Below are 72,089 nucleotides of genomic sequence, written 5' to 3'. Positions count from 1 at the left end.
TTCAGCAAAAATCTGACGTTTGGCAATTCACTCAAAAACGGTGGGAAAAGCTTGAAAATGCTCTCCTGAAAGCTTTGGCGATGGAAACAGAAGGCTTTTTACCACAGGACAAGAAATCAGCCCTCAACAACTTAACCGGATGAAAGATTTTTTTGAAAAAATCCCTAAGCCCCGGGGTCACAATTTCAGCAAAAATCTGACTTTTGGCAATTCACTCAAAAATGGAGCCAAAAGATTGAAAATGCTCTCCTGAAAGGTTTGGCAGTCGAAACAGAAGGCTTTTTATCACAGGACAAGAAATCAGCCCTCAACAACTTAAGCAGCGGAAAAGATTTTTTTGAAAAAATCGCTAAGCCCCGGGGTCACAATTTCAGCAAAAATCTGACTTTTGGCAATTCACTCAAAAATGGTGCCAAAAGCTTGAAAATGCTCTCCTGAAAGGTTTGGCACTCGAAACAGAAGGCTTTTTATCACAGGACAAGAAATCAGCCCTGAAAAACTTAAACGGCAGAAAATATTTTTTTGAAAAAAATCCCTAAGCCCCGGGGTCACAATTTCAGCAAAAATCTGACTTTTAGCAATTCACTCAAAAATGGTGCCAACCGGTTGCAAATGCTCCCCTCAAAGCTATGGCGATGGAAACAGAAGGCTTTTTATCACAGGACAAGAAATCAGCCCTGAAAAACTTAACCGGCAGAAAATATTTTTTTGAAAAAATCCCTAAGCCCCGGGGTCACAATTTCAGCAAAAATCTGACTTTTGGCAATTCACTGAAAAATGGTGCCAAAAGCTTGAAAATGCTCCCCTGAAAGCTTTGGTGATGGAAACAGAAGGCTTTTTATCACAGGACAAGAAATCAGCCCTGAAAAACTTAACCGCAGAAAATATTTTTTTGAAAAAATCCCTAAGCCCTGGGGTCACAATTTCAACAAAAATCTGACTTTTGGCAATTCACTCAAAAATGGTGCCAACCGGTTGCAAATGCTCCCCTGAAAGCTTTGGTGATGGAAACAGAAGGCTTTTTATCACAGGACAAGAAATCAGCCCTCAAAAACTTAACCGGCAGAAAATATATTTTTTGGAAAAAATCCCTAAGCCCTGGGGTCACAATTTCAGCAAAAATCTGACTTTTGGCAATTCACTCAAAAATGGTGCCAACTGCTTCCAAATGCTCTCCTGAAAGTTTGGCAGTCGAAACAGAAGGCTTTTTATCAAAGGACAAGAAATCAGCCCTCAACAACTTAACCGGCGGAAAATATTGTTTTGAAAAAATCCCTAAGCCCCGGGGTCACAATTTCAGCAAAAATCTGACTTTTGGCAATTCACTCAAAAATGGTGCCAACCGCTTGCAAATGCTCCCCTCAAAACTTTGGCAGTCGAAACAGAAGGCTTTTTATCACATGACAAGAAATCAGCCCTCAAAAACTTAAGCAGCGGAAAAGATTTTTTTGAAAAAATCCCTAAGCCGGGCCCGGGGCCAGAATTTCAGCAAAAATCTGACGTTTGGCAATTCACTCAAAAACGGTGCGAAAAGCTTGAAAATGCTCTCCTGAAAGCTTTGGCGATGGAAACAGAAGGCTTTTTACCACAGGACAAGAAATCAGCCCTCAACAACTTAACCGGATGAAAGATTTTTTTGAAAAAATCCCTAAGCCCCGGGGTCACAATTTCAGCAAAAATCTGACTTTTGGCAATTCACTCAAAAATGGAGCCAAAAGATTGAAAATGCTCTCCTGAAACATTTGGCAGTCGAAACAGAAGGCTTTTTATCACAGGAGAAGAAATCAGCCCTCAACAACTTAAGCAGCGGAAAAGATTTTTTTGAAAAAATCGCTAAGCCCCGGGGTCACAATTTCAGCAAAAATGTGACTTTTGGCAATTCACTTAAAAATGGTGCCAGCCGGTTGCAAATGCTCCGCTGAAAGCTATGGCGATGAAAACTGAAGGCTTTTTATCAAAGGAAAATAAATCAGCCCTGAAAAACCTAACCGGCAGAAAATATTTTTTTGAAAAAATCCCTAAGCCCCGGGGTCACAATTTCAGCAAAAATCTGACTTTTGGCAATTCACTCAAAAATGGTGCCAACTGCTTCCAAATGCTCTCCTGAAAGTTTGGCAGTCGAAACAGAAGGCTTTTTATCAAAGGACAAGAAATCAGCCCTCAACAACTTAACCGGCGGAAAATATTTTTTTGAAAAAATCGCTAAGCCCCGGGGTCACAATTTCAGCAAAAATCTGACGTTTTGCAATTCACTCAAAAACGGTGGGAAAAGCTTGAAAATGCTCTCCTGAAATCTTGGCAGTCGAAACAGAAGGCTTTTTATCACAGGACAAGAAATCAGCCCTCAACAACTTAACCAGCGGAAAAGATTTTTTTGAAAAAATCGATAAGCCCTGGGGTCACAATTTCAGCAAAAATCTGACTTTTGGCAATTCACTCAAAAATGGTGCCAACGGCTTGCAAATGCTCTCCTGAATTTTTGGCAGTCGAAACAGAAGGCTTTTTATCAAAGGACAAGAAATCAGCCCTCAACAACTTAACCGGCGGAAAATATTTTTTTGAAAAAATCGCTAAGCCCCGGTGTCACAATTTCAGCAAAAATCTGACTTTTGGCAATTCACTCAAAAATGGTGCCAAAAGCTTGAAAATGCTCTCCTGAAAGCTTTGGTGATGGAAACAGAAGGCTTTTTATCACAGGAGAAAAAATCAGCCCTCAAAAAATTAACCAGCAGAAAATATTTTTTTGAAAAAATCCCTAAGCCCCAGGGTCACAATTTCAGCAAAAATCTGACTTTTGGCAGTTCACTCAAAAATGGTGCAAACCGGTTGCAAATGCTCCCCTCAAAGCTATGGCGATGGAAACAGAAGGCTTTTTATCGCAGGACAAGAAATCAGCCCTGAAAAACTTAACCGGCAGAAAATATTTTTTTGAAAAAATCCCTAAGCCCCGGGGTCACAATTTCAGCAAAAATCTGACTTTTGGCAGTTCACTCAAAAATGGTGCCAACGGGTTGCAAATGCTCCGCTGAAAGCTATGGCCATGGAAACAGAAGGCTTTTTATCACAGGACAAGAAATCAGCCCTCAAAAACTTAACCAGCAGAAAATATTTTTTTGAAAAAATCGCTAAGCCCCGGGGTCACAATTTCAGCAAAAATCTGACTTTTGGCAATTCAGTCAAAAATGGTGCCAACCGTTTGCAAATGCTCCGCTGAAAGCTATGGCCATGGAAACAGAAGGCTTTTTATCACAGGAGAAGAAATCAGCCCTCAAAAACTTAACCGGCAGAAAATATTTTTTTGAAAAAATCCCTAAGCCCCGGGGTCACAATTTCAGCAAAAATCTGACTTTTTTCAATTCACTCAAAAATGGTGCCAGAAGCTTGAAAATGCTCTCCTGAAAGCTATGGCCATGGAAACAGAAGGCTTTTTATCACAGGACAAAAATTCAGCCCTCAAAAAACTTAACCTGCAGAAAATATTTTTTTGAAAAAATCCCTAAGCCCCGGGGTCACAATTTCAGCAAAAATCTGACTTTTGGCAGTTCACTCAAAAATGGTGCCAACCGGTTGCAAATGCTCCGCTGAAAGCTATGGCCATGGAAACAGAATGCTTTTTATCACAGGACAAGAAATCAGCCCTCAAAAACTTAACCGGCAGAAATATTTTTTTGAAAAAATCCCTAAGCCCCGGGGTCACAATTTCAGCAAAAATCTGACTTTTGGCAATTCACTCAGAAATGGTGCCAAAAGCTTGAAAATGCTCTCCTGAAAGGTTTGGCACTCGAAACAGAAGGCTTTTTATCACAGGACGAGAAATCAGCCCTCAAAAACTTAACCGGCAGAAATTTTTTTTTTTTGAAAAAATCCCTAAGCGGGGTCACAATTTCAGCAAAAATCTGACTTTTGGCAATTCACTCAAAAATGGTGCCAACCGCTTGCAAATGCTCTCCTGAAAGTTTGGCACTCGAAACAGAAGGCTTTTTATCACAGGAAAAGAAATCAGCCCTCAAAAACTTAACCGGCCGAAAATATTTTTTTGAAAAAATCCCTAAGCCGGGCCCGGGGTCAGAATTTCAGCAAAAATCTGACGTTTGGCAATTCACTCAAAAACGGTGGGAAAAGCTTGAAAATGCTCTCCTGAAAGCTTTGGCGATAGAAACAGAAGGCTTTTTACCACAGGACAAGAAATCAGCCCTCAACAACTTAACCGGATGAAAGATTTTTTTGAAAAAAACCCTAAGCCCCGGGGTCACAATTTCAGCAAAAATCTGACTTTTGGCAATTCACTCAAAAATGGAGCCAAAAGATTGAAAATGCTCTCCTGAAAGGTTTGGCAGTCGAAACAGAAGGCTTTTTATCACAGGACAAGAAATCAGCCCTCAACAACTTAAGCAGCGGAAAAGATTTTTTTGAAAAAATCGCTAAGCCCCGGGGTCACAATTTCAGCAAAAATCTGACTTTTGGCAATTCACTCAAACATGGTGCCAAAAGCTTGAAAATGCCCTCCTGAAAGGTTTGGCAGTCGAAACAGAAGGCTTTTTATCACAGGACAAGAAATCAGCCCTCAACAACTTAACCGGCGGAAAAGATTTTTTTGAAAAAATCGCTAAGCCCCGGGGTCACAATTTCAGCAAAAATCTGACTTTCGGCAATTCACTCAGAAATGGTGCCAAAAGCTTGAAAATGCTCTCCTGAAAGGTTTGGCACTCAAAACAGAAGGATTTTTATCACAGGACAAGAAATCAGCCCTCAAAAACTTGACCGGCAGAAAATATTTTTTTGAAAAAATCCCTAAGCCCCGGGGTCACAATTTCAGCAAAAAACTGACTTTTGGCAATTCACTCAAAAATGGTGCCAATCGGTTGCAAATGCTCCCCTGAAAACTTTGGTGATGGAAACAGAAGGCTTTTTATCACAGGACAAGAAATCAGCCCTGAAAAACTTAACCGGCAGAAAATATTTTTTTGAAAAAATTCCTAAGCCCCGGTGTCACAATTTCAGCAAAAATCTGACTTTTGGCAATTCAGTCAAAAATGCTGCCAAAAGCTTGAAAATGCTCTCCTGAAAGCTTTGGTGATGTAAACAGAAGGCTTTTTACACAGGACAAGAAATCAGCCCTCAAAAACTTAACTGGCAGAAAATATTTTTTTTAAAGAATTCCTAAGCCCCAGGGTCACAATTTCAGCAAAAATCTGACTTTCGGCAGTTCACTCAAAAGTGGTGCCAACCGGTTGCAAATGCTCCCCTGAAAGCTATGGCGATGGAAACAGAAGGCTTTTTATCACAGGACAAGAAAGCAGCCCTGAAAAACTTAACCGACAAAAAATATTTTTTTGAAAAAATCCCTAAGCCCCGGGGTCACAATTTCAGCAAAAAACTGACTTTTGGCAATTCACTCAAAAATGGTGCCAAAAGCTTGAAAATGCTCTCCTGAAAGTTTTGGCACTCGAAACAGAAGGCTTTTTATCACAGGACAAGAAATCAGCCCTCAAAAACTTAACCGGCAGAAAATATTTTTTTGAAAAAATCCCTAAGCCCCGGGGTCACAATTTCAGCAAAAAACTGACTTTTGGCAATTCACTCAAAAATGGTGCCAATCGGTTGCAAATGCTCCCCTGAAAACTTTGGTGATGGAAACAGAAGGCTTTTTATCACAGGACAAGAAATCATCCCTGAAAAACTTAACCGGCAGAAAATATTTTTTTGAAAAAAATCCCTAAGCCCCGGGGCCACTATTTCAGCAAAAATCCGACTTTTGGCAATTCAGTCAAAAATGCTGCCAAAAGCTTGAAAATGCTCTCCTGAAAGCTTTGGTGATGTAAACAGAAGGCTTTTTACACAGGACAAGAAATCAGCCCTCAAAAACTTAACTGGCAGAAAATATTTTTTTTAAAGAATTCCTAAGCCCCAGGGTCACAATTTCAGCAAAAATCTGACTTTTGGCAATTCACTCAAAAATGGTGCCAACCGCTTGCAAATGCTCCCCTCAAAACTTTGGCAGTCGAAACAGAAGGCTTTTTATCACAGGACAAGAAAGCAGCCCTGAAAAACTTAACCGACAGAAAATATTTTTTTGAAAAAATCCCTAAGCCCCGGGGTCACAATTTCAGCAAAAAACTGACTTTTGGCAATTCACTCAAAAATGGTGCCAAAAGCTTGAAAATGCTCTCCTGAAAGTTTTGGCACTCGAAACAGAAGGCTTTTTATCACAGGACAAGAAATCAGCCCTCAAAAACTTAACCGGCAGAAAATATTTTTTTGAAAAAATCCCTAAGCCCCGGGGTCACAATTTCAGCAAAAAACTGACTTTTGGCAATTCACTCAAAAATGGTGCCAATCGGTTGCAAATGCTCCCCTGAAAACTTTGGTGATGGAAACAGAAGGCTTTTTATCACAGGACAAGAAATCATCCCTGAAAAACTTAACCGGCAGAAAATATTTTTTTGAAAAAAATCCCTAAGCCCCGGGGTCACTATTTCAGCAAAAATCCGACTTTTGGCAATTCAGTCAAAAATGCTGCCAAAAGCTTGAAAATGCTCTCCTGAAAGCTTTGGTGATGTAAACAGAAGGCTTTTTACACAGGACAAGAAATCAGCCCTCAAAAACTTAACCGGCAGAAAATATTTTTTTGAAAAAATTCCTAAGCCCCGGGGTCACAATTTCAGCAAAAATCTGACTTTTGGCAATTCACTCAAAAATGGTGCCAAAAGCTTGAAAATGCTCTCATGAAAGGTTTGGCACTCAAAACAGAAGGCTTTTTATCACAGAACAAGAAATCAGCCCTCAAAAACTTAACCGGCAGAAAATATTTTTTTGAAAAAATCCCTAAGCCCCGGGGTCACAATTTCAGCAAAAATCTGACTTTTGGCAGTTCATTCAAAAATGGTGCCAACCGTTTGCAAATGCTCCCCTGAAAGCTTTGGTGATGGAAACAGAAGGCTTTTTATCACAGGACAAGAAATCAGCCCTGAAAAAACTTAACCGACAGAAAATATTTTTTTGAAAAAAATCCCTAAGCCCCGGGGTCACAATTTCAGCAAAAATCTGACTTTTTTTCAATTCACTCAAAAATGGTGCCAAAAGCTTGAAAATGCTATCCTGAAAGGATTGGCACTCGAAACAGAAGGCTTTTTATCACAGGACAAGAAATCAGCCCTCAACAACTTAACCAGCGGAAGAGATTTTTTTGAAAAAATTCCTAAGCCCCGGGGTCACAATTTCAGCAAAAATCTGACTTTTGGCAATTCACTGAAAAATTGTTCGAAACACTTGCAAATGCTCCCCTGAAAGCTTCGGTAGTCGAAACAGAAGGCTTTTTATCACAGGAGAAGAAATCAGCCCTCAACAACTTAACCGGCGGAAAAAGATTTTTTTCAGCAAAAATCTGACTTTTGGTAATTCACTCAAAAATGGTGCCAACCGGTTGCAAATGCTCCCCTGAAAGCTTTGGCGATGGAAACGGAAGACTTTTTCGCACAGGACAAGAAATCAGCCCTCAACAACTTAACCGGCGGAAAAGATTTTTTTGAAAAAATCCCTAAGGCGGGCCCGGGGTCAGAATTTCAGCAAAAATCTGACGTTTGGCAATTCACTCAAAAACGGTGGGAAAAGCTTGAAAATGCTCTCCTGAAAGCTTTGGCGATAGAAACAGAAGGCTTTTTATCACAGGACAAGAAATCAGCCCTCAACAACTTAACCGGATGAAAGATTTTTTTGAAAAAATCCCTAAGCCCCGGGGTCGCGATTTCAGCAAAAATCTGACTTTTGGCAATTCACTCAAAAATGGAGCCAAAAGATTGAAAATGCTCACCTGAATGCTTTGGCGATGGAAACAGAAGGCTTTTTATCACAGGACAAGAAATCAGCCCTCAAAAACTTAACCGGCAGAAAATATTTTTTTGAAAAAATTCCTAAGCCCCGGGGTCACAATTTCAGCAAAAATCTGACTTTTGGCAATTCACTCAAAAATGGTGCCAACCGGTTGCAAATGCTCCCCTGAAAGCTTTGGCGATGGAAACTGAAGGCTTTTTATCACAGGACAAGAAATCAGCCCTCAAAAACTTAACCGGCAGAAAATATTTTTTTGAAAAAATCCCTAAGCCCCGGGGTCAGAATTTCAGCAAAAATCTGACTTTTGGCAATTCAGTCAAAAATGGTGCCAACCGGTTGCAAATGCTCCCCTGAAAGCTTTGGGGATGGAAACGGAAGGCTTTTTCGCACAGGACAAGAAATCAGCCCTCAACAACTTAACCGGCGGAAAATATTTTCTTGAAAAAATCCCTAAGTCCCGGGGTCACAATTTCAGCAAAATTCTGACTTTTGGCAATTCTCTCAAAAATGGTGCCAAATACTTGCAAATGCTCCCCTGAGAGCTTTGGCGATGGAAACAGAAGGCTTTTTCTCACAGGACAAGAAATCAGCCCTCAACAACTTAACCGGCGGAAAAGATTTTTTTGAAAAAATCCCTAAACCGGGCCCGGGGTCAGAATTTCAGCAAAAATCTGACGTTTGGCAATTCACTCAAAAACGGTGGGAAAAGCTTGAAAATGCTCTCCTGAAAGCTTTGGCGATAGAAACAGAAGGCTTTTTACCACAGGACAAGAAATCAGCCCTCAACAACTTAACCGGATGAAAGATTTTTTTGAAAAAATCCCTAAGCCCCGGGGTCACAATTTCAGCAAAAATCTGACTTTTGGCAATTCTCTCAAAAATGGAGCCAAAAGATTGAAAATGCTCTCCTGAAAGGTTTGGCAGTCGAAACAGAAGGCTTTTTATCACAGGACAAGAAATCAGCCCTCAACAACTTAAGCAGCGGAAAAGATTTTTTTGAAAAAATCGCTAAGCCCCGGGGTCACAATTTCAGCAAAAATCTGACTTTTGGCAATTCACTTAAAAATGGTGCCAAAAGCTTGGACATGATCCCCTGAAAACTTTGGCGATGGAAACAGAAGGCTTTTTATCACAGTACAAGAAATCAGCCCTCAACAACTTAAGCAGCGGAAAAGATTTTTTTGAAAAAATCGCTAAGCCCCGGGGTCACAATTTCAGCAAAAATCTGACTTTTGGCAGTTCACTCAAAAATGGTGCCAACCGGTTGCAAATGCTCCCCTGAAAGCTTTGGTGATGGAAACAGAAGGCTTTTTATCACAGGACAAGAAATCAGCCCTCAACAACTTAACCGGCGGAAAAGATTTTTTTGAAAATATCCCTAAGCCCTGGGGTCACAATTTCAGCAAAAATCTGACTTTTGGCAATTCACTCATAAATGGTGCCAAAAGCTTGAAAATGCTCTCCTGAAAGGTTTGGCACTCGAAACAGAAGGCTTTTTATCACAGGACAAGAAATCAGCCCTCAAAAACTTAATCGGCAGAAAATATTTTTTTGAAAAAATCCCTAAGCCCCGGGGTCACAATTTCAGCAAAAATCTGACTTTTGGCAGTTCACTCAAAAATGGTGCCAAAAGCTTGAAAATGCTCTCCAGTAAGGTTTGGCACTCAAAACAGAAGGCTTTTTACCACAGGACAAGAAATCAGCCCTCAAAAACTTAAGCAGCGGAAAAGATTTTTTTGAAAAAATCGCTAAGCCCCGGGGTCACAATTTCAGCAAAAATCTGACTTTTGGCAATTCACTTAAAAATGGTGCCAAAAGCTTGGACATGATCCCCTGAAAACTTTGGCGATGGAAACAGAAGGCTTTTTATCACAGTACAAGAAATCAGCCCTCAACAACTTAAGCAGCGGAAAAGATTTTTTTGAAAAAATCGCTAAGCCCCGGGGTCACAATTTCAGCAAAAATCTGACTTTAGCAGTTCACTCAAAAATGGTGCAAACCGGTTGCAAATGCTCCCCTCAAATCTATGGCGATGGAAACAGAAGGCTTTTTATCACAGGACAAGAAAGCAGCCCTCAAAAACTTAACCGGCAGAAAATATTTTTTTGAAAAAATCCCTAAGCCCCGGGGTCACAATTTCAGCAAAAATCTGACTTTTGGCAATTCACTCAAAAATGGTGCCAACCGTTTGCAAATGCTCCCCTGAAAGCTTTGGTGATGGAAACAGAAGGCTTTTTATCACAGGACAAGAAATCAGCCCTGAAAAACTTAACCGACAGAAAATATTTTTTTGAAAAAAATCCCTAAGCCCCGGGGTCACAATTTCAGCAAAAATCTGACTTTTTTTCAATTCACTCAAAAATGGTGCCAAAAGCTTGAAAATGCTCTCCTGAAAGGTTTGGCACTCGAAACAGAAGGCTTTTTATCACAGGACAAGAAATCAGCCCTCAACAACTTAACCAGCGGAAAAGATTTTTTTGAAAAAATTCCTAAGCCCCGGGGTCACAATTTCAGCAAAAATCTGACTTTTGGCAATTCACTGAAAAATTGTTCGAAACACTTGCAAATGCTCCCCTGAAAGCTTCGGTAGTCGAAACAGAAGGCTTTTTATCACAGGAGAAGAAATCAGCCCTCAACAACTTAACCGGCGGAAAAAGATTTTTTTCAGCAAAAATCTGACTTTTGGTAATTCACTCAAAAATGGTGCCAACCGGTTGCAAATGCTCCCCTGAAAGCTTTGGGGATGGAAACGGAAGGCTTTTTCGCACAGGACAAGAAATCAGCCCTCAACAACTTAACCGGCGGAAAAGATTTTTTTGAAAAAATCCCTAAGTCCCGGGGTCACAATAACAGCAAAATTCTGACTTTTGGCAATTCTCTCAAAAATGGTGCCAAATACTTGCAAATGCTCCCCTGAAAGCTTTGGCGATGGAAACAGAAGGCTTTTTATCACAGGACAAGAAATCAGCCCTCAACAACTTAAGCAGCGGAAAAGATTTTTTTGAAAAAATCGCTAAGCCCCGGGGTCACAATTTCAGCAAAAATCTGACTTTTGGCAATTCACTTAAAAATGGTGCCAAAAGCTTGGACATGATCCCCTGAAAACTTTGGCGATGGAAACAGAAGGCTTTTTATCACAGGACAAGAAATCAGCCCTCAACAACTTAAGCAGCGGAAAAGATTTTTTTGAAAAAATCGCTAAGCCCCGGGGTCACAATTTCATCAAAAATCTGACTTTTGGCAGTTCACTCAAAAATGGTGCCAACCGGTTGCAAATGCTCCCCTGAAAGCTTTGGTGATGGAAACAGAAGGCTTTTTATCACAGGACAAGAAATCAGCCCTCAACAACTTATCCGGCGGAAAAGATTTTTTTGAAAAAATCCCTAAGCCCCGGGGTCACAATTTCAGCAAAAATCTGACTTTTGGCAATTCACTCAAAAATGGAGCCAAAAGATTGAAAATGCTCTCCTGAAAGGTTTGGCAGTCGAAACAGAAGGCTTTTTATCACATGACAAGAAATCAGCCCTCAACAACTTAAGCAGCGGAAAAGATTTTTTTGAAAAAATCGCTAAGCCCCGGGGTCACAATTTCAGCAAAAATCTGACTTTTGGCAATTCACTTAAAAATGGTGCCAAAAGCTTGGACATGATCCCCTGAAAACTTTGGCGATGGAAACAGAAGACTTTTTATCACAGGACAAGAAATCAGCCCTCAACAACTTAAGCAGCGGAAAAGATTTTTTTGAAAAAATCGCTAAGCCCCGGGGTCACAATTTCATCAAAAATCTGACTTTTGGCAGTTCACTCAAAAATGGTGCCAACCGGTTGCAAATGCTCCCCTGAAAGCTTTGGTGATGGAAACAGAAGGCTTTTTATCACAGGACAAGAAATCAGCCCTCAACAACTTAACCGGCGGAAAAGATTTTTTTGAAAATATCCCTAAGCCCCGGGGTCACAATTTCAGCAAAAATCTGACTTTTGGCAATTCACTCATAAATGGTGCCAAAAGCTTGAAAATGCTCTCCTGAAAGGTTTGGCACTCGAAACAGAAGGCTTTTTATCACAGGACAAGAAATCAGCCCTCAAAAACTTAATCGGCAGAAAATATTTTTTTGAAAAAATCCCTAAGCCCCGGGGTCACAATTTCATCAAAAATCTGACTTTTGGCAGATCACTCAAAAATGGTGCCAATCGGTTGCAAATGCTCCCCTGAAAGCTTTGGTGATGGAATCAGAAGGCTTTTTATCAAAGGAAAATAAATCAGCCCTGAAAAACCTAACCGGCAGAAAATATTTTTTTGAAAAAAATCCCTAAGCCCCGGGGTCACAATTTCAGCAAAAAACTGACTTTTGGCAATTCACTCAAAAATGGTGCCAATCGGTTGCAAATGCTCCCCTGAAAACTTTGGTGATGGAAACAGAAGGCTTTTTATCACAGGACAAGAAATCAGCCCTGAAAAACTTAACCGGCAGAAAATATTTTTTTGAAAAAAATCCCTAAGCCCCGGGGCCACTATTTCAGCAAAAATCTGACTTTTGGCAATTCAGTCAAAAATGCTGCCAAAAGCTTGAAAATGCTCTCCTGAAAGCTTTGGTGATGTAAACAGAAGGCTTTTTACACAGGTCAAGAAATCAGCCCTCAAAAACTTAACTGGCAGAAAATATTTTTTTTAAAGAATTCCTAAGCCCCAGGGTCACAATTTCAGCAAAAATCTGACTTTCGGCAGTTCACTCAAAAGTGGTGCCAACCGGTTGCAAATGCTCCCCTGAAAGCTATGGCGATGGAAACAGAAGGCTTTTTATCACAGGACAAGAAAGCAGCCCTGAAAAACTTAACCGACAAAAAATATTTTTTTGAAAAAATCCCTAAGCCCCGGGGTCACAATTTCAGCAAAAAACTGACTTTTGGCAATTCACTCAAAAATGGTGCCAAAAGCTTGAAAATGCTCTCCTGAAAGTTTTGGCACTCGAAACAGAAGGCTTTTTATCACAGGACAAGAAATCAGCCCTCAAAAACTTAACCGGCAGAAAATATTTTTTTGAAAAAATCCCTAAGCCCCGGGGTCACAATTTCAGCAAAAAACTGACTTTTGGCAATTCACTCAAAAATGGTGCCAATCGGTTGCAAATGCTCCCCTGAAAACTTTGGTGATGGAAACAGAAGGCTTTTTATCACAGGACAAGAAATCATCCCTGAAAAACTTAACCGGCAGAAAATATTTTTTTGAAAAAAATCCCTAAGCCCCGGGGCCACTATTTCAGCAAAAATCCGACTTTTGGCAATTCAGTCAAAAATGCTGCCAAAAGCTTGAAAATGCTCTCCTGAAAGCTTTGGTGATGTAAACAGAAGGCTTTTTACACAGGACAAGAAATCAGCCCTCAAAAACTTAACTGGCAGAAAATATTTTTTTTAAAGAATTCCTAAGCCCCAGGGTCACAATTTCAGCAAAAATCTGACTTTTGGCAATTCACTCAAAAATGGTGCCAACCGCTTGCAAATGCTCCTCTCAAAACTTTGGCAGTCGAAACAGAAGGCTTTTTATCACAGGACAAGAAAGCAGCCCTGAAAAACTTAACCGACAGAAAATATTTTTTTGAAAAAATCCCTAAGCCCCGGGGTCACAATTTCAGCAAAAAACTGACTTTTGGCAATTCACTCAAAAATGGTGCCAAAAGCTTGAAAATGCTCTCCTGAAAGTTTTGGCACTCGAAACAGAAGGCTTTTTATCACAGGACAAGAAATCAGCCCTCAAAAACTTAACCGGCAGAAAATATTTTTTTGAAAAAATCCCTAAGCCCCGGGGTCACAATTTCAGCAAAAAACTGACTTTTGGCAATTCACTCAAAAATGGTGCCAATCGGTTGCAAATGCTCCCCTGAAAACTTTGGTGATGGAAACAGAAGGCTTTTTATCACAGGACAAGAAATCATCCCTGAAAAACTTAACCGGCAGAAAATATTTTTTTGAAAAAAATCCCTAAGCCCCGGGGTCACTATTTCAGCAAAAATCCGACTTTTGGCAATTCAGTCAAAAATGCTGCCAAAAGCTTGAAAATGCTCTCCTGAAAGCTTTGGTGATGTAAACAGAAGGCTTTTTACACAGGACAAGAAATCAGCCCTCAAAAACTTAACCGGCAGAAAATATTTTTTTGAAAAAATTCCTAAGCCCCGGGGTCACAATTTCAGCAAAAATCTGACTTTTGGCAATTCACTCAAAAATGGTGCCAAAAGCTTGAAAATGCTCTCATGAAAGGTTTGGCACTCAAAACAGAAGGCTTTTTATCACAGAACAAGAAATCAGCCCTCAAAAACTTAACCGGCAGAAAATATTTTTTTGAAAAAATCCCTAAGCCCCGGGGTCACAATTTCAGCAAAAATCTGACTTTTGGCAGTTCATTCAAAAATGGTGCCAACCGTTTGCAAATGCTCCCCTGAAAGCTTTGGTGATGGAAACAGAAGGCTTTTTATCACAGGACAAGAAATCAGCCCTGAAAAAACTTAACCGACAGAAAATATTTTTTTGAAAAAAATCCCTAAGCCCCGGGGTCACAATTTCAGCAAAAATCTGACTTTTTTTCAATTCACTCAAAAATGGTGCCAAAAGCTTGAAAATGCTATCCTGAAAGGATTGGCACTCGAAACAGAAGGCTTTTTATCACAGGACAAGAAATCAGCCCTCAACAACTTAACCAGCGGAAGAGATTTTTTTGAAAAAATTCCTAAGCCCCGGGGTCACAATTTCAGCAAAAATCTGACTTTTGGCAATTCACTGAAAAATTGTTCGAAACACTTGCAAATGCTCCCCTGAAAGCTTCGGTAGTCGAAACAGAAGGCTTTTTATCACAGGAGAAGAAATCAGCCCTCAACAACTTAACCGGCGGAAAAAGATTTTTTTCAGCAAAAATCTGACTTTTGGTAATTCACTCAAAAATGGTGCCAACCGGTTGCAAATGCTCCCCTGAAAGCTTTGGCGATGGAAACGGAAGACTTTTTCGCACAGGACAAGAAATCAGCCCTCAACAACTTAACCGGCGGAAAAGATTTTTTTGAAAAAATCCCTAAGGCGGGCCCGGGGTCAGAATTTCAGCAAAAATCTGACGTTTGGCAATTCACTCAAAAACGGTGGGAAAAGCTTGAAAATGCTCTCCTGAAAGCTTTGGCGATAGAAACAGAAGGCTTTTTATCACAGGACAAGAAATCAGCCCTCAACAACTTAACCGGATGAAAGATTTTTTTGAAAAAATCCCTAAGCCCCGGGGTCGCGATTTCAGCAAAAATCTGACTTTTGGCAATTCACTCAAAAATGGAGCCAAAAGATTGAAAATGCTCACCTGAATGCTTTGGCGATGGAAACAGAAGGCTTTTTATCACAGGACAAGAAATCAGCCCTCAAAAACTTAACCGGCAGAAAATATTTTTTTGAAAAAATTCCTAAGCCCCGGGGTCACAATTTCAGCAAAAATCTGACTTTTGGCAATTCACTCAAAAATGGTGCCAACCGGTTGCAAATGCTCCCCTGAAAGCTTTGGCGATGGAAACTGAAGGCTTTTTATCACAGGACAAGAAATCAGCCCTCAAAAACTTAACCGGCAGAAAATATTTTTTTGAAAAAATCCCTAAGCCCCGGGGTCAGAATTTCAGCAAAAATCTGACTTTTGGCAATTCAGTCAAAAATGGTGCCAACCGGTTGCAAATGCTCCCCTGAAAGCTTTGGGGATGGAAACGGAAGGCTTTTTCGCACAGGACAAGAAATCAGCCCTCAACAACTTAACCGGCGGAAAATATTTTCTTGAAAAAATCCCTAAGTCCCGGGGTCACAATTTCAGCAAAATTCTGACTTTTGGCAATTCTCTCAAAAATGGTGCCAAATACTTGCAAATGCTCCCCTGAGAGCTTTGGCGATGGAAACAGAAGGCTTTTTCTCACAGGACAAGAAATCAGCCCTCAACAACTTAACCGGCGGAAAAGATTTTTTTGAAAAAATCCCTAAACCGGGCCCGGGGTCAGAATTTCAGCAAAAATCTGACGTTTGGCAATTCACTCAAAAACGGTGGGAAAAGCTTGAAAATGCTCTCCTGAAAGCTTTGGCGATAGAAACAGAAGGCTTTTTACCACAGGACAAGAAATCAGCCCTCAACAACTTAACCGGATGAAAGATTTTTTTGAAAAAATCCCTAAGCCCCGGGGTCACAATTTCAGCAAAAATCTGACTTTTGGCAATTCTCTCAAAAATGGAGCCAAAAGATTGAAAATGCTCTCCTGAAAGGTTTGGCAGTCGAAACAGAAGGCTTTTTATCACAGGACAAGAAATCAGCCCTCAACAACTTAAGCAGCGGAAAAGATTTTTTTGAAAAAATCGCTAAGCCCCGGGGTCACAATTTCAGCAAAAATCTGACTTTTGGCAGTTCACTCAAAAATGGTGCCAACCGGTTGCAAATGCTCCCCTGAAAGCTTTGGTGATGGAAACAGAAGGCTTTTTATCACAGGACAAGAAATCAGCCCTCAACAACTTAACCGGCGGAAAAGATTTTTTTGAAAATATCCCTAAGCCCTGGGGTCACAATTTCAGCAAAAATCTGACTTTTGGCAATTCACTCATAAATGGTGCCAAAAGCTTGAAAATGCTCTCCTGAAAGGTTTGGCACTCGAAACAGAAGGCTTTTTATCACAGGACAAGAAATCAGCCCTCAAAAACTTAATCGGCAGAAAATATTTTTTTGAAAAAATCCCTAAGCCCCGGGGTCACAATTTCAGCAAAAATCTGACTTTTGGCAGTTCACTCAAAAATGGTGCCAAAAGCTTGAAAATGCTCTCCAGTAAGGTTTGGCACTCAAAACAGAAGGCTTTTTACCACAGGACAAGAAATCAGCCCTCAAAAACTTAAGCAGCGGAAAAGATTTTTTTGAAAAAATCGCTAAGCCCCGGGGTCACAATTTCAGCAAAAATCTGACTTTTGGCAATTCACTTAAAAATGGTGCCAAAAGCTTGGACATGATCCCCTGAAAACTTTGGCGATGGAAACAGAAGGCTTTTTATCACAGTACAAGAAATCAGCCCTCAACAACTTAAGCAGCGGAAAAGATTTTTTTGAAAAAATCGCTAAGCCCCGGGGTCACAATTTCAGCAAAAATCTGACTTTAGCAGTTCACTCAAAAATGGTGCAAACCGGTTGCAAATGCTCCCCTCAAATCTATGGCGATGGAAACAGAAGGCTTTTTATCACAGGACAAGAAAGCAGCCCTCAAAAACTTAACCGGCAGAAAATATTTTTTTGAAAAAATCCCTAAGCCCCGGGGTCACAATTTCAGCAAAAATCTGACTTTTGGCAATTCACTCAAAAATGGTGCCAACCGTTTGCAAATGCTCCCCTGAAAGCTTTGGTGATGGAAACAGAAGGCTTTTTATCACAGGACAAGAAATCAGCCCTGAAAAACTTAACCGACAGAAAATATTTTTTTGAAAAAAATCCCTAAGCCCCGGGGTCACAATTTCAGCAAAAATCTGACTTTTTTTCAATTCACTCAAAAATGGTGCCAAAAGCTTGAAAATGCTATCCTGAAAGGTTTGGCACTCGAAACAGAAGGCTTTTTATCACAGGACAAGAAATCAGCCCTCAACAACTTAACCAGCGGAAAAGATTTTTTTGAAAAAATTCCTAAGCCCCGGGGTCACAATTTCAGCAAAAATCTGACTTTTGGCAATTCACTGAAAAATTGTTCGAAACACTTGCAAATGCTCCCCTGAAAGCTTCGGTAGTCGAAACAGAAGGCTTTTTATCACAGGAGAAGAAATCAGCCCTCAACAACTTAACCGGCGGAAAAAGATTTTTTTCAGCAAAAATCTGACTTTTGGTAATTCACTCAAAAATGGTGCCAACCGGTTGCAAATGCTCCCCTGAAAGCTTTGGGGATGGAAACGGAAGGCTTTTTCGCACAGGACAAGAAATCAGCCCTCAACAACTTAACCGGCGGAAAAGATTTTTTTGAAAAAATCCCTAAGTCCCGGGGTCACAATAACAGCAAAATTCTGACTTTTGGCAATTCTCTCAAAAATGGTGCCAAATACTTGCAAATGCTCCCCTGAAAGCTTTGGCGATGGAAACAGAAGGCTTTTTCTCACAGGACAAGAAATCAGCCCTCAACAACTTAACCGGCGGAAAAGATTTTTTTGAAAAAATCCCTAAGGCCGGCCCGGGGTCAGAATTTCAGCAAAAATCTGACGTTTGGCAATTCACTCAAAAACGGTGGGAAAAGCTTGAAAATGTTCTCCTGAAAGCTTTGGCGATAGAAACAGAAGGCTTTTTATCACAGGACAAGAAACCAGCCCTCAACAACTTAACCGGATGAAAGATTTTTTTGAAAAAATCCCTAAGCCCCGGGGTCGCGATTTCAGCAAAAATCTGACTTTTGGCAATTCACTCAAAAATGGAGCCAAAAGATTGAAAATGCTCACCTGAATGCTTTGGCGATGGAAACAGAAGGCTTTTTATCACAGGACAAGAAATCAGCCCTCAAAAACTTAACCGGCAGAAAATATTTTTTTGAAAAAATTCCTAAGCCCCGGTGTCACAATTTCAGCAAAAATCTGACTTTTGGCAATTCACTCAAAAATGGTGCCAACCGGTTGCAAATGCTCCCCTGAAAGCTTTGGCGATGGAAACTGAAGGCTTTTTATCACAGGACAAGAAATCAGCCCTCAAAAACTTAACCGGCAGAAAATATTTTTTTGAAAAAATCCCTAAGCCCCGGGGTCAGAATTTCAGCAAAAATCTGACTTTTGGCAATTCAGTCAAAAATGGTGCCAACCGGTTGCAAATGCTCCCCTGAAAGCTTTGGGGATGGAAACGGAAGGCTTCTTCGCACAGGACAAGAAATCAGCCCTCAACAACTTAACCGGCGGAAAATATTTTCTTGAAAAAATCCCTAAGTCCCGGGGTCACAATTTCAGCAAAATTCTGACTTTTGGCAATTCTCTCAAAAATGGTGCCAAATACTTGCAAATGCTCCCCTGAGAGCTTTGGCGATGGAAACAGAAGGCTTTTTCTCACAGGACAAGAAATCAGCCCTCAACAACTTAACCGGCGGAAAAGATTTTTTTGAAAAAATCCCTAAACCGGGCCCGGGGTCAGAATTTCAGCAAAAATCTGACGTTTGGCAATTCACTCAAAAACGGTGGGAAAAGCTTGAAAATGCTCTCCTGAAAGCTTTGGCGATAGAAACAGAAGGCTTTTTACCACAGGACAAGAAATCAGCCCTCAACAACTTAACCGGATGAAAGATTTTTTTGAAAAAATCCCTAAGCCCCGGGGTCACAATTTCAGCAAAAATCTGACTTTTGGCAATTCTCTCAAAAATGGAGCCAAAAGATTGAAAATGCTCTCCTGAAAGGTTTGGCAGTCGAAACAGAAGGCTTTTTATCACAGGACAAGAAATCAGCCCTCAACAACTTAAGCAGCGGAAAAGATTTTTTTGAAAAAATCGCTAAGCCCCGGGGTCACAATTTCAGCAAAAATCTGACTTTTGGCAATTCACTTAAAAATGGTGCCAAAAGCTTGGACATGATCCCCTGAAAACTTTGGCGATGGAAACAGAAGGCTTTTTATCACAGGACAAGAAATCAGCCCTCAACAACTTAAGCAGCGGAAAAGATTTTTTTGAAAAAATCGCTAAGCCCCGGGGTCACAATTTCAGCAAAAAACTGACTTTTGGCAGTTCACTCAAAAATGGTGCCAACCGGTTGCAAATGCTCCCCTGAAAGCTTTGGTGATGGAAACAGAAGGCTTTTTATCACAGGACAAGAAATCAGCCCTCAACAACTTAACCGGCGGAAAATATTTTTTTGAAAAAATCCCTAAGCCCCGGGGTCAGAATTTCAGCAAAAATCTGACTTTTGGCAATTCAGTCAAAAATGGTGCCAACCGGTTGCAAATGCTCCCCTGAAAGCTTTGGGGATGGAAACGGAAGGCTTTTTCGCACAGGACAAGAAATCAGCCCTCAACAACTTAACCGGCGGAAAAGATTTTTTTGAAAAAATCCCTAAGTCCCGGGGTCACAATATCAGCAAAATTCTGACTTTTGGCAATTCTCTCAAAAATGGTGCCAAATACTTGCAAATGCTCCCCTGAAAGCTTTGGCGATGGAAACAGAAGGCTTTTTCTCACAGGACAAGAAATCAGCCCTCAACAACTTAACCGGCGGAAAAGATTTTTTTGAAAAAATCCCTAAGACGGGCCCGGGGTCAGAATTTCAGCAAAAATCTGACGTTTGGCAATTCACTCAAAAACGGTGGGAAAAGCTTGAAAATGCTCTCCTGAAAGCTTTGGTGATAGAAACAGAAGGCTTTTTATCACAGGACAAGAAACCAGCCCTCAACAACTTAACCGGATGAAAGATTTTTTTGAAAAAATCCCTAAGCCCCGGGGTCGCGATTTCAGCAAAAATCTGACTTTTGGCAATTCACTCAAAAATGGAGCCAAAAGATTGAAAATGCTCACCTGAATGCTTTGGCGATGGAAACAGAAGGCTTTTTATCACAGGACAAGAAATCAGCCCTCAAAAACTTAACCGGCAGAAAATATTTTTTTGAAAAAATTCCTAAGCCCCGGGGTCACAATTTCAGCAAAAATCTGACTTTTGAAAATTCACTCAAAAATGGTGCCAACCGGTTGCAAATGCTCCCCTGAAAGCTTTGGCGATGGAAACTGAAGGCTTTTTATCACAGGACAAGAAATCAGCCCTCAAAAACTTAACCGGCAGAAAATATTTTTTTGAAAAAATCCCTAAGCCCCGGGGTCAGAATGTCAGCAAAAATCTGACGTTTGGCAATTCACTCAAAAACGGTGGGAAAAGCTTGAAAATGCTCTCCTGAAAGCTTTGGCGATAGAAACAGAAGGCTTTTTACCACAGGACAAGAAATCAGCCCTCAACAACTTAACCGGATGAAAGATTTTTTTGAAAAAATCCCTAAGCCCCGGGGTCACAATTTCAGCAAAAATCTGACTTTTGGCAATTCTCTCAAAAATGGAGCCAAAAGATTGAAAATGCTCTCCTGAAAGGTTTGGCAGTCGAAACAGAAGGCTTTTTATCACAGGACAAGAAATCAGCCCTCAACAACTTAAGCAGCGGAAAAGATTTTTTTGAAAAAATCGCTAAGCCCCGGGGTCACAATTTCAGCAAAAATCTGACTTTTGGCAATTCACTTAAAAATGGTGCCAAAAGCTTGGACATGATCCCCTGAAAACTTTGGCGATGGAAACAGAAGGCTTTTTATCACAGGACAAGAAATCAGCCCTCAACAACTTAAGCAGCGGAAAATATTTTTTTGAAAAAATCGCTAAGCCCCGGGGTCACAATTTCAGCAAAATCTGACTGTTGGCAGTTCACTCAAAAATGGTGCCAACCGGTTGCAAATGCTCCCCTGAAAGCTTTGGTGATGGAAACAGAAGGCTTTTTATCACAGGACAAGAAATCAGCCCTCAACAACTTAACCGGCGGAAAAGATTTTTTTGAAAATATCCCTAAGCCCTGGGGTCACAATTTCAGCAAAAATCTGACTTTTGGCAATTCACTCATAAATGGTGCCAAAAGCTTGAAAATGCTCTCCTGAAAGGTTTGGCACTCGAAACAGAAGGCTTTTTATCACAGGACAAGAAATCAGCCCTCAAAAACTTAATCGGCAGAAAATATTTTTTTGAAAAAATCCCTAAGCCCCGGGGTCACAATTTCAGCAAAAATCTGACTTTTGGCAGTTCACTCAAAAATGGTGCCAATCGGTTGCAAATGCTCCCCTGAAAGCTTTGGTGATGGAATCAGAAGGCTTTTTATCAAAGGAAAATAAATCAGCCCTGAAAAACCTAACCGGCAGAAAATATTTTTTTGAAAAAAATCCCTAAGCCCCGCGATCACAATTTCAGCAAAAATCTAACTTTTGGCAATTCACTCAAACATGGTGCCAAAAGCTTGAAAATGCTCTCCTGAAAGGTTTGGCACTCGAAAAAGAAGGCTTTTTATCACAGGGCAAGAAATCAGCCCTCAACAACTTAACCGGCGGAAAAGATTTTTTTGAAAAAATCGCTAAGCCCCGGGGTTACAATTTCAGCAAAAATCTGACTTTCGGCAATTCACTCAAAAATGGTGCCAAAAGCTTGAAAATGCTCTCCAGAAAGGTTTGGCACTCAAAACAGAAGGCTTTTTATCACAGGACAAGAAATCAGCCCTCAAAAACTTAACCGGCAGAAAATATTTTTTTGAAAAAATCCGTAAGCCCCGGGGTCACAATTTCAGCAAAAAACTGACTTTTGGCAATTCACTCAAAAATGATGCCAATCGGTTGCAAATGCTCCCCTGAAAACTTTGGTGATGGAAACAGAAGGCTTTTTATCACAGGACAAGAAATCAGCCCTGAAAAACTTAACCGGCAGAAAATATTTTTTTGAAAAAAAATCCCTAAGCCCCGGGGTCACTATTTCAGCAAAAATCTGACTTTTGGCAATTCAGTCAAAAATGCTGCCAAAAGCTTGAAAATGCTCTCCTGAAAGCTTTGGTGATGGAAACAGAAGGCTTTTTACACAGGACAAGAAATCAGCCCTCAAAAACTTAACCGGCAGAAAATATTTTTTTTAAAGAATCCCTAAGCCCCAGGGTCACAATTTCAGCAAAAATCTGACTTTTGGCAGTTCACTCAAAAATGGTGCCAACCGGTTGCAAATGCTCCCCTGAAAGCTTTGGTGATGGAAACAGAAGGCTTTTTATCACAGGAGAAAAAATCAGCCCTCAAAAAATTAACCGGCAGAAAATATTTTTTTGAAAAAATCCCTAAGCCCCGGGGTCACAATTTCAGCAAAAATCTGACTTTTGGCAGTTCACTCAAAAATGGTGCCAATCGGTTGCAAATGCTCCCCTGAAAGCTTTGGTGATGGAATCAGAAGGCTTTTTATCAAAGGAAAATAAATCAGCCCTGAAAAACCTAACCGGCAGAAAATATTTTTTTGAAAAAAATCCCTAAGCCCCGGGGTCACAATTTCAGCAAAAATCTGACTTTTGGCAGTTCATTCAAAAATGGTGCTAACCGTTTGCAAATGCTCAGCTGAAAGCTATGGCCATGGAAACAGAAGGCTTTTTATCACAGGACAAGAAATCAGCCCTGAAAAACTTAACCGACAGAAAATATTTTTTTGAAAAAATTCCTAAGCCCCGGGGTCACAATTTCAGCAAAAATCTGACTTTTGGCAGTTCACTCAAAAATGGTGCCAACCGGTTGCAAATGCTCCCCTGAAAGCTTTGGTGATGGAAACAGAAGGCTTTTTATCACAGGAGAAAAAATCAGCCCTCAAAAAATTAACCGGCAGAAAATATTTTTTTGAAAAAATCCCTAAGCCCCGGGGTCACAATTTCAGCAAAAATCTGACTTTTGGCAATTCACTCAAAAATTGTTCCAAACACTTGCAAATGCTCCCCTGAAAGCTTCGGTAGTCGAAACAGAAGGCTTTTTATCACAGGAGAAGAAATCAGCCCTCAACAACTTAACCGGCGGAAAAAGATTTTTTTCAGCAAAAATCTGACTTTTGGCAATTTACTCAAAAATGGTGCCAAAAGCTTGAAAATGCTCTTCTGAAAGGTTTGGCACTCGAAACAGAAGGCTTTCTATCACAGGACAAGAAATCAGCCCTCCAAAACTTAACCGGCGGAAAATATTTTCTTGAAAAAATCCCTAAGTCCCGGGGTCACAATTTCAGCAAAATTCTGACTTTTGGCAATTCTCTCAAAAATGGTGCCAAATACTTGCAAATGCTCCCCTGAAAGCTTTGGCGATGGAAACAGAAGGCTTTTTCTCACAGGACAAGAAATCAGCCCTGAAAAACTTAACCGACAGAAAATATTTTTTTTGAAAAAATCCCTAAGCCACAATTTCAGCAAAAATCTTCCTTTTTTCAATTCACTCAAAAATGGTGCCAAAAGCTTGAAAATGCTATCCTGAAAGGTTTGGCACTCGAAACAGAAGGCTTTTTATCACAGGACAAGAAATCAGCCCTCAAAAACTTAACCGGCAGAAAATATTTTTTTGAAAAAATCCCTAAGCCCCGGGGTCACCATTTCAGCAAAAATCTGACTTTTGGCAGTTCACTCAAAAATGGTGCCAACCGGTTGCAAATGCTCACCTGAAAGCTATGGCCATGGAAACAGAAGGCTTTTTATCAAAGGAGAAGAAATCAGCCCTCAAAAACTTAACCGGCAGAAAATATTTTTTTGAAAAAATCCCTAAGCCCCCGGGGTCACAATTTCAGTAAAAATCTGACTTTTGGCAATTCACTCAAAAATGGTGCCAACCGGTTGCAAATGCTCCCCTGAAAGCTTTGCCGATGGAAACAGAAGGCTTTTTATCACAGGACAAGAAATCAGCCCTCAACAACTTAACCGGCAGAAAATATATTTTTGAAAAAATTCCTAAGCCCCGGGGTCACAATTTCAGCAACAATCTGACTTTTGGCAATTCACTCAGAAATGGTGCCAAAAGCTTGAAAATGCTCTCATGAAAGGTTTAGCACTCGAAACAGAAGGCTTTTTATCACAGGACAAGAAATCAGCCCTCAACAATTTAACCGGCAGAAAATATTTTTTTGAAAAAAAATCCCTAAGCCCCGGGGTCACAATTTCAGCAAAAATCTGACTTTTGGCAATTCAGTCAAAAATGCTGCCAAAAGCTTGAAAATGCTCTCCTGAAAGGTTTGGCACTCGAAACAGAAGGCTTTTTATCACAGGACAAGAAATAGGCCCCCAAAAACTTAACCGACAGAAAATATTTTTTTGAAAAAATTCCTAAGCCCCGGGGTCACAATTTCAGCAAAAATCTGACTTTTGGCAGTTCACTCAAAAATGGTGCCAACCGGTTGCAAATGCTCCCCTGAAAGCTTTGCCGATGGAAACAGAAGGCTTTTTATCACAGGACAAGAAATCAGCCCTCAAAAACTTAACCGGCAGAAAATATTTTTTTGAAAAAATCCCTAAGCCCCGGGGTCACAATTTCAGCAAAAATCTGACTTTTGGCAATTCACTCAAAAATGGTGCCAACCGGTTGCAAATGCTCCCCTGAATGCTTTGGCGATGGAAACAGAAGGCTTTTCATCACAGGACAAGAAATCAGCCCTCAACAACTTAACCGGCAGAAAATATATTTTTGAAAAAATCCCTAAGCCCCGGGGTCACAATTTCAGCAAAAATCTGACTTTTGGCAATTCACTCAGAAATGGTGCCAAAAGCTTGAAAATGCTCCCCTGAAAGCTTTGCCGATGGAAACAGAAGGCTTTTCATCACAGGACAAGAAATCAGCCCTCAAAAACTTAATCGGCAGAAAATATTTTTTTGAAAAAATCCCTAAGCCCCGGGGTCACAATTTCAGCAAAAATCTGACTTTTTTCAATTCACTCAAAAATGGTGCCAAAAGCTTGAAAATGCTCTCCTGAAAGCTTTGGTGATGGAAACAGAAGGCTTTTTATCACAGGACAAGAAATCAGCCCTGAAAAACTTAACTGGCAGAAAATATTTTTTTTGAAAAAAATCCCTAAGCCCCGGGGTTTGGCACTCGAAACAGAAGGCTTTTTATCACAGTACAAAAAATCAGCCCTCAAAAACTTAACCGGCAGAAAATATTTTTTTGAAAAAATCCCTAAGCCCCGGGGTCACCATTTCAGCAAAAATCTGACTTTTGGCAGTTCACTCAAAAATGGTGCCAAAAGCTTGAAAATGCTCTCCTGAAAGGTTTGGCACACGAAACAGAAGGGTTTTTATCGCAGGACAAGAAATCAGCCCTCAAAAAATTAACCGGCAGAAAATATTTTTTTGAAAAAATCCCTAAGCCCCGGGGTCACAATTTCAGCAAAAATCTGACTTTTGGCAGTTCACTCAGAAATGGTGCCAAAAGCTTGAAAATGCTCTCCTGAAAGGTTTGGCACTCGAAACAGAAGGCTTTTTATCACAGGACAAGAAATCAGCCCTCAACAACTTAACTGGCAGAAAATATTTTTTTGAAAAAATCCCTAAGCCCCGGGGTCACAATTTCAGCAAAAATCTGACTTTTGGCAATTCAGTCAAAAATGGTGCCAACCGCTTGCAAATGCTCCCCTGAAAGCTTTGGTGATGGAAACAGAAGGCTTTTTATCACAGGACAAAAATTCAGCCCTCAAAAAATTAACCGGCAGAAAATATTTTTTTCACAAAATCCCTAAGCCCCGGGGTCACAATTTCAGCAAAAATCTGACTTTTGGCAGTTCACTCAAAAATGGTGCCAACCGGTTGCAAATGCTCCCCTCAAAGCTATGGCGATGGAAACAGAAGGCTTTTTATCACAGGACAAGAAATCAGCCCTCAAAAAATTAACCGGCAGAAAATATTTTTTTGAAAAAATCCCTAAGCCCCGGGGTCACAATTTCAGCAAAAATCTGACTTTTGGCAGTTCACTCAGAAATGGTGCCAAAAGCTTGAAAATGCTCTCCTGAAAGGTTTGGCACTCGAAACAGAAGGCTTTTTATCACAGGACAAGAAATCAGCCCTCAAAAACTTAATCGGCAGAAAATATTTTTTTGAAAAAATCCCTAAGCCCCGGGGTCACAATTTCAGCAAAAATCTGACTTTTTTCAATTCACTCAAAAATGGTGCCAAAAGCTTGAAAATGCTCTCCTGAAAGCTTTGGTGATGGAAACAGAAGGCTTTTTATCACAGGACAAGAAATCAGCCCTGAAAAACTTAACTGGCAGAAAATATTTTTTTTGAAAAAAATCCCTAAGCCCCGGGGTTTGGCACTCGAAACAGAAGGCTTTTTATCACAGTACAAAAAATCAGCCCTCAAAAACTTAACCGGCAGAAAATATTTTTTTGAAAAAATCCCTAAGCCCCGGGGTCACCATTTCAGCAAAAATCTGACTTTTGGCAGTTCACTCAAAAATGGTGCCAAAAGCTTGAAAATGCTCTCCTGAAAGGTTTGGCACTCGAAACAGAAGGCTTTTTATCACAGGACAAGAAATCAGCCCTCAACAACTTAACCGGCAGAAAATATTTTTTTGAAAAAATCCCTAAGCCCTGGGGTCACAATTTCAGCAAAAATCTGACTTTTGGCAATTCACTCAAAAATGGTGGCAAAAGCTTGAAAATGCTCTCCTGAAAGGTTTGGCGATCGAAACAGAAGGATTTTTATCGCAGGACAAGAAATCAGCCCTCAACAACTTAACCGGCAGAAAATATTTTTTTGAAAAAAACCCTAAGCTCCGGGGTCACAATTTCAGCAAAAATCTGACTTTTGGCAATTCACTCAAAAATGGTGCCAATCGGTTGCAAATGCTCCCCTGAAAGCTTTGGTGATGGAAACAGAAGGCTTTTTGTCACAGGACAAGAAATCAGCCCTCAAAAACTTAATCGGCAGAAAATATTTTTTTGAAAAAATCCCTAAGCCCCGGGGTCACAATTTCAGCAAAAATCTGACTTTTGGCAGTTCACTCAAAAATGGTGCCAACCGGTTGCAAATGCTCCGCTGAAAGCTATGGCCATGGAAACAGAATGCTTTTTATCACAGGACAAGAAATCAGCCCTCAAAAACTTAACCGGCAGAAATTTTTTTTTGAAAAAATCCCTAAGCCCCGGGGTCACAATTTCAGCAAAAATCTGACTTTTGGCAATTCACTCAGAAATGGTGCCAAAAGCTTGAAAATGCTCTCCTGAAAGGTTTGGCACTCGAAACAGAAGGCTTTTTATCACAGTACAAGAAATCAGCCCCCAAAAACTTAACAGGCAGAAAATATATTTTTGAAAAAATCCCTAAGCCACGGGCTCACAATTTCAGCAAAAACCTGACTTTTGGCAATTCACTCAAAAATGGTGCCAACCGGTTGCAAATGCTCCCCTGAATGCTTTGGCGATGGAAACAGAAGGCTTTTTATCACTGGACAAGAAATCAGCCCTCAACAACTTAACCAGCAGAAAATATTTTTTTGAAAAAATCCCTAAGCCCCGGGGTCACAATTTCAGCAAAAATCTAACTGTTGGCAGTTCACTCAAACATGGTGGCAACCGGTTGCAAATGCTCACCTGAATGCTTTGGCGATGGAAACAGAAGGCTTTTTATCACAGGACAAGAAATCAGCCCTCAAAAACTTAACCGGCAGAAAATATTTTTTTGAAAAAATCCCTAAGCCCCGGGGTCACAATTTCAGCAAAAATCTGACTTTTTTCAATTCACTCAGAAATGGTGCCAGAAGCTTGAAAATGCTCTCCTGAAAGGTTTAGCACTCGAAACAGAAGGCTTTTTATCACAGGACAAGAAATCAGCCCTCAAAAACTTAATCGGCAGAAAATATTTTTTTGAAAAAATCCCTAAGCCCCGGGGTCACAATTTCAGCAAAAATCTGACTTTTTTCAATTCACTCAAAAATGGTGCCAAAAGCTTGAAAATGCTCTCCTGAAAGCTTTGGTGATGGAAACAGAAGGCTTTTTATCACAGGACAAGAAATCAGCCCTGAAAAACTTAACTGGCAGAAAATATTTTTTTTGAAAAAAATCCCTAAGCCCCGGGGTTTGGCACTCGAAACAGAAGGCTTTTTATCACAGTACAAAAAATCAGCCCTCAAAAACTTAACCGGCAGAAAATATTTTTTTGAAAAAATCCCTAAGCCCCGGGGTCACCATTTCAGCAAAAATCTGACTTTTGGCAGTTCACTCAAAAATGGTGCCAAAAGCTTGAAAATGCTCTCCTGAAAGGTTTGGCACTCGAAACAGAAGGCTTTTTATCACAGGACAAGAAATCAGCCCTCAACAACTTAACCGGCAGAAAATATTTTTTTGAAAAAATCCCTAAGCCCTGGGGTCACAATTTCAGCAAAAATCTGACTTTTGGCAATTCACTCAAAAATGGTGGCAAAAGCTTGAAAATGCTCTCCTGAAAGGTTTGGCGATCGAAACAGAAGGATTTTTATCGCAGGACAAGAAATCAGCCCTCAAAAACTTAACCGGCAGAAAATATTTTTTTGAAAAAAACCCTAAGCTCCGGGGTCACAATTTCAGCAAAAATCTGACTTTTGGCAATTCACTCAAAAATGGTGCCAATCGGTTGCAAATGCTCCCCTGAAAGCTTTGGTGATGGAAACAGAAGGCTTTTTGTCACAGGACAAGAAATCAGCCCTCAAAAACTTAATCGGCAGAAAATATTTTTTTGAAAAAATCCCTAAGCCCCGGGGTCACAATTTCAGCAAAAATCTGACTTTTGGCAGTTCACTCAAAAATGGTGCCAACCAGTTGCAAATGCTCCGCTGAAAGCTATGGCCATAGAAACAGAATGCTTTTTATCACAGGACAAGAAATCAGCCCTCAAAAACTTAACCGGCAGAATTTTTTTTTTGAAAAAATCCCTAAGCCCCGGGGTCACAATTTCAGCAAAAATCTGACTTTTGGCAATTCACTCAGAAATGGTGCCAAAAGCTTGAAAATGCTCTCCTGAAAGGTTTGGCACTCGAAACAGAAGGCTTTTTATCACAGTACAAGAAATCAGCCCCCAAAAACTTAACAGGCAGAAAATATATTTTTGAAAAAATCCCTAAGCCACGGGGTCACAATTTCAGCAAAAACCTGACTTTTGGCAATTCACTCAAAAATGGTGCCAACCGGTTGCAAATGCTCCCCTGAATGCTTTGGCGATGGAAACAGAAGGCTTTTTATCACTGGACAAGAAATCAGCCCTCAACAACTTAACCGGCAGAAAATATTTTTTTGAAAAAATCCCTAAGCCCCGGGGTCACAATTTCAGCAAAAATCTAACTGTTGGCAGTTCACTCAAAAATGGTGGCAACCGGTTGCAAATGCTCACCTGAATGCTTTGGCGATGGAAACAGAAGGCTTTTTATCACAGGACAAGAAATCAGCCCTCAAAAACTTAATCGGCAGAAAATATTTTTTTGAAAAAATCCCTAAGCCCCGGGGTCACAATTTCAGCAAAAATCTGACTTTTTTCAATTCACTCAAAAATGGTGCCAGAAGCTTGAAAATGCTCTCCTGAAAGCTATGGCCATGGAAACAGAAGGCTTTTTATCACAGGACAAGAAATCAGCCCTCAAAAACTTAACCGGCAGAAAATATTTTTTTGAAAAAATCCCTAAGCCCCGGGGTCACAATTTCAGCAAAAATCTGACTTTTGGCAATTCACTCAGAAATGGTGCCAAAAGCTTGAAAATGCTCTCCTGAAAGGTTTGGCACTCGAAACAGAAGGCTTTTCATCACAGGACAAGAAATCAGCCCTCAACAACTTAACCGGCAGAAAATATTTTTTTGAAAAAATCCCTAAGCCCCGGGGTCACAATTTCAGCAAAAATCTAACTGTTGGCAGTTCACTCAAAAATGGTGCCAAAAGCTTGAAAATGCTCTCCTGAAAGCTTTGGTGATGGAAACAGAAGGCTTTTTATCACAGAACAAGAAATCAGCCCTGAAAAACTTAACTGGCAGAAAATATTTTTTTTGAAAAAAAATCCCTAAGCCCCGGGGTTTGGCACTCGAAACAGAAGGCTTTTTATCACAGTACAAAAAATCAGCCCTCAAAAACTTAACCGGCAGAAAATATTTTTTTGAAAAAATCCCTAAGCCCCGGGGTCACCATTTCAGCAAAAATCTGACTTTTGGCAGTTCACTCAAAAATGGTGCCAAAAGCTTGAAAATGCTCTCCTGAAAGGTTTGGCACTCGAAACAGAAGGCTTTTTATCGCAGGACAATAAATCAGCCCTCAAAAACTTAACCGGCAGAAAATATTTTTTTGAAAAAATCCCTAAGCCCCAGGGTCACCATTTCAGCAAAAATCTGACTTTTCGCAATTCAGTCAAAAATGCTGCCAAAACCTTGAAAATGCTCTCCTGAAAGGTTTGGCACTGGAAACAGAAGGCTTTTTATCACAGGACAAGAAGTCAGCCCTCAAAAACTTAACCGGCAGAAAATATTTTTTTGAAAAAATCCCTAAGCCCTGGGGTCACAATTTCAGCAAAAATCTGACTTTTGGCAATTCACTCAAAAATGGTGGCAAAAGCTTGAAAATGCTCTCCTGAAAGGTTTGGCGATCGAAACAGAAGGATTTTTTTCGCAGGACAAGAAATCAGCCCTCAAAAACTTAACCTGCAGAAAATATTTTTTTGAAAAAAACCCTAAGCTCCGGGGTCACAATTTCAGCAAAAATCTGACTTTTGGCAATTCACTCAAAAATGGTGCCAATCGGTTGCAAATGCTCCCCTGAAAGTTTTGGTGATGGAAACAGAAGGCTTTTTGTCACAGCACAAGAAATCAACCCTGAAAAACTTAACCGGCAGAAAATATTTTTTTGAAAAAAAATCCCTAATCCCCGGGGTCACAATTTCAGCAAAAACCTGACTTTTGGCAATTCACTCAAAAATGGTGCCAAAAGGTTGAAAATGCTCTCCTGAAAGTTTTGGCACTCGAAACAGAAGGCTTTTTATCACAGGACAAGAAATCAGCCCTCAAAAACTTAATCGGCAGAAAATATTTTTTTGAAAAAATCCCTAAGCTCCGGGGTCACAATTTCAGCAAAAATCTGACTTTTTTCAATTCACTCAAAAATGGTGCCAGAAGCTTGAAAATGCTCTCCTGAAAGCTATGGCCATGGAAACAGAAGGCTTTTTATCACAGGACAAAAATTCAGCCCTCAAAAAACTTAACCTGCAGAAAATATTTTTTTGAAATAATCCCTAAGCCCCGGGGTCACAATTTCAGCAAAAATCTGACTTTTGGCAGTTCACTCAAAAATGGTGCCAACCGGTTGCAAATGCTCCGCTGAAAGCTATGGCCATGGAAACAGAAGGCTTTTTATCACAGGACAAGAAATCAGCCCTCAAAAACTTAACCGGCAGAAAATTTTTTTTGAAAAAATCCCTAAGCCCCGGGGTCACAATTTCAGCAAAAATCTGACTTTTGGCAATTCACTCAGAAATGGTGCCAAAAGCTTGAAAATGCTCTCCTGAAAGGTTTGGCACTCGAAACAGAAGGCTTTTTATCACAGTACAAGAAATCAGCCCCCAAAAACTTAACAGGCAGAAAATATATTTTTGAAAAAATCCCTAAGCCACGGGGTCACAATTTCAGCAAAAACCTGACTTTTGGCAATTCACTCAAAAATGGTGCCAACCGGTTGCAAATGCTCCCCTGAATGCTTTGGCGATGGAAACAGAAGGCTTTTTATCACTGGACAAGAAATCAGCCCTCAACAACTTAACCGGCAGAAAATATTTTTTTGAAAAAATCCCTAAGCCCCGGGGTCACAATTTCAGCAAAAATCTAACTGTTGGCAGTTCACTCAAAAATGGTGGCAACCGGTTGCAAATGCTCACCTGAATGCTTTGGCGATGGAAACAGAAGGCTTTTTATCACAGGACAAGAAATCAGCCCTCAAAAACTTAACCGGCAGAATTTTTTTTTTGAAAAAATCCCTAAGCCCCGGGGTCACAATTTCAGCAAAAATCTGACTTTTGGCAATTCACTCAGAAATGGTGCCAAAAGCTTGAAAATGCTCTCCTGAAAGGTTTGGCACTCGAAACAGAAGGCTTTTTATCACAGGACAAGAAATCAGCCCTCAAAAACTTAACCGGCAGAAAATATTTTTTTCAAAAAATCCCTAAGCCCCGGGGTCACAATTTCAGCAAAAATCTGACTTTCGGCAATTCACTCAAAAATGGTGCCAAAAGCTTGAAAATGCTCTCCTGAAAGGTTTGGCACTCGAAACAGAAGGCTTTTTATCACAGGACAAGAAATCAGCCCTCAAAAACTTAACCGGCAGAAAATATTTTTTTGAAAAAATCCCTAAGCCCCGGGGTCACAATTTCAGCCAAAATCTGACTTTTTTCAATTCACTCAAAAATGGTGCCAAAAGCTTGCAAATGCTCTCCTGAAAGCTTTGGTGATGGAAACAGAAGGCTTTTTATCACAGGACAAGAAATCAGCCCTGAAAAACTTAACTGGCAGAAAATATTTTTTGAAAAAAATCCCTAAGCCCCGGGGTTTGGCACTCGAAACAGAAGGCTTTTTATCACAGGACAAGAAATCAGCCCTCAAAAACTTAACCGGCAGAAAATATTTTTTTCAAAAAAAACCCTAAGCCCCGGGGTCACAATTTCAGCAAAAATCTAACTGTTGGCAGTTCACTCAAAAATGGTGCCAACCGGTTGCAAATGCTCACCTGAATGCTTTGGCGATGGAAACAGAAGGCTTTTTATCACAGGACAAGAAATCAGCCCTCAAAAACTTAACCGGCAGAAAATATTTTTTTGAAAAAATCCCTAAGCCCCAGGGTCACAATTTCAGCAAAAATCTGACTTTCGGCAATTCACTCTAAAATGGTGCCAAAAGCTTGAAAATGCTCTCCTGAAAGGTTTGGCACTCGAAACAGAAGGCTTTTTATCACAGGACAAGAAATCAGCCCTCAAAAACTTAACCGGCAGAAAATATTTTTTTGAAAAAGTCCCTAAGCCCCGGGGTCACAATTTCAGCCAAAATCTGACTTTTTTCAATTCACTCAACAATGGTGCCAAAAGCTTGCAAATGCTCTCCTGAAAGCTTTGGTGATGGAAACAGAAGGCTTTTTATCACAGGACAAGAAATCAGCCCTGAAAAACTTAACTGGCAGAAAATATTTTTTGAAAAAAATCCCTAAGCCCCGGGGTTTGGCACTCGAAACAGAAGGCTTTTTATCACAGGACAAGAAATCAGCCCTCAAAAACTTAACCGGCAGAAATTTTTTTTTGAAAAGATCCCTAAGCCCCGGGGTCACAATTTCAGCAAAAATCTGACTTTTGGCAATTTACTCAAAAATGGTGCCAAAAGCTTGAAAATGCTCTCCTGAAAGGTTTGGCACACGAAACAGAAGGCTTTTTATCACAGTACAAAAAATCAGCCCTCAAAAACTTAACCGGCAGAAAATATTTTTTTGAAAAAATCCCTAAGCCCCGGGGTCACCATTTCAGCAAAAATCTGACTTTTGGCAGTTCACTCAAAAATGGTGCCAAAAGCTTGAAAATGCTCTCCTGAAAGGTTTGGCACTCGAAACAGAAGGCTTTTTATCACAGGACAAGAAATCAGCCCTCAACAACTTAACCGGCAGAAAATATTTTTTTGAAAAAATCCCTAAGCCCTGGGGTCACAATTTCAGCAAAAATCTGACTTTTGGCAATTCACTCAAAAATGGTGGCAAAAGCTTGAAAATGCTCTCCTGAAAGGTTTGGCGATCGAAACAGAAGGATTTTTATCGCAGGACAAGAAATCAGCCCTCAAAAACTTAACCGGCAGAAAATATTTTTTTGAAAAAAACCCTAAGCTCCGGGGTCACAATTTCAGCAAAAATCTGACTTTTGGCAATTCACTCAAAAATGGTGCCAATCGGTTGCAAATGCTCCCCTGAAAGCTTTGGCGATGGAAACAGAAGGCTTTTTGTCACAGCACAAGAAATCAACCCTGAAAAACTTAACCGGCAGAAAATATATTTTTGAAAAAAAATCCCTAATCCCCGGGGTCACAATTTCAGCAAAAACCTGACTTTTGGCAATTCACTCAAAAATGGTGCCAAAAGCTTGAAAATGCTCTCCTGAAAGTTTTGGCACTCGAAACAGAAGGCTTTTTATCACAGGACAAGAAATCAGCCCTCAAAAACTTAATCGGCAGAAAATATTTTTTTGAAAAAATCCCTAAGCCCCGGGGTCACAATTTCAGCAAAAATCTGACTTTTGGCAGTTCACTCAAAAATGGTGCCAACCGGTTGCAAATGCTCCGCTGAAAGCTATGGCCATGGAAACAGAATGCTTTTTATCACAGGACAAGAAATCAGCCCTCAAAAACTTAACCGGCAGAAATTTTTTTTTGAAAAAATCCCTAAGCCCCGGGGTCACAATTTCAGCAAAAATCTGACTTTTGGCAATTCACTCAGAAATGGTGCCAAAAGCTTGAAAATGCTCTCCTGAAAGGTTTGGCACTCGAAACAGAAGGCTTTTTATCACAGTACAAGAAATCAGCCCCCAAAAACTTAACATGCAGAAAATATATTTTTGAAAAAATCCCTAAGCCACGGGGTCACAATTTCAGCAAAAACCTGACTTTTGGCAATTCACTCAAAAATGGTGCCAACCGGTTGCAAATGCTCCCCTGAATGCTTTGGCGATGGAAACAGAAGGCTTTTTATCACAGGACAAGAAATCAGCCCTCAAAAACTTAACCGGCAGAAAATATTTTTTTGAAAAAATCCCTAAGCCCCGGGGTCACAATTTCAGCCAAAATCTGACTTTTTTCAATTCACTCAAAAATGGTGCCAAAAGCTTGCAAATGCTCTCCTGAAAGCTTTGGTGATGGAAACAGAAGGCTTTTTATCACAGGACAAGAAATCAGCCCTGAAAAACTTAACTGGGAGAAAATATTTTTGAAAAAAATCAATAAGCCCCGGGGTTTGGCACTCGAAACAGAAGGCTTTTTATCACAGGACAAGAAATCAGCCCTCAAAAACTTAACCGGCAGAAATTTTTTTTTGAAAAAATCCCTAAGCCCCGGGGTCACAATTTCAGCAAAAATCTGACTTTTGGCAATTCACTCAGAAATGGTGCCAAAAGCTTGAAAATGCTCTCCTGAAAGGTTTGGCACTCGAAACAGAAGGCTTTTTATCACAGGACAAGAAATCAGCCCTCAAAAACTTAACCGGCAGAAAATATTTTTTTCAAAAAAAACCCTAAGCCCCGGGGTCACAATTTCAGCAAAAATCTAACTGTTGGCAGCTCACTCAAAAATGGTGCCAACCGGTTGCAAATGCTCACCTGAATGCTTTGGCGATGGAAACAGAAGGCTTTTTATCACAGGACAAGAAATCAGCCCTCAAAAACTTAACCGGCAGAAAATATTTTTTTGAAAAAATCCCTAAGCCCCAGGGTCACAATTTCAGCAAAAATCTGACTTTCGGCAATTCACTCTAAAATGGTGCCAAAAGCTTGAAAATGCTCTCCTGAAAGGTTTGGCACTCGAAACAGAAGGCTTTTTATCACAGGACAAGAAATCAGCCCTCAAAAACTTAACCGGCAGAAAATATTTTTTTGAAAAAGTCCCTAAGCCCCGGGGTCACAATTTCAGCCAAAATCTGACTTTTTTCAATTCACTCAACAATGGTGCCAAAAGCTTGCAAATGCTCTCCTGAAAGCTTTGGTGATGGAAACAGAAGGCTTTTTATCACAGGACAAGAAATCAGCCCTGAAAAACTTAACTGGCAGAAAATATTTTTTGAAAAATATCCCTAAGCCCCGGGGTTTGGCACTCGAAACAGAAGGCTTTTTATCACAGGACAAGAAATCAGCCCTCAAAAACTTAACCGGCAGAAATTTTTTTTTGAAAAGATCCCTAAGCCCCGGGGTCACAATTTCAGCAAAAATCTGACTTTTGGCAATTTACTCAAAAATGGTGCCAAAAGCTTGAAAATGCTCTCCTGAAAGGTTTGGCACACGAAACAGAAGGCTTTTTATCACAGTACAAAAAATCAGCCCTCAAAAACTTAACCGGCAGAAAATATTTTTTTGAAAAAATCCCTAAGCCCCGGGGTCACCATTTCAGCAAAAATCTGACTTTTGGCAGTTCACTCAAAAATGGTGCCAAAAGCTTGAAAATGCTCTCCTGAAAGGTTTGGCACTCGAAACAGAAGGCTTTTTATCACAGGACAAGAAATCAGCCCTCAACAACTTAACCGGCAGAAAATATTTTTTTGAAAAAATCCCTAAGCCCTGGGGTCACAATTTCAGCAAAAATCTGACTTTTGGCAATTCACTCAAAAATGGTGGCAAAAGCTTGAAAATGCTCTCCTGAAAGGTTTGGCGATCGAAACAGAAGGATTTTTATCGCAGGACAAGAAATCAGCCCTCAAAAACTTAACCGGCAGAAAATATTTTTTTGAAAAAAACCCTAAGCTCCGGGGTCACAATTTCAGCAAAATCTGACTTTTGGCAATTCACTCAAAAATGGTGCCAATCGGTTGCAAATGCTCCCCTGAAAGCTTTGGTGATGGAAACAGAAGGCTTTTTGTCACAGCACAAGAAATCAACCCTGAAAAACTTAACCGGCAGAAAATATTTTTTTGAAAAAAAATCCCTAATCCCCGGGGTCACAATTTCAGCAAAAACCTGACTTTTGGCAATTCACTCAAAAATGGTGCCAAAAGCTTGAAAATGCTCTCCTGAAAGTTTTGGCACTCGAAACAGAAGGCTTTTTATCACAGGACAAGAAATCAGCCCTCAAAAACTTAATCGGCAGAAAATATTTTTTTGAAAAAATCCCTAAGCCCCGGGGTCACAATTTCAGCAAAAATCTGACTTTTGGCAGTTCACTCAAAAATGGTGCCAACCGGTTGCAAATGCTCCGCTGAAAGCTATGGCCATGGAAACAGAATGCTTTTTATCACAGGACAAGAAATCAGCCCTCAAAAACTTAACCGGCAGAAATTTTTTTTTGAAAAAATCCCTAAGCCCCGGGGTCACAATTTCAGCAAAAATCTGACTTTTGGCAATTCACTCAGAAATGGTGCCAAAAGCTTGAAAATGCTCTCCTGAAAGGTTTGGCACTCGAAACAGAAGGCTTTTTATCACAGTACAAGAAATCAGCCCCCAAAAACTTAACAGGCAGAAAATATATTTTTGAAAAAATCCCTAAGCCACGGGGTCACAATTTCAGCAAAAACCTGACTTTTGGCAATTCACTCAAAAATGGTGCCAACCGGTTGCAAATGCTCCCCTGAATGCTTTGGCGATGGAAACAGAAGGCTTTTTATCACTGGACAAGAAATCAGCCCTCAACAACTTAACCGGCAGAAAATATTTTTTTGAAAAAATCCCTAAGCCCCGGGGTCACAATTTCAGCAAAAATCTAACTGTTGGCAGTTCACTCAAAAATGGTGGCAACCGGTTGCAAATGCTCACCTGAATGCTTTGGCGATGGAAACAGAAGGCTTTTTATCACAGGACAAGAAATCAGCCCTCAAAAACTTAATCGGCAGAAAATATTTTTTTGAAAAAATCCCTAAGCCCCGGGGTCACAATTTCAGCAAAAATCTGACTTTTTTCAATTCACTCAAAAATGGTGCCAGAAGCTTGAAAATGCTCTCCTGAAAGCTATGGCCATGGAAACAGAAGGCTTTTTATCAGAGGACAAAAATTCAGCCCTCAAAAAACTTAACCTGCAGAAAATATTTTTTTGAAATAATCCCTAAGCCCCGGGGTCACAATTTCAGCAAAAATCTGACTTTTGGCAGTTCACTCAAAAATGGTGCCAACCGGTTGCAAATGCTCCGCTGAAAGCTATGGCCATGGAAACAGAATGCTTTTTATCACAGGACAAGAAATCAGCCCTCAAAAACTTAACCGGCAGAAATTTTTTTTTGAAATAATCCCTAAGCCCCGGGGTCACAATTTCAGCAAAAATCTGACTTTTGGCAATTCACTCAGAAATGGTGCCAAAAGCTTGAAAATGCTCTCCTGAAAGGTTTGGCACTCGAAACAGAAGGCTTTTTATCACAGTACAAGAAATCAGCCCCCAAAAACTTAACAGGCAGAAAATATATTTTTGAAAAAATCCCTAAGCCACGGGGTCACAATTTCAGCAAAAACCTGACTTTTGGCAATTCACTCAAAAATGGTGCCAACCGGTTGCAAATGCTCCCCTGAATGCTTTGGCGATGGAAACAGAAGGCTTTTTATCACTGGACAAGAAATCAGCCCTCAACAACTTAACCGGCAGAAAATATTTTTTTGAAAAAATCCCTAAGCCCCGGGGTCACAATTTCAGCAAAAATCTAACTGTTGGCAGTTCACTCAAAAATGGTGGCAACCGGTTGCAAATGCTCACCTGAATGCTTTGGCGATGGAAACAGAAGGCTTTTTATCGCAGGACAAGAAATCAGCCCTCAAAAACTTAACCGGCAGATTTTTTTTTTTGAAAAAATCCCTAAGCCCCGGGGTCACAATTTCAGCAAAAATCTGACTTTTGGCAATTCACTCAGAAATGGTGCCAAAAGCTTGAAAATGCTCTCCTGAAAGGTTTGGCACTCGAAACAGAAGGCTTTTTATCACAGTACAAGAAATCAGCCCCCAAAAACTTAACAGGCAGAAAATATATTTTTGAAAAAATCCCTAAGCCACGGGGTCACAATTTCAGCAAAAACCTGACTTTTGGCAATTCACTCAAAAATGGTGCCAACCGGTTGCAAATGCTCCCCTGAATGCTTTGGCGATGGAAACAGAAGGCTTTTTATCACTGGACAAGAAATCAGCCCTCAACAACTTAACCGGCAGAAAATATTTTTTTGAAAAAATCCCTAAGCCCCGGGGTCACAATTTCAGCAAAAATCTAACTGTTGGCAGTTCACTCAAAAATGGTGGCAACCGGTTGCAAATGCTCACCTGAATGCTTTGGCGATGGAAACAGAAGGCTTTTTATCGCAGGACAAGAAATCAGCCCTCAAAAACTTAACCGGCAGATTTTTTTTTTTGAAAAAATCCCTAAGCCCCGGGGTCACAATTTCAGCAAAAATCTGACTTTTGGCAATTCACTCAGAAATGGTGCCAAAAGCTTGAAAATGCTCTCCTGAAAGGTTTGGCACTCGAAACAGAAGGCTTTTTATCACAGGACAAGAAATCAGCCCTCAAAAACTTAACCGGCAGAAAATATTTTTTTCAAAAAATCCCTAAGCCCCGGGGTCACAATTTCAGCAAAAATCTAACTGTTGGCAGTTCACTCAAAAATGGTGCCAACCGGTTGCAAATGCTCACCTGAATGCTTTGGCGATGGAAACAGAAGGCTTTTTATCACAGGACAAGAAATCAGCCCTCAAAAACTTAACCGGCAGAAAATATTTTTTTGAAAAAATCCCTAAGCCCCGGGGTCACAATTTCAGCAAAAATCTGACTTTCGGCAATTCACTCAAAAATGGTGCCAAAAGCTTGAAAATGCTCTCCTGAAAGGTTTGGCACTCGAAACAGAAGGCTTTTTATCACAGGACAAGAAATCAGCCCTCAAAAACTTAACCGGCAGAAAATATTTTTTTGAAAAAATCCCTAAGCCCCGGGGTCACAATTTCAGCCAAAATCTGACTTTTTTCAATTCACTCAAAAATGGTGCCAAAAGCTTGCAAATGCTCTCCTGAAAGCTTTGGTGATGGAAACAGAAGGCTTTTTATCACAGGACAAGAAATCAGCCCTGAAAAACTTAACTGGCAGAAAATATTTTTTGAAAAAAATCCCTAAGCCCCGGGGTTTGGCACTCGAAACAGAAGGCTTTTTATCACAGGACAAGAAATCAGCCCTCAAAAACTTAACCGGCAGAAATTTTTTTTTGAAAAAATCCCTAAGCCCGGGGTCACAATTTCAGCAAAAATCTGACTTTTGGCAATTCACTCAGAAATGGTGCCAAAAGCTTGAAAATGCTCTCCTGAAAGGTTTGGCACTCGAAACAGAAGGCTTTTTATCACAGGACAAGAAATCAGCCCTCAAAAACTTAACCGGCAGAAAATATTTTTTTCAAAAAAAACCCTAAGCCCCGGGGTCACAATTTCAGCAAAAATCTAACTGTTGGCAGTTCACTCAAAAATGGTGCCAACCGGTTGCAAATGCTCACCTGAATGCTTTGGCGATGGAAACAGAAGGCTTTTTATCACAGGACAAGAAATCAGCCCTCAAAAACTTAACCGGCAGAAAATATTTTTTTGAAAAAATCCCTAAGCCCCGGGGTCACAATTTCAGCAAAAATCTGACTTTCGGCAATTCACTCTAAAATGGTGCCAAAAGCTTGAAAATGCTCTCCTGAAAGGTTTGGCACTCGAAACAGAAGGCTTTTTATCACAGGACAAGAAATCAGCCCTCAAAAACTTAACCGGCAGAAAATATTTTTTTGAAAAAGTCCCTAAGCCCCGGGGTCACAATTTCAGCCAAAATCTGACTTTTTTCAATTCACTCAACAATGGTGCCAAAAGCTTGCAAATGCTCTCCTGAAAGCTTTGGTGATGGAAACAGAAGGCTTTTTATCACAGGACAAGAAATCAGCCCTGAAAAACTTAACTGGCAGAAAATATTTTTTGAAAAAAATCCCTAAGCCCCGGGGTTTGGCACTCGAAACAGAAGGCTTTTTATCACAGGACAAGAAATCAGCCCTCAAAAACTTAACCGGCAGAAATTTTTTTTTGAAAAGATCCCTAAGCCCCGGGGTCACAATTTCAGCAAAAATCTGACTTTTGGCAATTCACTCAGAAATGGTGCCAAAAGCTTGAAAATGCTCCCCTCAAAGCTATGGCGATGGAAACAGAAGGCTTTTTATCACAGGACAAGAAATCAGCCCTCAAAAACTTTACCGGCAGAAAATATTTTTTTGAAAAAATCCCTAAGCCCCTGGGTCACAATTTCAGCAAAAATCTGACTTTTGGCAATTTACTCAAAAATGGTGCCAAAAGCTTGAAAATGCTCTCCTGAAAGGTTTGGCACACGAAACAGAAGGGTTTTTATCGCAGGACAAGAAATCAGCCCTCAAAAAATTAACCGGCAGAAAATATTTTTTTGAAAAAATCCCTAAGCCCCGGGGTCACAATTTCAGCAAAAATCTGACTTTTGGCAGTTCACTCAGAAATGGTGCCAAAAGCTTGAAAATGCTCTCCTGAAAGGTTTGGCACTCGAAACAGAAGGCTTTTTATCACAGGACAAGAAATCAGCCCTCAACAACTTAACTGGCAGAAAATATTTTTTTGAAAAAATCCCTAAGCCCCGGGGTCACAATTTCAGCAAAAATCTGACTTTTGGCAATTCAGTCAAAAATGGTGCCAACCGCTTGCAAATGCTCCCGTGAAAGCTTTGGTGATGGAAACAGAAGGCTTTTTATCACAGGACAAAAATTCAGCCCTCAAAAAATTAACCGGCAGAAAATATTTTTTTGACAAAATCCCTAAGCCCCGGGGTCACAATTTCAGCAAAAATCTGACTTTTGGCAGTTCACTCAAAAATGGTGCCAACCGGTTGCAAATGCTCCCCTCAAAGCTATGGCGATGGAAACAGAAGGCTTTTTATCACAGGACAAGAAATCAGCCCTCAAAAAATTAACCGGCAGAAAATATTTTTTTGAAAAAATCCCTAAGCCCCGGGGTCACAATTTCAGCAAAAATCTGACTTTTGGCAGTTCACTCAAAAATGGTGCCAACCGGTTGCAAATGCTCCCCTCAAAGCTATGGCGATGGAAACAGAAGGCTTTTTATCACAGGACAAGAAATCAGCCGTCAAAAACTTAACCGGCAGAAAATATTTTTTTGAAAAAATCCCTAAGCCCCGGGGTCACAATTTCAGCAAAAATCTGACTTTTGGCAATTCACTCAGAAATGGTGCCAAAAGCTTGAAAATGCTCTCCTGAAAGGTTTGGCACTCGAAACAGAAGGCTTTTTATCACAGGACAAGAAATCAGCCCTCAAAAACTTAATCGGCAGAAAATATTTTTTTGAAAAAATCCCTAAGCCCCGGGGTCACAATTTCAGCAAAAATCTGACTTTTTTCAATTCACTAAAAAATGGTGCCAAAAGCTTGAAAATGCTCTCCTGAAAGCTTTGGTGATGGAAACAGAAGGCTTTTTATCACAGGACAAGAAATCAGCCCTGAAAAACTTAACTGGCAGAAAATATTTTTTTTGAAAAAAATCCCTAAGCCCCGGGGTTTGGCACTCGAAACAGCAGGCTTTTTATCACACTACAAAAAATCAGCCCTCAAAAACTTAACCGGCAGAAAATATTTTTTTGAAAAAATCCCTAAGCCCCGGGGTCACCATTTCAGCAAAAATCTGACTTTTGGCAGTTCACTCAAAAATGGTGCCAAAAGCTTGAAAATGCTCTCCTGAAAGGTTTGGCACTCGAAACAGAAGGCTTTTTATCACAGGACAAGAAATCAGCCCTCAACAACTTAACCGGCAGAAAATATTTTTTTGAAAAAATCCCTAAGCCCTGGGGTCACAATTTCAGCAAAAATCTGACTTTTGGCAATTCACTCAAAAATGGTGGCAAAAGCTTGAAAATGCTCTCCTGAAAGGTTTGGCGATCGAAACAGAAGGATTTTTATCGCAGGACAAGAAATCAGCCCTCAAAAACTTAACCGGCAGAAAATATTTTTTTGAAAAAAACCCTAAGCTCCGGGGTCACAATTTCAGCAAAAATCTGACTTTTGGAAATTCACTCAAAAATGGTGCCAATCGGTTGCAAATGCTCCCCTGAAAGCTTTGGTGATGGAAACAGAAGGCTTTTTGTCACAGGACAAGAAATCAGCCCTCAAAAACTTAATCGGCAGAAAATATTTTTTTGAAAAAATCCCTAAGCCCCGGGGTCACAATTTCAGCAAAAATCTGACTTTTGGCAGTTCACTCAAAAATGGTGCCAACCGGTTGCAAATGCTCCGCTGATAGGTATGGCCATGGAAACAGAATGCTTTTTATCACAGGACAAGAAATCAGCCCTCAAAAACTTAACCGGCAGAAAATATTTTTTTGAAAAAATCCCTAAGCCCCGGGGTCACAATTTCAGCAAAAATCTGACTTTTGGCAATTCACTCAGAAATGGTGCCAAAAGCTTGAAAATGCTCTCCTGAAAGGTTTGGCACTCGAAACAGAAGGCTTTTTATCACAGTACAAGAAATCAGCCCCCAAAAACTTAACAGGCAGAAAATATATTTTTGAAAAAATCCCTAAGCCACGGGGTCACAATTTCAGCAAAAACCTGACTTTTGGCAATTCACTCAAAAATGGTGCCAACCGGTTGCAAATGCTCCCCTGAATGCTTTGGCGATGGAAACAGAAGGCTTTTTATCACTGGACAAGAAATCAGCCCTCAACAACTTAACCGGCAGAAAATATTTTTTTGAAAAAATCCCTAAGCCCCGGGGTCACAATTTCAGCAAAAATCTAACTGTTGGCAGTTCACTCAAAAATGGTGGCAACCGGTTGCAAATGCTCACCTGAATGCTTTGGCGATGGAAACAGAAGGCTTTTTATCACAGGACAAGAAATCAGCCCTCAAAAACTTAACCGGCAGAAAATATTTTTTTGAAAAAATCCCTAAGCCCCGGGGTCACAATTTCAGCAAAAATCTGACTTTTGGCAATTCACTCAGAAATGGTGCCAAAAGCTTGAAAATGCTCTCCTGAAAGGTTTGGCACTCGAAACAGAAGGCTTTTCATCACAGGACAAGAAATCAGCCCTCAACAACTTAACCGGCAGAAAATATTTTTTTGAAAAAATCCCTAAGCCCCGGGGTCACAATTTCAGCAAAAATCTAACTGTTGGCAGTTCACTCAAAAATGGTGCCAACCGGTTGCAAATGCTCACCTGAATGCTTTGGCGATGGAAACAGAAGGCTTTTTATCACAGGACAAGAAATCAGCCCTCAAAAACTTAACCGGCAGAAAATATTTTTTTGAAAAAAATCCCTAAGCCCCGGGGTTTGGCACTCGAAACAGAAGGCTTTTTATCACAGTACAAAAAATCAGCCCTCAAAAACTTAACCGGCAGAAAATATTTTTTTGAAAAAATCCCTAAGCCCCGGGGTCACCATTGCAGCAAAAATCTGACTTTTGGCAGTTCACTCAAAAATGGTGCCAAAAGCTTGAAAATGCTCTCCTGAAAGGTTTGGCACTCGAAACAGAAGGCTTTTTATCACAGGACAAGAAATCAGCCCTCAACAACTTAACCGGCAGAAAATATTTTTTTGAAAAAATCCCTAAGCCCTGGGGTCACAATTTCAGCAAAAATCTGACTTTTGGCAATTCACTCAAAAATGGTGGCAAAAGCTTGAAAATGCTCTCCTGAAAGGTTTGGCGATCGAAACAGAAGGATTTTTATCGCAGGACAAGAAATCAGCCCTCAAAAACTTAACCGGGGTCACAATTTCAGCAAAAATCTGACTTTTGGCTATTCACTCAAAAATGGTGCCAATCGGTTGCAAATGCTCCCCTGAAAGCTTTGGTGATGGAAAAAGAAGGCTTTTTGTCACAGCACAAGAAATCAACCCTGAAAAACTTAACCGGCAGAAAATATTTTTTTGAAAAAAAATCCCTAATCCCCGGGGTCACAATTTCAGCAAAAACCTGACTTTTGGCAATTCACTCAAAAATGGTGCCAAAAGCTTGAAAATGCTCTCCTGAAAGTTTTGGCACTCGAAACAGAAGGCTTTTTATCACAGGACAAGAAATCAGCCCTCAAAAACTTAATCGGCAGAAAATATTTTTTTGAAAAAATCCCTAAGCCCCGGGGTCACAATTTCAGCAAAAATCTGACTTTTTTCAATTCACTCAAAAATGGTGCCAGAAGCTTGAAAATGCTCTCCTGAAAGCTATGGCCATGGAAACAGAAGGCTTTTTATCACAGGACAAAAATCCAGCCCTCAAAAAACTTAACCTGCAGAAAATATTTTTTTGAAATAATCCCTAAGCCCCGGGGTCACAATTTCAGCAAAAAACTGACTTTTGGCAGTTCACTCAAAAATGGTGCCAACCGGTTGCAAATGCTCCGCTGAAAGCTATGGCCATGGAAACAGAATGCTTTTTATCACAGGACAAGAACTCAGCCCTCAAAAACTTAACCGGCAGAAATTTTTTTTTGAAAAAATCCCTAAGCCCCGGGGTCACAATTTCAGCAAAAATCTGACTTTTGGCAATTCACTCAGAAATGGTGCCAAAAGCTTGAAAATGCTCTCCTGAAAGGTTTGGCACTCGAAACAGAAGGCTTTTTATCACAGTACAAGAAATCAGCCCCCAAAAACTTAACAGGCAGAAAATATATTTTTGAAAAAATCCCTAAGCCACGGGGTCACAATTTCAGCAAAAACCTGACTTTTGGCAATTCACTCAAAAATGGTGCCAACCGGTTGCAAATGCTCCCCTGAATGCTTTGGCGATGGAAACAGAAGGCTTTTTATCACTGGACAAGAAATCAGCCCTCAACAACTTAACCGGCAGAAAATATTTTTTTGAAAAAATCCCTAAGCCCCGGGGTCACAATTTCAGCAAAAATCTAACTGTTGGCAGTTCACTCAAAAATGGTGGCAACCGGTTGCAAATGCTCACCTGAATGCTTTGGCGATGGAAACAGAAGGCTTTTTATCACAGGACAAGAAATCAGCCCTCAAAAACTTAACCGGCAGAAAATATTTTTTTGAAAAAATCCCTAAGCCCCGGGGTCACAATTTCAGCAAAAATCTGACTTTTGGCAATTCACTCAGAAATGGTGCCAAAAGCTTGAAAATGCTCTCCTGAAAGGTTTGGCACTCGAAACAGAAGGCTTTTCATCACAGGACAAGAAATCAGCCCTCAACAACTTAACCGGCAGAAAATATTTTTTTGAAAAAATCCCTAAGCCCCGGGGTCACAATTTCAGCAAAAATCTAACTGTTGGCAGTTCACTCAAAAATGGTGCCAACCGGTTGCAAATGCTCACCTGAATGCTTTGGCGATGGAAACAGAAGGATTTTTATCACAGGACAAGAAATCAGCCGTCAAAAACTTAACCGGCAGAAAATATTTTTTTGAAAAAATCCCTAAGCCCCGGGGTCACAATTTCAGCAAAAATCTGACTTTTGGCAATTCACTCAGAAATGGTGCCAAAAGCTTGAAAATGCTCTCCTGAAAGGTTTGGCACTCGAAACAGAAGGCTTTTTATCACAGGACAAGAAATCAGCCCTCAAAAACTTAATCGGCAGAAAATATTTTTTTGAAAAAATCCCTAAGCCCCGGGGTCACAATTTCAGCAAAAATCTGACTTTTTTCAATTCACTCAAAAATGGTGCCAAAAGCTTGAAAATGCTCTCCTGAAAGCTTTGGTGATGGAAACAGAAGGCTTTTTATCACAGGACAAGAAATCAGCCCTGAAAAACTTAACTGGCAGAAAATATATTTTTGGAAAAAATCCCTAAGCCCCGGGGTTTGGCACTCGAAACAGAAGGCTTTTTATCACAGTACAAAAAATCAGCCCTCAAAAACTTAACCGGCAGAAAATATTTTTTTGAAAAAATCCCTAAGCCACGGGGTCACCATTTCAGCAAAAATCTGACTTTTGGCAGTTCACTCAAAAATGGTGCCAAAAGCTTGAAACTGCTCTCCTGAAAGGTTTGGCACTCGAAACAGAAGGCTTTTTATCACAGGACAAGAAATCAGCCCTCAACAACTTAACCGGCAGAAAATATTTTTTTGAAAAAATCCCTAAGCCCTGGGGTCACAATTTCAGCAAAAATCTGACTTTTGGCAATTCACTCAAAAATGGTGGCAAAAGCTTGAAAATGCTCTCCTGAAAGGTTTGGCGATCGAAACAGAAGGATTTTTATCGCAGGACAAGAAATCAGCCCTCAAAAACTTAACCGGCAGAAAATATTTTTTTGAAAAAAACCCTAAGCTCCGGGGTCACAATTTCAGCAAAAATCTGACTTTTGGCAATTCACTCAAAAATGGTGCCAATCGGTTGCAAATGCTCCCCTGAAAGCTTTGGTGATGGAAACAGAAGGCTTTTTGTCACAGCACAAGAAACCAACCCTGAAAAACTTAACCGGCAGAAAATATTTTTTTGAAAAAAAATCCCTAATCCCCGGGGTCACAATTTCAGCAAAAACCTGACTTTTGGCAATTCACTCAAAAATGGTGCCAAAAGCTTGAAAATGCTCTCCTGAAAGTTTTGGCACTCGAAACAGAAGGCTTTTTATCACAGGACAAGAAATCAGCCCTCAAAAACTTAATCGGCAGAAAATATTTTTTTGAAAAAATCCCTAAGCCCCGGGGTCACAATTTCAGCAAAAATCTGACTTTTTTCAATTCACTCAAAAATGGTGCCAGAAGCTTGAAAATGCTCTCCTGAAAGCTATGGCCATGGAAACAGAAGGCTTTTTATCACAGGACAAAAATTCAGCCCTCAAAAAACTTAACCTGCAGAAAATATTTTTTTGAAATAATCCCTAAGCCCCGGGGTCACAATTTCAGCAAAAATCTGACTTTTGGCAGTTCACTCAAAAATGGTGCCAACCGGTTGCAAATGCTCCGCTGAAAGCTATGGCCTAGGAAACAGAATGCTTTTTATCACAGGACAAGAAATCAGCCCTCAAAAACTTAACCGGCAGAAAATTTTTTTTGAAAAAATCCCTAAGCCCCGGGGTCACAATTTCAGCAAAAATCTGACTTTTGGCGATTCACTCAGAAATGGTGCCAAAAGCTTGAAAATGCTCTCCTGAAAGGTTTGGCACTCGAAACAGAAGGCTTTTTATCACAGTACAAGAAATCAGCCCCCAAAAACTTAACAGGCAGAAAATATATTTTTGAAAAAATCCCTAAGCCACGGGGTCACAATTTCAGCAAAAACCTGACTTTTGGCAATTCACTCAAAAATGGTGCCAACCGGTTGCAAATGCTCCCCTGAATGCTTTGGCGATGGAAACAGAAGGCTTTTTATCACTGGACAAGAAATCAGCCCTCAACAACTTAACCGGCAGAAAATATTTTTTTGAAAAAATCCCTAAGCCCCGGGGTCACAATTTCAGCAAAAATCTAACTGTTGGCAGTTCACTCAAAAATGGTGGCAACCGGTTGCAAATGCTCACCTGAATGCTTTGGCGATGGAAACAGAAGGCTTTTTATCACAGGACAAGAAATCAGCCCTCAAAAACTTAACCAGCAGAAAATATTTTTTTGAAAAAATCCCTAAGCCCCGGGGTCACAATTTCAGCAAAAATCTGACTTTTGGCAATTCACTCAGAAATGGTGCCAAAAGCTTGAAAATGCTCTCCTGAAAGGTTTGGCACTCGAAACAGAAGGCTTTTCATCACAGGACAAGAAATCAGCCCTCAACAACTTAACCGGCAGAAAATATTTTTTTGAAAAAATCCCTAAGCCCCGGGGTCACAATTTCAGCAAAAATCTAACAGTTGGCAGTTCACTCAAAAATGGTGCCAACCGGTTGCAAATGCTCACCTGAATGCTTTGGCGATGGAAACAGAAGGCTTTTTATCACAGGACAAGAAATCAGCCCTCAAAAACTTAACCGGCAGAAAATATTTTTTTGAAAAAATTCCTAAGCCCCGGGGTCACAATTTCAGCAAAAATCTGACTTTTGGCAATTCACTCAAAAATGGTGCCAAAAGCTTGAAAATGCTCTCATGAAAGGTTTGGCACTCAAAACAGAAGGCTTTTTATCACAGGACAAGAAATCAGCCCTCAAAAACTTAACCGGCAGAAAATATTTTTTTGACAAAATCCCTAAGCCCCGGGGTCACAATTTTAGCAAAAATCTGACTTTTGGCAATTCACTCAAAAATGGTGCCAATCGGTTGCAAATGCTCTCCTGAAAGCTTTGGTGATGGAAACAGAATGCTTTTTATCACAGGACAAGAAATCAGCCCTCAAAAACTTAACCGGCAGAATTTTTTTTTTGAAAAAATCCCTAAGCCCCGGGGTCACAATTTCAGCAAAAATCTGACTTTTGGCAATTCACTCAGAAATGGTGCCAAAAGCTTGAAAATGCTCTCCTGAAAGGTTTGGCACTCGAAACAGAAGGCTTTTTATCACAGGACAAGAAATCAGCCCTCAAAAACTTAACCGGCAGAAAATATTTTTTTGAAAAAATCCCTAAGCCCCGGGGTCACAATTTCAGCAAAAATCTGACTTTCGGCAATTCACTCTAAAATGGTGCCAAAAGCTTGAAAATGCTCTCCTGAAAGGTTTGGCACTCGAAACAGAAGGCTTTTTATCACAGGACAAGAAATCAGCCCTCAAAAACTTAACCGGCAGAAAATATTTTTTTGAAAAAATCCCTAAGCCCCGGGGTCACAATTTCAGCCAAAATCTGACTTTTTTCAATTCACTCAAAAATGGTGCCAAAAGCTTGCAAATGCTCTCCTGAAAGCTTTGGTGATGGAAACAGAAGGCTTTTTATCACAGGACAAGAAATCAGCCCTGAAAAACTTAACTGGCAGAAAATATTTTTTGAAAAAAATCCCTAAGCCCCGGGGTTTGGCACTCGAAACAGAAGGCTTTTTATCACAGGACAAGAAATCAGCCCACAAAAACTTAACCGGCAGAAATTTTTTTTTGAAAAAATCCCTAAGCCCCGGGGTCACAATTTCAGCAAAAATCTGACTTTTGGCAATTCACTCAGAAATGGTGCCAAAAGCTTGAAAATGCTCTCCTGAAAGGTTTGGCACTCGAAACAGAAGGCTTTTTATCACAGGACAAGAAATCAGCCCTCAAAAACTTAACCGGCAGAAAATATTTTTTTCAAAAAAAACCCTAAGCCCCGGGGTCACAATTTCAGCAAAAATCTAACTGTTGGCAGTTCACTCAAAAATGGTGCCAACCGGTTGCAAATGCTCACCTGAATGCTTTGGCGATGGAAACAGAAGGCTTTTTATCACAGGACAAGAAATCAGCCCTCAAAAACTTAACCGGCAGAAAATATTTTTTTGAAAAAATCCCTAAGCCCCGGGGTCACAATTTCAGCAAAAATCTGACTTTCGGCAATTCACTCTAAAATGGTGCCAAAAGCTTGAAAATGCTCTCCTGAAAGGTTTGGCACTCGAAACAGAAGGCTTTTTATCACAGGACAAGAAATCAGCCCTCAAAAACTTAACCGGCAGAAAAATTTTTTTGAAAAAATCCCTAAGCCCCGGGGTCACAATTTCAGCAAAAATCTGACTTTTGGCAATTCACTCAGAAATGGTGCCAAAAGCTTGAAAATGCTCTCCTGAAAGGTTTGGCACTCGAAACAGAAGGCTTTTTATCACAGTACAAGAAATCAGCCCCCAAAAACTTAACAGGCAGAAAATATATTTTTGAAAAAATCCCTAAGCCACGGGGTCACAATTTCAGCAAAAACCTGACTTTTGGCAATTCACTCAAAAATGGTGCCAACCGGTTGCAAATGCTCCCCTGAATGCTTTGGCGATGGAAACAGAAGGCTTTTTATCACTGGACAAGAAATCAGCCCTCAACAACTTAACCGGCAGAAAATATTTTTTTGAAAAAATCCCTAAGCCCCGGGGTCACAATTTCAGCAAAAATCTAACTGTTGGCAGTTCACTCAAAAATGGTGGCAACCGGTTGCAAATGCTCACCTGAATGCTTTGGCGATGGAAACAGAAGGCTTTTTATCACAGGACAAGAAATCAGCCCTCAAAAACTTAACCGGCAGAAAATATTTTTTTGAAAAAATCCCTAAGCCCCGGGGTCACAATTTCAGCAAAAATCTGACTTTTGGCAATTCACTCAGAAATGGTGCCAAAAGCTTGAAAATGCTCTCCTGAAAGGTTTGGCACTCGAAACAGAAGGCTTTTCATCACAGGACAAGAAATCATCCCTCAACAACTTAACCGGCAGAAAATATTTTTTTGAAAAAATCCCTAAGCCCCGGGGTCACAATTTCAGCAAAAATCTAACTGTTGGCAGTTCACTCAAAAATGGTGCCAACCGGTTGCAAATGCTCACCTGAATGCTTTGGCGATGGAAACAGAAGGCTTTTTATCACAGGACAAGAAATCAGCCCTGAAAAACTTAACCGACAGAAAATATTTTTTTGAAAAAATTCCTAAGCCCCGGGGTCACAATTTCAGCAAAAATCTGACTTTTGGCAATTCACTCAAAAATGGTGCCAAAAGCTTGAAAATGCTCTCATGAAAGGTTTGGCACTCAAAACAGAAGGCTTTTTATCACAGGACAAGAAATCAGCCCTCAAAAACTTAACCGGCAGAAAATATTTTTTTGACAAAATCCCTAAGCCCCGGGGTCACAATTTTAGCAAAAATCTGACTTTTGGCAATTCACTCAAAAATGGTGCCAATCGGTTGCAAATGCTCTCCTGAAAGCTTTGGTGATGGAAACAGAATGCTTTTTATCACAGGACAAGAAATCAGCCCTCAAAAACTTAACCGGCAGAATTTTTTTTTTGAAAAAATCCCTAAGCCCCGGGGTCACAATTTCAGCAAAAATCTGACTTTTGGCAATTCACTCAGAAATGGTGCCAAAAGCTTGAAAATGCTCTCCTGAAAGGTTTGGCACTCGAAACAGAAGGCTTTTTATCACAGGACAAGAAATCAGCCCTCAAAAACTTAACCGGCAGAAAATATTTTTTTGAAAAAATCCCTAAGCCCCGGGGTCACAATTTCAGCAAAAATCTGACTTTCGGCAATTCACTCTAAAATGGTGCCAAAAGCTTGAAAATGCTCTCCTGAAAGGTTTGGCACTCGAAACAGAAGGCTTTTTATCACAGGACAAGAAATCAGCCCTCAAAAACTTAACCGGCAGAAAATATTTTTTTGAAAAAATCCCTAAGCCCCGGGGTCACAATTTCAGCCAAAATCTGACTTTTTTCAATTCTCTCAAAAATGGTGCCAAAAGCTTGCAAATGCTCTCCTGAAAGCTTTGGTGATGGAAACAGAAGGCTTTTTATCACAGGACAAGAAATCAGCCCTGAAAAACTTAACTGGCAGAAAATATTTTTGAAAAAAATCCCTAAGCCCCGGGGTTTGGCACTCGAAACAGAAGGCTTTTTATCACAGGACAAGAAATCAGCCCTCAAAAACTTAACCGGCAGAAATTTTTTTTTGAAAAAATCCCTAAGCCCCGGGGTCACAATTTCAGCAAAAATCTGACTTTTGGCAATTCACTCAGAAATGGTGCCAAAAGCTTGAAAATGCTCTCCTGAAAGGTTTGGCACTCGAAACAGAAGGCTTTTTATCACAGGACAAGAAATCAGCCCTCAAAAACTTAACCGGCAGAAAATATTTTTTTCAAAAAAAACCCTAAGCCCCGGGGTCACAATTTCAGCAAAAATCTAACTGTTGGCAGTTCACTCAAAAATGGTGCCAACCGGTTGCAAATGCTCACCTGAATGCTTTGGCGATGGAAACAGAAGGCTTTTTATCACAGGACAAGAAATCAGCCCTCAAAAACTTAACCGGCAGAAAATATTTTTTTGAAAAAATCCCTAAGCCCCGGGGTCACAATTTCAGCAAAAATCTGACTTTCGGCAATTCACTCTAAAATGGTGCCAAAAGCTTGAAAATGCTCTCCTGAAAGGTTTGGCACTCGAAACAGAAGGCTTTTTATCACAGGACAAGAAATCAGCCCTCAAAAACTTAACCGGCAGAAAATATTTTTTTGAAAAAGTCCCTAAGCCCCGGGGTCACAATTTCAGCCAAAATCTGACTTTTTTCAATTCACTCAACAATGGTGCCAAAAGCTTGCAAATGCTCTCCTGAAAGCTTTGGTGATGGAAACAGAAGGCTTTTTATCACAGGACAAGAAATCAGCCCTCAAAAACTTAACCGGCAGAAAATGTTTTTTTGAAAAAATCCCTAAGCCCCGGGGTCACAATTTCAGCAAAAATCTGACTTTTGGCAATTCACTCAGAAATGGTGCCAAAAGCTTGAAAATGCTCCCCTCAAAGCTATGGCGATGGAAACAGAAGGCTTTTTATCACAGGACAAGAAATCAGCCCTCAAAAACTTTACCGGCAGAAAATATTTTTTTGAAAAAATCCCTAAGCCCCTGGGTCACAATTTCAGCAAAAATCTGACTTTTGGCAATTTACTCAAAAATGGTGCCAAAAGCTTGAAAATGCTCTCCTGAAAGGTTTGGCACACGAAACAGAAGGCTTTTTATCGCAGGACAAGAAATCAGCCCTCAAAAAATTAACCGGCAGAAAATATTTTTTTGAAAAAATCCCTAAGCCCCGGGGTCACAATTTCAGCAAAAATCTGACTTTTGGCAGTTCACTCAGAAATGGTGCCAAAAGCTTGAAAATGCTCTCCTGAAAGGTTTGGCACTCGAAACAGAAGGCTTTTTATCACAGGACAAGAAATCAGCCCTCAACAACTTAACTGGCAGAAAATATTTTTTGAAAAAATCCCTAAGCCCCGGGGTCACAATTTCAGCAAAAATCTGACTTTTGGCAATTCAGTCAAAAATGGTGCCAACCGCTTGCAAATGCTCCCCTGAAAGCTTTGGTGATGGAAACAGAAGGCTTTTTATCACAGGACAAAAATTCAGCCCTCAAAAAATTAACCGGCAGAAAATATTTTTTTGAAAAAATCCCTAAGCCCCGGGGTCACAATTTCAGCAAAAATCTGACTTTTGGCAGTTCACTCAAAAATGGTGCCAACCGGTTGCAAATGCTCCCCTGAAAGCTATGGCGATGGAAACAGAAGGCTTTTTATCACAGGACAAGAAATCAGCCATCAAAAAATTAACCGGCAGAAAATATTTTTTTGAAAAAATCCCTAAGGCCCGGGGTCACAATTTCAGCAAAAATCTGACTTTTGGCAGTTCACTCAAAAATGGTGCCAACCGGTTGCAAATGCTCCCCTCAAAGCTATGGCGATGGAAACAGAAGGCTTTTTATCACAGGACAAGAAATCAGCCGTCAAAAACTTAACCGGCAGAAAATATTTTTTTGAAAAAATCCCTAAGCCCCGGGGTCACAATTTCAGCAATAATCTGACTTTTGGCAATTCACTCAGAAATGGTGCCAAAAGCTTGAAAATGCTCTCCTGAAAGGTTTGGCAATCGAAACAGAAGGCTTTTTATCACAGGACAAGAAATCAGCCCTCAAAAACTTAATCGGCAGAAAATATTTTTTTGAAAAAATCCCTAAGCCCCGGGGTCACAATTTCAGCAAAAATCTGACTTTTTTCAATTCACTCAAAAATGGTGCCAAAAGCTTGAAAATGCTCTCCTGAAAGCTTTGGTGATGGAAACAGAAGGCTTTTTATCACAGGACAAGAAATCAGCCCTGAAAAACTTAACTGGCAGAAAATATTTTTTTTGAAAAAAATCCCTAAGCCCTGGGGTTTGGCACTCGAAACAGAAGGCTTTTTATCACAGTACAAAAAATCAGCCCTCAAAAACTTAACCGGCAGAAAATATTTTTTTTAAAAAATCCCTAAGCCCCGGGGTCACCATTTCAGCAAAAATCTGACTTTTGGCAGTTCACTCAAAAATGGTGCCAAAAGCTTGAAAATGCTCTCCTGAAAGGTTTGGCACTCGAAACAGAAGGCTTTTTATCACAGGACAAGAAATCAGCCCTCAACAACTTAACCGGCAGAAAATATTTTTTTGAAAAAATCCCTAAGCCCTGGGGTCACAATTTCAGCAAAAATCTGACTTTTGGCAATTCACTCAAAAATGGTGGCAAAAGCTTGAAAATGCTCTCCTGAAAGGTTTGGCGATCGAAACAGAAGGATTTTTATCGCAGGACAAGAAATCAGCCCTCAAAAACTTAACCGGCAGAAAATATTTTTTTGAAAAAAACCCTAAGCTCCGGGGTCACAATTTCAGCAAAAATCTGACTTTTGGCAATTCACTCAAAAATGGTGCCAATCGGTTGCAAATGCTCCCCTGAAAGCTTTGGTGATGGAAACAGAAGGCTTTTTGTCACAGCACAAGAAATCAACCCTGAAAAACTTAACCGGCAGAAAATATTTTTTTGAAAAAAAATCCCTAATCCCCGGGGTCACAATTTCAGCAAAAACCTGACTTTTGGCAATTCACTCAAAAATGGTGCCAAAAGCTTGAAAATGCTCTCCTGAAAGGTTTGGCACTCGAAACAGAAGGCTTTTTATCACAGGACAAGAAATCAGCCCTCAAAAACTTTACCGGCAGAAAATATTTTTTTGAAAAAATCCCTAAGCCCCGGGGTCACAATTTCAGCAAAAATCAGACTTTTGGCAATTCACTCAAAAATGATGCCAAACGGTTGCAAATGCTCCCCTGAAAGCTTTGGCGATGGAAACAGAAGGCTTTTCATCACAGGACAAGAAATCAGCCCTCAAAAACTTAACCGGCAGAAAATATTTTTTTGAAAAATCCATAAGCCCCGGGGTCACAATTTCAGCAAAAATCTGCCTTTTGGCAATTCAGTCAAAAATGGTGCCAACCGCTTGCAAATGCTCTCCTGAAAGCTTTGGTGATGGAAACAGAAGGCTTTTTATCACAGGACAAGAAATCAGCCCTCAAAAAATTAACCGGCAGAAAATATTTTTTTGAAAAAATCCCTAAGCCCCGGGGTCACAATTTCAGCAAAAATCAGACTTTTGGCAATTCACTCAAAAATGGTGCCAAAAGCTTGAAAATGCTCTCCTGAAAGGTTTGGCACTCGAAACAGAAGGCTTTTTATCGCAGGACAATAAATCAGCCCTCAAAAACTTAACCGGCAGAAAATATTTTTTTGAAAAAATCCCTAAGCCCCGGGGTCACAATTTCAGCAAAAATCTGACTTTTGGCAATTCACTCAAAAATGGTGCCAAAAGCTTGAAAATGCTCTCCTGAAAGTTTTGACACTCGAAACAGAAGGCTTTTTATCACAGGACAAGAAATCAGCCCTCAAAAACTTAACCGGCAGAAAATATTTTTTTGAAAAAATCCGTAAGCCCCGGGGGTCACAATTTCAGCAAAAATCTGACTTTTGGCAATTCACTCAAAAATGGTGCCAAAAGCTTGAAAATGCTCTCCTGAAAGCTTTGGTGATGGAAACAGAAGGCTTTTTATCACAGGACAAGAAATCAGACCTCAACAACTTAACCGGCAGAAAATATTATTTTGAAAAAATCCCTAAGCCCCGGGGTCACAATTTCAGCAAAAAACAGACTTTTGGCAATTCACTCAAAAATGGTGCCAACCGGGTGCAAATGCTCTGCTGAAAGCTATGGCCATGGAAACAGAAGGCTTTTTATCACAGGACAAGAAATCAGCCCTCAAAAACTTAACCAGCAGAAAATGTTTTTTTGAAAAAATCCCTAAGCCCCGGGGTTACAATTTCAGCAAAAATCTGACTTTTGGCAATTCACTCAAAAATGGTGCCAAAAGCTTGAAAATGCTCTCCTGAAAGTTTTGGCACTCGAAACAGAAGGCTTTTTATCACAGGACAAGAAATCAGCCCTCAAAAACTTAACCGGCAGAAAATATTTTTTTGAAAAAATCCCTAAGCCCCGGGGTCACAATTTCAGCAAAAAACAGACTTTTGGCAATTCACTCAAAAATGGTGCCAACCGGTTGCAAATGCTCACCTGAATGCTTTGGCGATGGAAACAGAAGGCTTTTTATCACAGAACAAGAAATCAGCCCTCAAAAACTTAACCGGCAGAAAATATTTTTTTGAAAAAATCCCTAAGCCCCGGGGTCACAATTTCAGCAAAAATCTGACTTTTGGCAATTCACTCAGAAATGGTGCCAAAAGCTTGAAAATGCTCCCCTGAAAGCTTTGGCGATGGAAACAGAAGGCTTTTCATCACAGGACAAGAAATCAGCCCTCAAGAACTTAACCGGCAGAAAATATTTTTTTGAAAAAATCCCTAAGCCCCGGGGTCACAATTTCATCAAAAATCTAACTGTTGGCAGTTCACTCAAAAATGGTGCCAACCGGTTGCAAATGCTCACCTGAATGCTTTGGCGATGGAAACAGAAGGCTTTTTATCACAGGACAAGAAATCAGCCCTCAAAAACCTAACCGGCAGAAAATATTTTTTTGAAAAAATCACTAAGCCCCGGGGTCACAATTTCAGCAAAAATCTGACTTTTCGCAATTCAGTCAAAAATGCTGCCAAAACCTTGAAAATGCTCTCCTGAAAGGTTTGGCACTGGAAACAGAAGGCTTTTTATCACAGGACAAGAAGTCAGCCCTCAAAAACTTAACCGGCAGAAAATATTTTTTTGAAAAAATCCCTAAGCCCTGGGGTCACAATTTCAGCAAAAATCTGACTTTTCGCAATTCAGTCAAAAAGGCTGCCAAAACCTTGAAAATGCTCTCCTGAAAGGTTTGGCACTGGAAACAGAAGGCTTTTTATCACAGGACAAGAAGTCAGCCCTCAAAAACTTAACCGGCAGAAAATATTTTTTTGAAAAAAACCCTAAGCTCCGGGGTCACAATTTCAGCAAAAATCTGACTTTTGGCAATTCACTCAAAAATGGTGCCAATCGGTTGCAAATGCTCCCCTGAAAGCTTTGGTGATGGAAACAGAAGGCTTTTTCTCACAGCACAAGAAATCAACCCTGAAAAACTTAACCGGCAGAAAATATTTTTTTGAAAAAAAATCCCTAATCCCCGGGGTCACAATTTCAGCAAAAACCTGACTTGGCAATTCACTCAAAAATGGTGCCAAAAGCTTGAAAATGCTCTCCTGAAAGGTTTGGCACTCGAAACAGAAGGCTTTTTATCGCAGGACAATAAATCAGCCCTCAAAAACTTAACCGGCAGAAAATATTTTTTTGAAAAAATCCCTAAGCCCCGGGGTCACTATTTCAGCAAAAATCTGACTTTTCGCAATTCAGTCAAAAATGCTGCCAAAACCTTGAAAATGCTCTCCTGAAAGGTTTGGCACTGGAAACAGAAGGCTTTTTATCACAGGACAAGAAGTCAGCCCTCAAAAACTTTACCGGCAGAAAATATTTTTTTGAAAAAATCCCTAAGCCCCGGGGTCACAATTTCAGCAAAAATCTGACTTTTGGCAGTTCACTCAAAAATGGTGCCAACCGGTTGCAAATGCTCCCCTCAAAGCTTTGGCGATGGAAACAGAAGGCTTTTTATCACAGGACAAGAAATCAGCCCTCAAAAACTTAACCGGCAGAAAATATTTTTTTGAAAAAATCCCTAAGCCCCGGGGTCACAATTTCAGCAAAAATCAGACTTTTGGCAATTCACTCAAAAATGGTGCCAAAAGCTTGAAAATGCTCTCCTGAAAGGTTTGGCACTCGAAACAGAAGGCTTTTTATCGCAGGACAATAAATCAGCCCTCAAAAACTTAACCGGCAGAAAATATTTTTTTGAAAAAATCCCTAAGCCCCGGGGTCACAATTTCAGCAAAAATCTGACTTTTGGCAATTCACTCAAAAATGGTGCCAAAAGCTTGAAAATGCTCTCCTGAAAGGTTTGGCACTCGAAACAGAAGGCTTTTTATCACAGGACAAGAAATCAGCCCTCAAAAACTTAACCGGCAGAAAATATTTTTTTGAAAAAATCCCTAAGCCCCGGGGTCACAATTTCAGCAAAAATCTGACTTTTGGCAATTCACTCAAAAATGGTGCCAATCGGTTGCAAATGCTCCCCTGAAAGCTTTGGTGATGGAAACAGAAGGCTTTTTATCACAGGACAAGAAATCAGCCCTGAAAAACTTAACTGGCAGAAACTATTTTTTTTGCAAAAAATCCCGAAGTCCCGGGGTTTGGCACTCGAAACAGAAGGCTTTTTATCACAGGACAAAAAATCAGCCCTCAAAAACTTAACCGGCAGAAAATATTTTTTTTGAAAAAATCCCTAAGCCCCGGGGTCACCATTTCAGCAAAAATCTGACTTTTGGCAATTCACTCAAAAATTGTGCCACCCGGTTGCAAATGCTCCCCTGAAAGCTTTGGTGATGGAAACAGAAGGCTTTATATCACAGGAGAAAAAATCAGCCCTCAAAAAATAAACCGTCAGAAAATATTTTTTTGAAAAAATCCCTAAGCCCCGGGGTCACAATTTCAGCAAAAATCTGACTTTTGGCAATTCACTCAAAAATGGTGCCAAAAGCTTGAAAATGCTCTCCTGAAAGTTTTGGCACTCGAAACAGAAAGCTTTTTATCACAGGACAAGAAATCAACCCTCAAAAACTTAACCAGCAGAAAATATTTTTTTGAAAAAATCCCTAAGCCCCGGGGTCACAATTTCAGCAAAAATCTGACTTTTGGCAATTCACTCAAAAATGGTGCCAAAAGCTTGAAAATGCTCTCCTGAAAGTTTCGGCACTCGAAACAGAAGGCTTTTTATCACTGGACAAGAAATCAGCCCTCAAAAACTTTACCGGCAGAAAATATTTTTTTGAAAAAATCCCTAAGCCCCGGGGTCACAATTTCAGCAAAAATCTGACTTTTGGCAATTCACTCAAAAATGGTGCCAAAAGCTTGAAAATGCTCTCCTGAAAGGTTTGGCACTCGAAACAGAAGGCTTTTTATCGCAGGACAAGAAATCAGCCCTCAAAAACTTAACCGGCAGAAAATATTTTTTTGAAAAAATCCCTAAGCCCCGGGGTCACTATTTCAGCAAAAATCTGACTTTTGGCAATTCAGTCAAAAATGCTGCCAAAACCTTGAAAATGCTCCCCTGAAAGGTTTGGCACTGGAAACAGAAGGCTTTTTATCACAGGACAAAAATTCAGCCCTCAAAAAATTAACCGGCAGAAAATATTTTTTTGAAAAAATCCCTAAGCCCCGGGGTCACAATTTCAGCAAAAATCTGACTTTTGGCAGTTCACTCAAAAATGGTGCCAACCGGTTGCAAATGCTCCCCTCAAAGCTATGGCGATGGAAACAGAAGGCTTTTTATCACAGGACAAGAAATCAGCCCTCAAAAACTTTACCGGCAGAAAATATTTTTTGGAAAACATCCCTAAGCCCCTGGGTCACAATTTCAGCAAAAATCTGACTTTTGGCAATTCACTCAAAAATGGTGCCAACCGGTTGCAAATGCTCCCCTGAAAGCTTTGGCGATGGAAACAGAAGGCTTTTCATCAAAGGACAAGAAATCAGCCCTCAACAACATAACCGGCAGAAAATATTTTTTTGAAAAAATCCCTAAGCCCCGGGGTCACAATTTCAGCAAAAATCTGACTTTTGGCAATTCACTCAAAAATGGTGCCAAAAGCTTGAAAATGCTCTCCTGAAAGGTTTGGCACTCGAAACAGAAGGCTTTTTATCGCAGGACAAGAAATCAGCCCTCAAAAAATTAACCGGCAGAAAATATTTTTTTGAAAAAATCCCTAAGCCCAGGGGTCACAATTTCAGCAAAAATCTGACCTTTGGCAGTTCACTCAAAAATGGTGCCAACCGGTTGCAAATGCTCCCCTCAAAGCTATGGCGATGGAAACAGAAGGCTTTTTATCACAGGACAAGAAATCAGCCCTCAACAACTTAACCGGCAGAAAATATTTTTTTGAAAAAATCCCTAAGCCCCGGGGTCACAATTTCAGCAAAAATCTGACTTTTGGCAGTTCACCCAAAAATGGTGCCAACCGGTTGCAAATGCTCCCCTCAAAGCTATGGCGATGGAAACAGAAGGCTTTTTATCACAGGACAAGAAATCAGCCCTCAAAAACTTTACCGGCAGAAAATATTTTTTTGAAAAAATCCCTAAGCCCCGGGGTCACTATTTCAGCAAAAATCTGACTTTTCGCAATTCAGTCAAAAATGGTGCCAAAAGCTTGAAAATGCTCTCCTGAAAGGTTTGGCACTCGAAACAGAAGGCTTTTTATCGCAGGACAATAAATCAGCCCTCAAAAACTTAACCGGCAGAAAATATTTTTTTGAAAAAATCCCTAAGCCCCGGGGTCACTATTTCAGCAAAAATCTGACTTTTCGCAATTCAGTCAAAAATGCTGCCAACCGCTTGCAAATGCTCCCCTGAAAGCTTTGGTGATGGAAACAGAAGGCTTTTCATCACAGGACAAGAAATCAGCCCTCAAGAACTTAACCGGCAGAAAATATTTTTTTGAAAAAATCCCTAAGCCCCGGGGTCACAATTTCATCAAAAATCTAACTGTTGGCAGTTCACTCAAAAATGGTGCCAACCGGTTGCAAATGCTCACCTGAATGCTTTGGCGATGGAAACAGAAGGCTTTTTATCACAGGACAAGAAATCAGCCCTCAAAAACTTAACCGGCAGAAAATATTTTATTGAAAAAATCCCTAAGCCCCGGGGTCACAATTTCAGCAAAAATCTGACTTTTGGCAATTCACTCAGAAATGGTGCCAAAAGCTTGAAAATGCTCTCCTGAAAGGTTTGGCACTCGAAACAGAAGGCTTTTTATCGCAGGACAATAAATCAGCCCTCAAAAACTTTACCGGCAGAAAATATTTTTTTGAAAAAATCCCTAAGCCCCGGGGTCACAATTTCAGCAAAAATCTGACTTTTGGCAATTCAGTCAAAAATGGTGCCAACCGCTTGCAAATGCTCCCCTGAAAGCTTTGGTGATGGAAACAGAAGGCTTTTTATCACAGGACAAAAATTCAGCCCTCAAAAAAGTAACCGGCAGAAAATATTTTTTTGAAAAAATCCCTAAGCCCCGGGGTCACAATTTCAGCAAAAATCTGACTTTTGGCAGTTCACTCAAAAATGGTGCCAACCGGTTGCAAATGCTCCCCTCAAAGCTATGGCGATGGAAACAGAAGGCTTTTTATCACAGGACAAGAAATCAGCCCTCAAAAACTTAACCGGCAGAAAATATTTTTTTGAAAAAATCCCGAAGCCCCGGGGTCACAATTTCAGCAAAAATCTGACTTTTGGCAATTCACTCAAAAATGGTGCCAACCGGTTGCAAATGCTCCCCTGAAAGCTTTGGCGATGGAAACTGAAGGCTTTTCATCACAGGACAAGAAATCAGCCCTCAACAACTTAACTGGCAGAAAATATTTTTTTGAAAAAATCCCTAAGCCCCGGGGTCACAATTTCAGTAAAAATCAGACTTTTGGCAATTCACTCAAAAATGGTGCCAAAAGCTTGAAAATGCTCTCCTGAAAGGTTTGGCACTCGAAACAGAAGGCTTTTTATCACAGGACAAGAAATCAGCCCTCAAAAAATTAACCGGCAGAAAATATTTTTTTGAAAAAATCCCTAAGCCCCGGGGTCACAATTTCAGCAAAAATCTGACCTTTGGCAGTTCACTCAAAAATGGTGCCAACCGGTTGCAAATGCTCCCCTCAAAGCTATGGCGATGGAAACAGAAGGTTTTTTATCACAGGACAAGAAATCAGCCCTCAACAACTTAACCGGCAGAAAATATTTTTTTGAAAAAATCCCTAAGCCCCGGGGTCACAATTTCAGCAAAAATCTGACTTTTGGCAATTCACTCAAAAATGGTGCCAAAAGCTTGAAAATGCTCCCCTGAAAGCTTTGGCGATGGAAACAGAAGGCTTTTCATCACAGGACAAGAAATCAGCCCTCAAGAACTTAACCGGCAGAAAATATTTTTTTGAAAAAATCCCTAAGCCCCGGGGTCACAATTTCATCAAAAATCTAACTGTTGGCAGTTCACTCAAAAATGGTGCCAACCGGTTGCAAATGCTCACCTGAATGCTTTGGCGATGGAAACAGAAGGCTTTTTATCACAGGACAAGAAATCAGCCCTCAAAAACTTAACCGGCAGAAAATATTTTATTGAAAAAATCCCTAAGCCCCGGGGTCACAATTTCAGCAAAAATCTGACTTTTGGCAATTCACTCAAAAATGGTGCCAAAAGCTTGAAAATGCTCTCCTGAAAGGTTTGGCACTCGAAACAGAAGGCTTTTTATCGCAGGACAATAAATCAGCCCTCAAAAACTTAACCGGCAGAAAATATTTTTTTGAAAAAATCCCTAAGCCCCGGGGTCACAATTTCAGCAAAAATCTGACTTTTGGCAGTTCACTCAAAAATGGTGCCAACCGGTTGCAAATGCTCCCCTCAAAGCTATGGCGATGGAAACAGAAGGCTTTTTATCACAGGACAAGAAATCAGCCCTCAAAAACTTTACCGGCAGAAAATATTTTTTTGAAAAAATCCCTAAGCCCCTGGGTCACAATTTCAGCAAAAATCTGACTTTTGGCGATTCACTCAAAAATGGTGCCAACCGGTTGCAAATGCTCCCCTGAAAGCTTTGGCGATGGAAACAGAAGGCTTTTTATCACAGGACAAGAAATCAGCCCTCAAAAACTTAACCGGCAGAAAATATTTTTTTGAAAAAATCCCGAAGCCCCGGGGTCACAATTTCAGCAAAAATCTGACTTTTGGCAATTAACTCAAAAATGGTGCCAACCGGTTGCAAATGCTCCCCTGAAAGCTTTGGCGATGGAAACTGAAGGCTTTTCATCACAGGACAAGAAATCAGCCCTCAACAACTTAACCGGCACAAAAAATTTTTTTTTGAAAAAATCCCTAAGCCCCGGGGTCACAATTTCAGCAAAAATCTGACTTTTGGCAATTCACTCAAAAATGGTGCCAAAAGCTTGAAAATGCTCTCCTGAAAGGTTTGGCACTCGAAACAGAAGGCTTTTTATCGCAGGACAAGAAATCAGCCCTCAAAAAATTAACCGGCAGAAAATATTTTTTTGAAAAAATCCCTAAGCCCCGGGGTCACAATTTCAGCAAAAATCTGACTTTTGGCAATTCACTCAAAAATGGTGCCAAAAGCTTGAAAATGCTCCCCTGAAAGCTTTGGCGATGGAAACAGAAGGCTTTTCATCACAGGACAAGAAATCAGCCCTCAAGAACTTAACCGGCAGAAAATATTTTTTTGAAAAAATCCCTAAGCCCCGGGGTCACAATTTCATCAAAAATCTAACTGTTGGCAGTTCACTCAAAAATGGTGCCAACCGGTTGCAAATGCTCACCTGAATGCTTTGGCGATGGAAACAGAAGGCTTTTTATCACAGGACAAGAAATCAGCCCTCAAAAACTTAACCGGCAGAAAATATTTTATTGAAAAAATCCCTAAGCCCCGGGGTCACAATTTCAGCAAAAATCTGACTTTTGGCAATTCACTCAAAAATGGTGCCAAAAGCTTGAAAATGCTCTCCTGAAAGGTTTGGCACTCGAAACAGAAGGCTTTTTATCGCAGGACAATAAATCAGCCCTCAAAAACTTAACCGGCAGAAAATATTTTTTTGAAAAAATCCCTAAGCCCCGGGGTCACAATTTCAGCAAAAATCTGACTTTTGGCAGTTCACTCAAAAATGGTGCCAACCGGTTGCAAATGCTCCCCTCAAAGCTATGGCGATGGAAACAGAAGGCTTTTTATCACAGGACAAGAAATCAGCCCTCAAAAACTTTACCGGCAGAAAATATTTTTTTGAAAAAATCCCTAAGCCCCTGGGTCACAATTTCAGCAAAAATCTGACTTTTGGCGATTCACTCAAAAATGGTGCCAACCGGTTGCAAATGCTCCCCTGAAAGCTTTGGCGATGGAAACAGAAGGCTTTTTATCACAGGACAAGAAATCAGCCCTCAAAAACTTAACCGGCAGAAAATATTTTTTTGAAAAAATCCCGAAGCCCCGGGGTCACAATTTCAGCAAAAATCTGACTTTTGGCAATTAACTCAAAAATGGTGCCAACCGGTTGCAAATGCTCCCCTGAAAGCTTTGGCGATGGAAACTGAAGGCTTTTCATCACAGGACAAGAAATCAGCCCTCAACAACTTAACCGGCAGAAAATATTTTTTTGAAAAAATCCCTAAGCCCCGGGGTCACAATTTCAGCAAAAATCTGACTTTTGGCAATTCACTCAAAAATGGTGCCAAAAGCTTGAAAATGCTCTCCTGAAAGGTTTGGCACTCGAAACAGAAGGCTTTTTATCGCAGGACAAGAAATCAGCCCTCAAAAAATTAACCGGCAGAAAATATTTTTTTGAAAAAATCCCTAAGCCCCGGGGTCACAATTTCAGCAAAAATCTGACCTTTGGCAGTTCACTCAAAAATGGTGCCAACCGGTTGCAAATGCTCCCCTCAAAGCTATGGCGATGGAAACAGAAGGCTTTTTATCACAGGACAAGAAATCAGCCCTCAACAACGTAACCGGCAGAAAATATTTTTTTGAAAAAATCCCTAAGCCCCGGGGTCACAATTTCAGTAAAAATCAGACTTTTGGCAATTCACTCAAAAATGGTGCCAAAAGCTTGAAAATGCTCTCCTGAAAGGTTTGGCACTCGAAACAGAAGGCTTTTTATCACAGGACAAGAAATCAGCCCTCAAAAAATTAACCGGCAGAAAATATTTTTTTGAAAAAATCCCTAAGCCCCGGGGTCACAATTTCAGCAAAAATCTGACCTTTGGCAGTTCACTCAAAAATGGTGCCAACCGGTTGCAAATGCTCCCCTCAAAGCTATGGCGATGGAAACAGAAGGTTTTTTATCACAGGACAAGAAATCAGCCCTCAACAACTTAACCGGCAGAAAATATTTTTTTGAAAAAATCCCTAAGCCCCGGGGTCACAATTTCAGCAAAAATCTGACTTTTGGCAATTCACTCAAAAATGGTGCCAAAAGCTTGAAAATGCTCCCCTGAAAGCTTTGGCGATGGAAACAGAAGGCTTTTCATCACAGGACAAGAAATCAGCCCTCAAGAACTTAACCGGCAGAAAATATTTTTTTGAAAAAATCCCTAAGCCCCGGGGTCACAATTTCATCAAAAATCTAACTGTTGGCAGTTCACTCAAAAATGGTGCCAACCGGTTGCAAATGCTCACCTGAATGCTTTGGCGATGGAAACAGAAGGCTTTTTATCACAGGACAAGAAATCAGCCCTCAAAAACTTAACCGGCAGAAAATATTTTATTGAAAAAATCCCTAAGCCCCGGGGTCACAATTTCAGCAAAAATCTGACTTTTGGCAATTCACTCAAAAATGGTGCCAAAAGCTTGAAAATGCTCTCCTGAAAGGTTTGGCACTCGAAACAGAAGGCTTTTTATCGCAGGACAATAAATCAGCCCTCAAAAACTTAACCGGCAGAAAATATTTTTTTGAAAAAATCCCTAAGCCCCGGGGTCACTATTTCAGCAAAAATCTGACTTTTCGCAATTCAGTCAAAAATGCTGCCAAAACCTTGAAAATGCTCTCCTGAAAGGTTTGGCACTGGAAACAGAAGGCTTTTTATCACAGGACAAGAAGTCAGCCCTCAAAAACTTTACCAGCAGAAAATATTTTTTTGAAAAAATCCCTAAGCCCCGGGGTCACAATTTCAGCAAAAATCAGACTTTTGGCAATTCACTCAAAAATGGTGACAACCGCTTGCAAATGCTCCCCTGAAAGCTTTGGTGATGGAAACAGAAGGCTTTTTATCACAGGACAAAAATTCAGCCCTCAAAAAATTAACCGGCAGAAAATATTTTTTTGAAAAAATCCCTAAGCCCCGGGGTCACAATTTCAGCAAAAATCTGACTTTTGGCAGTTCACTCAAAAATGGTGCCAACCGGTTGCAAATGCTCCCCTCAAAGCTATGGCGATGGAAACAGAAGGCTTTTTATCACAGGACAAGAAATCAGCCCTCAAAAACTTTACCGGCAGAAAATATTTTTTTGAAAAAATCCCTAAGCCCCTGGGTCACAATTTCAGCAAAAATCTGACTTTTGGCAATTCACTCAAAAATGGTGCCAACCGGTTGCAAATGCTCCCCTGAAAGCTTTGGCGATGGAAACAGAAGGCTTTTTATCACAGGACAAGAAATCAGCCCTCAAAAACTTAACCGGCAGAAAATATTTTTTTGAAAAAATCCCGAAGCCCCAGGGTCACAATTTCAGCAAAAATCTGACTTTTGGCAATTAACTCAAAAATGGTGCCAACCGGTTGCAAATGCTCCCCTGAAAGCTTTGGCGATGGAAACTGAAGGCTTTTCATCACAAGACAAGAAATCAGCCCTCAACAACTTAACCGGCAGAAAATATTTTTTTGAAAAAATCCCTAAGCCCCGGGGTCACAATTTCAGCAAAAATCTGACTTTTGGCAATTCACTCAATAATGGTGCCAAAAGCTTGAAAATGCTCTCCTGAAAGGTTTGGCACTCGAAACAGAAGGCTTTTTATCGCAGGACAATAAATCAGCCCTCAAAAACTTAACCGGCAGAAAATATTTTTTTGAAAAAATCCCTAAGCCCCGGGGTCACTATTTCAGCAAAAATCTGACTTTTCGCAATTCACTCAAAAATGGTGCCAAAAGCTTGAAAATGCTCTCCTGAAAGCTTTGGTGATGGAAACAGAAGGCTTTTTATCACAGGACAAGAAATCAGCCCTGAAAAACTTAACTGGCAGAAACTATTTTTTTTGCAAAAAATCCCGAAGTCCCGGGGTTTGGCACTCGAAACAGAAGGCTTTTTATCACAGGACAAAAAATCAGCCCTCAAAAACTTTACCGGCAGAAAATATTTTTTTGAAAAAATCCCTAAGCCCCGGGGTCACCATTTCAGCAAAAATCTGACTTTTGGCAATTCACTCAAAAATGGTGCCAAAAGCTTCAAAATGCTCTCCTGAAAGGTTTGGCACTCGAAACAGAAGGCTTTTTATCGCAGGACAAGAAATCAGCCCTCAAAAACTTAACCGGCAGAAAATATTTTTTTGAAAAAATCCCTAAGCCCCGGGGTCACAATTTCAGCAAAAATCTGACTTTTGGCAATTCAGTCAAAAATGGTGCCAACCGCTTGCAAATGCTCCCCTGAAAGCTTTGGTGATGGAAACAGAAGTCTTTTTATCACAGGACAAAAATTCAGCCCTCAAAAAATTAACCGGCAAAAAATATTTTTTTGAAAAAATCCCTAAGCCCCGGGGTCACAATTTCAGCAAAAATCTGACTTTTGGCAGTTCACTCAAAAATGGTGCCAACCGGTTGCAAATGCTCCCCTCAAAGCTATGGCGATGGAAACAGAAGACTTTTTATCACCGGACAAGAAATCAGCCCTCAAAAACTTTACCGGCAGAAAATATTTTTTGGAAAACATCCCTAAGCCCCTGGGACACAATTTCAGCAAAAATCTGACTTTTGGCAATTCACTCAAAAATGGTGCCAACCGGTTGCAAATGCTCCCCTGAAAGCTTTGGCGATGGAAACAGAAGGCTTTTTATCACAGGACAAGAAATCAGCCCTCAAAAACTTAACCGGCAGAAAATATTTTTTTGAAAAAATCCCTAAGCCCCGGGGTCACAATTTCAGCAAAAATCTGACTTTTGGCAATTCACTCAAAAATGGTGCCAACCGGTTGCAAATGCTCCCCTGAAAGCTTTGGCGATGGAAACTGAAGGCTTTTCATCACAGGACAAGAAATCAGCCCTCAACAACTTAACCGGCAGAAAATATTTTTTTGAAAAAATCCCTAAGCCCCGGGGTCACAATTTCAGCAAAAATCTGACTTTTGGCAATTCACTCAAAAATGGTGCCAACCGGTTGCAAATGCTCCCCTGAAAGCTTTGGCGATGGAAACAGAAGGTTTTTCATCACAGGACAAGAAATCAGCCCTCAAAAACTTAACCGGCAGAAAATATTTTTTTGAAAAAATCCCTAAGCCCCGGGGTCACAATTTCAGCAAAAATCTGACTTTTGGCAATTCACTCAAAAATGGGGCCAAAAGCTTGAAAATGCTCTCCTGAAAGGTTTGGCACTCGAAACAGAAGGCTTTTTATCACAGGACAAGAAATCAGCCCTCAAAAAATTAACCGGCAGAAAATTTTTTTTTGAAAAAATCCCTAAGCCCCGGGGTCACAATTTCAGCAAAAATCTGACTTTTGGCAATTCACTCAAAAATGGTGCCAAAAGCTTGAAAATGCTCCCCTGAAAGCTTTGGCGATGGAAACAGAAGGCTTTTCATTACAGGACAAGAAATCAGCCCTCAAGAACTTAACCGGCAGAAAATATTTTTTTGAAAAAATCCCTAAGCCCCGGGGTCACAATTTCATCAAAAATCTAACTGTTGGCAGTTCACTCAAAAATGGTGCCAACCGGTTGCAAATGCTCACCTGAATGCTTTGGCGATGGAAACAGAAGGCTTTTTATCACAGGACAAGAAATCAGCCCTCAAAAACTTAACCGGCAGAAAATATTTTATTGAAAAAATCCCTAAGCCCCGGGGTCACAATTTCAGCAAAAATCTGACTTTTGGCAATTCACTCAAAAATGGTGCCAAAAGCTTGAAAATGCTCTCCTGAAAGGTTTGGCACTCGAAACAGAAGGCTTTTTATCGCAGGACAATAAATCAGCCCTCAAAAACTTAACCGGCAGAAAATATTTTTTTGAAAAAATCCCTAAGCCCCGGGGTCACTATTTCAGCAAAAATCTGACTTTTCGCAATTCAGTCAAAAATGCTGCCAAAACCTTGAAAATGCTCTCCTGAAAGGTTTGGCACTGGAAACAGAAGGCTTTTTATCACAGGACAAGAAGTCAGCCCTCAAAAACTTTACCGGCAGAAAATATTTTTTTGAAAAAATCCCTAAGCCCCGGGGTCACAATTTCAGCAAAAATCAGACTTTTGGCAATTCACTCAAAAATGGTGCCAACCGCTTGCAAATGCTCCCCTGAAAGCTTTGGTAATGGAAACAGAAGGCTTTTTATCACAGGACAAAAATTCAGCCCTCAAAAAATTAACCGGCAGAAAATATTTTTTTGAAAAAATCCCTAAGCCCCGGGGTCACAATTTCAGCAAAAATCTGACTTTTGGCAGTTCACCCAAAAATGGTGCCAACCGGTTGCAAATGCTCCCCTCAAAGCTATGGCGATGGAAACAGAAGGCTTTTTATCACAGGACAAGAAATCAGCCCTCAAAAACTTTACCAGCAGAAAATATTTTTTTGAAAAAATCCCTAAGCCCCTGGGTCACAATTTCAGCAAAAATCTGACTTTTGGCAATTCACTCAAAAATGGTGCCAACCGGTTGCAAATGCTCCCCTGAAAGCTTTGGCGATGGAAACAGAAGGCTTTTTATCACAGGACAAGAAATCAGCCCTCAAAAACTTAACCGGCAGAAAATATTTTTTTGAAAAAATCCCGAAGACCCGGGGTCACAATTTCAGCAAAAATCTGACTTTTGGCAATTCACTCAAAAATGGTGCCAACCGGTTGCAAATGCTCCCCTGAAAGCTTTGGCGATGGAAACTGAAGGCTTTTCATCACAGGACAAGAAATCAGCCCTCAACAACTTAACCGGCAAAAAATATTTTTTTGAAAAAATCCCTAAGCCCCGGGGTCACAAATTCAGCAAAAATCTGACTTTTGGCAATTCACTCAAAAATGGTGCCAAAAGCTTCAAAATGCTCTCCTGAAAGGTTTGGCACTCGAAACAGAAGGCTTTTTATCGCAGGACAAGAAATCAGCCCTCAAAAAATTAACCGGCAGAAAATATTTTTTTGAAAAAATCCCTAAGCCCCGGGGTCACAATTTCAGCAAAAATCTGACTTTTGGCAATTCACTCAGAAATGGTGCCAACTGGTTGCAAATGCTCCCCTGAAAGCTTTGGCGACGGAAACAGAAGGATTTTCATCACAGGACAAGAAATCAGCCCTCAACAACTTAACCGGCATAAAATATTTTTTTGAAAAAATCCCTAAGCCCCGGGGTCACAATTTCAGCAAAAATCTAACTGTTGGCAGTTCATTCAAAAATGGTGCCAACCGGTTGCAAATGCTCACCTGAATGCTTGGCGATGGAAACTGAAGTCTTTTTATCACAGGACAAGAAATCAGCCCTCAACAACTTAACCGGCAGAAAATATTTTTTTGAAAAAATCCCTAAGCCCCGGGGTCACAATTTCAGCAAAAATCTGACTTTTGGCAATTCACTCAGAAATGGTGCCAACCGGTTGCAAATGCTCCCCTGAAAGCTTTGGCGACGGAAACAGAAGGATTTTCATCACAGGACAAGAAATCAGCCCTCAACAACTTAACCGGCATAAAATATTTTTTTGAAAAAATCCCTAAGCCCCGGGGTCACAATTTCAGCAAAAATCTAACTGTTGGCAGTTCATTCAAAAATGGTGCCAACCGGTTGCAAATGCTCACCTGAATGCTTGGCGATGGAAACTGAAGGCTTTTTATCACAGGACAAGAAATCAGCCCTCAACAACTTAACCGGCAGAAAATATTTTTTTGAAAAAATCCCTAAGCCCCGGGGTCACAATTTCAGCAAAAATCTAACTGTTGGCAGTTCACTCAAAAATGGTGCCAACCGGTTGCAAATGCTCACCTGAATGCTTTGGCTATGGAAACAGAAGGCTTTTTATCACAGGAGAAGAAATCAGCCCTCAAAAACTTAACCGGCAGAAAATATTTTTTTGAAAAAATCCCTAAGCCCCGGGGTCACAATTTCAGCAAAAATCTGACTTTTGGCAATTCACTCAAAAATGGTGCCAAAAGCTTGAAAATGCTCTCCTGAAAGGTTTGGCACTCGAAACAGAAGGCTTTTTATCGCAGGACAATAAATCAGCCCTCAAAAACTTAACCGGCAGAAAATATTTTTTGAAAAAATCCCTAAGCCCCGGGGTCACTATTTCAGCAAAAATCTGACTTTTCGCAATTCACTCAAAAATGGTGCCAAAAGCTTGAAAATGCTCTCCTGAAAGCTTTGGTGATGGAAACAGAAGGCTTTTTATCACAGGACAAGAAATCAGCCCTGAAAAACTTAACTGGCAGAAACTATTTTTTTTGCAAAAAATCCCGAAGTCCCGGGGTTTGGCACTCGAAACAGAAGGCTTTTTATCACAGGACAAAAAATCAGCCCTCAAA

This window comes from Podarcis bocagei, assembly GCF_964188305.1.
Source record: "Podarcis bocagei genome assembly, chromosome: 9".
Classification (NCBI taxonomy): domain Eukaryota; kingdom Metazoa; phylum Chordata; class Lepidosauria; order Squamata; family Lacertidae; genus Podarcis; species Podarcis bocagei.
Note: the sequence above shows the minus strand (reverse complement) of the source record.